This window comes from Python bivittatus, unplaced genomic scaffold (assembly GCF_059951505.1).
Source record: "Python bivittatus isolate LINGU-HERP-01145 unplaced genomic scaffold, Pbiv_v1 ctg000350_np1212, whole genome shotgun sequence".
NCBI lineage: Eukaryota > Metazoa > Chordata > Lepidosauria > Squamata > Pythonidae > Python > Python bivittatus.
This window is the reverse complement of record NW_028277074.1, coordinates 40013946-40086034: the sequence shown is the minus strand read 5'-3', so window position 1 is coordinate 40086034 and position 72089 is coordinate 40013946. Positions and strand designations below refer to the sequence as shown.

The 72089-nt window shown below is 36.4% G+C and overlaps 1 protein-coding gene across 1 annotated transcript; it reads right to left on the bottom strand.

The window, feature by feature from the left end:
- Positions 1–51593: 51593 nt before the first annotated feature.
- Positions 51594–71723, bottom strand: CRLF2 (cytokine receptor like factor 2). Its single transcript, XM_025172964.2, has 10 exons — positions 71617–71723; positions 70485–70538; positions 67189–67309; positions 64665–64831; positions 62966–63099; positions 61965–62118; positions 59133–59250; positions 57354–57438; positions 55884–56003; positions 51594–52201 (listed from the first exon to the last, which is right to left on the bottom strand). The coding sequence occupies exons 1-10, from the start codon at positions 71690–71692 to the stop codon at positions 52172–52174; spliced, it is 1059 nt and encodes a 352-aa protein (XP_025028732.2). The 5' UTR covers positions 71693–71723; the 3' UTR covers positions 51594–52171.
- Between the last annotated feature and the right edge of the window lie 366 nt (positions 71724–72089).

Below are 72089 nucleotides of genomic sequence, written 5' to 3'. Positions count from 1 at the left end.
AGGCCACAAACATGTGCATGCTGTTGTCATCCATATGCTTGAGAGTCTAGAGCTCATGCTCAAAAGTCAATCACTGCTCAGCCCAAACTGGCCCATAGCTAAGACAAAAGATGCAAGTCAACCAATTGCTAAGCTACCTCTCCGTTCAATCTTCTAATGTGAAATAATAAACAGCTCTTCCCTTTTTCCTTTCCTCCTTTTTTCATAAACAGCAAAGCAAAAAAGGCAAAGTTCCTAGGATCTCCCAGCCCTCTTTGTAACAGATATAACAAATCACACCCAAGCAATACCCTCCATCTAATAGGTATGTGTCTGCATCTATTTTATGCTTTCATATTCCTTGCAAAACATTCTCCCTGATCAGCTATAATACTGTTGGTATTGAGCAGGTGTGGAGAGCTTTCAAGGGAAGATTAATTTGTGATGCACATAGTAAATCCACTGTAAAGTCAGAAGACATGTCTTCTATACTGGACCAGATAGTCTTGGTATATTGCATTTCCCATAGCAGAAACCCAGTGAATGTTTCATCTTGACAAAGTAGCATTGCTGGACTTCTCTTCATTGATCAAAACAGAGTTGTAATGAAGAATATGGTGAGGAAGCACCCACCCATAGAGACCAGATGGCCTCATTTGTGTATGTGTACTCCATTACTGCAGTAGGAGGAGGGAGGAAACTCAGGTTGTACAGGTGATGAGCAAACAGAATTTCTAGGAGTTTTGATCAGTTGCTGAAGATTTGCAGCTTGTCCCATACATTGATGGGAGGGAGAGACCAGTGGTAATATGGAACATTCTCCACTTTTTCAGGGCTCAGTAGAAAGAGTACTACGTGGACCAATAGGCTTTATCCTATGTGGGCCAACCAGCACTTTCGACTCACTCTTTCCCTCTTATTATTTGACTCATGGGCTAGTTCTGTGTCAGCATCTCACCAAACCTCATCACTTCTTCTTTCTTTCATATAGGCTTAGTTATCACACTGCTGTATTCTGTCCCTCAAAGTCCATGGAATATAATTGTGAGTTTGGGGGGCTCCATACCAGCTTACCTTCAATCGAAGCTTCCTGAAGTCAGGATGTGGGAAGAATCCCTATCGTTTCCTAGCAACAGCCAAACAACGTATGTTGCAGTGTCAAAGCTTTTATCAAACAGCATCTGGGAGGGAGGAAATCCTGGAGGAAAAGACACCTTTGGGACATAGCTGTCTTATCATAGAGCAGGGGTGTCAAACTCAATTGCACAGGGGGCCAAAATCCAAAACACACTTTAGGTCGCGGGCCGAACAGGATAAACATTTATTGAACACACTAAAACTAAACTTTTAAAACTTTAAAACTTTTAAAACTTAACTTTTTTGAACATAAATATGAATAAAAACAGACAGGAATATTATTCCGGAATAAATCAACTCAAACCTTAAATAACTTATGATATTTTGCTCTCCAAAATATATCCTGTCTAAATTATACAAGTTAGAAATAAAGTAAATGTTAAAAGAACAAACATTCAAATTTCTTTACTCTTATGTCATTTTATATAAAAAATAAACTTAAATTTTAAATATCCCAAAAGATTTTGCTCTCCATAAAAATATATCCTTTTAAAATTATACAAATTCAAAATATGAACATGCTGCATAACAAAACCTGGAAATATAAATAAAATTTGTGCTTTTCAGCAATAACAAATCAAATCATTCAGTTGTCTTTGCTCTTATGTCATTTTATCAGAGCTGGACGCCTGGCATCTTTTTTTGGCAACAAGTTCGTTTATATTTGGTGTGAGATTCTGTGTTGTGGCGATTCTCAGGATGGACTGCAGGTGCTCATCAGTGAGACGACTCCTGTGTGCTGTTTTGTTAGTCTTCATCACTGAGAAGAGCTTCTCACACAGATATGTGCTACCAAACATGCACAAGGTTCAAGCCGCATGTAGACGGAGCTGGGGCATTTCTGCAGGAATGGAGTGAATAAACTGTGCGGGCCATGCAGTGTCATACTTTGCCTTCAGTGTACCATTACACTGCAGCTCAATCAGCTCCATCTGAATCTGCACAGGTGCGGTTTCCACATCGACGGCAAATGGGTTGCGAAGCAACTCAAAATTCTTTTTTTGTTCTTCAAAGTCACCAAAGCACCGAGCGCAGTACGCTCAGTTTATCAGCAAAGTGCGTATTTGGGAACACCGTTGTGCCGACTTGGTTCAACATTACTTGGCAACAGGGAAAGTGGGGCAAGTTGCACTGGTGCATTTGTGTCTCCCATAAAAGCAGCTTCACTTGAAATGCCTTCACTGCATCATACATGTCAGTGATCATGCGGTCACGTCCCTGGAGCTGGAGGTTTAAGGCGTTGAGATGAGCTGTTATGTCAACCAGAAATGCCAACCCGCATTTCCACTTTTCATCCCTAAAATTAGTGGAGTCTTTTCCTTTACTGTCCATGAACTGACAGATTTTGTTGCTGAGCTCAAAAACTCTGTTGAGAACTTTTCCCCGACTTAGCCAACGCACCTCTGTATGATAAGGAATGTCAGCAAACTCTGAATCTATCTCCCGCATAAAGGACTGAAATTGCCGGTGATTTAAACCTTTAGCTCGGATAAAGTTTACGGTTTGTGTTACAGTGTTCATTACATTGTCCATCTTCAGGACTTTGCCACATAGTGCTTCCTGGTGTATGATGCAGTGATATGCCGTTAACTCACCAGTACAGTTCTCCTCCTGCATCTTTACTCGCAACCTTCCCACTAGTCCACTTTTTTCACCACACATAGATGGTGCTCCATCAGTTGTAAGTGCAATAAGTTTGTCCCAGGGCAGTTTCATGTCGGTTATACTTTGACATACATTTTCAAAAATGTCTTTTCCAGTCGTTGTCCCGTGCATCGATTTAATGTCCATTATTTCCTCTGTAACGCGCAAATTGGAGTCCACTCCACAGATGAAGATGGCCAGCTGTGCAGTATCAGTCATGTCAGTACTTTCATCCACAGCAAGAGAGTATGCAATAAAGTCTTTGCTTCTTTCACTCAACTGTGTTCTTAAATCAGTGGCCATCTCACAAACTCGATCAGCAATCGTATTTCTACTCAGGCTTACATTTGCCAGCATCTGCTTTTTGTCTGGACATAAGACATCAAACACCTTGATCATGCAGCTCTTCAGAAATTCTCCTTCGGTAAATGGCCTGGCTGATTTGGCGATCTCCTCTGCCACGATAAAACTTGCTTTCACAGCAGCTTCACTTTGTGATTTTGCATGGGTAAAAAACGTCTGCTGAAGTGTCAGATTCTTCTTTAACTCTTCTGCTTTCTGTATCTTCTGCTCTGCATTCAGGTCTTTCAGGTTATCCTGATGTTTTGTCTCATAGTGCCGTCTTAGATTAAATTCTTTAATTACAGCCACATTAGCTCCACAAATGAGACACACGAGTTTACCGGCAATGTCAGTAAACATATACTCAGCCTCCCATCAGTTTTTAAAGGCTCTGTTTTCAGAATCAACTTTTCTCTTTGGCATCATGAGGGCTAACTTCGCAATAACTTGCAGCATCATAAGTTAGACTTGATTAACGCGGGAAGCGTTTGGCAAGGCAGCTGAAGTGCTGCATTATGGGATCTGTAGTTTATTGTGTTACCAGCGCTTCATATCGCCGGGACATTAATAACAATAATATATAAAATGATCTCGTGGGCCGAATATAATTACACGCCGGGCCGGATGTGGCCCGCAGGCCTTGAGTTTGACACATATGTCATAGAGCATGCAGGCCTGGGAGCACCTGACTTGAACAACACTAATGGAGTGCAACTGATGATTCCTGAATCTCAACCAAGATGGTTGCTTTGGAGGGAATAGTGACGTAGTGTTCCTCCAGAGAAAACACTCTCTACGCCTGATATAATATAGGAGAGGAAGAGAAGTGGGTATCTGCCTGAAACAGAGGGAGAAATCAAATGAACAAACACTATTTATTTATTTATTTATTTATCTATCTATCTATCAAATTTATATGTTTGCCCATGTCACACAAGGTGACTCTGGGCAGTGTAGAATAAAACCAATAATTAAAACATTTATAAAACCACTTAAAACACTTAAACATAAATAAGAACAAGATCACAAGAGGAATAAAATCAGAATATTATACATGGTGCAGCCATCATGTGGGCTCACGCATCTTCTACAGGCAGGCAGATGTAATTAGGGAGAGGCGGTCCCTCAGATAACACGGCCCCATGCCACGTAGGGCTTTAATCACACAGTTTGAATCTTACAGTGAAGAACACAACAAATTGCTTTCAGGGAATCTGTTTTCCCAGTTTTTTAGTCTATCTTTGCATCATCTTTACACAGTGTGTAAAATTGCTTAGAAAATTGCTGTTTTCTAAGGTGTTGGTTATTGCAACATCTGCATGAAATTACACTTAAGTTCCATTGAACTGAAGTGAAAAAATTACAGCTAACTCATGTTCCATTGGTTTTAAAATAACTTACATCTTAGAACTTGTTGTTTGATATATACATATGTATGTGCACATTTAATCAATTAGTTAATTTATCAACTAGAAATCATGATTAAATAATTAAATTTCATTTAATTTGAGCAAAAATATAACAGTGATCTAAAAGATAGAGGAGCAATATATTTAGCTTATTGAAATATTACAAAAAGAAGAATATGCTTACAAATAAATATTACTTGATGCCTTTTACATTAGGTTCCTTCCTTGTTTATAAATGGGGTGCCTCAAAGAATCGTCGTATCTCTTCATATCGTGCCATATACATAGAGCTATAAGCAAAGACACTTAACATCTTCTGCAACTAGTTATAATATGATAAATCACCAAGTGCTATTAAATGTAGTGATGGACACAGCCATTTATGTTGCTGAAAAGGTTATAATAGCTATGTGATGTTTGTTATAACTATGAATGTTTCACCTACACATTAATCTATTATTTAGTGCAAATATATATCTGATTATGTATTCCTGCTGACAGGTGCCACTCCATCAGTGAAAGAGATTCACAATACCCCCTTCAACCCCAGATTGGCCCCAAATAATAGGAAATCCCATTTTACAAGCAGAATGCATTTAATGTAGAATGCTAAGTCACTGTTTGGATCACATCATGACTGATGAGTGATGTACTGGTTTGTAAATGGCCTGGTTCAAATTTGCTTGGACAAATGGTGTCAAAGTATTTGCAAATGTAGGACTTATTAGGAAGCTGATAAGTGAGATGTAGCTTGTGAGCCCCCTGACGTTAGCCCTGCCCCTGCCCCAGTAACATGTGTAATGGATCCATCCCCTGGTTGTATCTTCTGAAGGTCACTTGATCAGGGATCCCCTTTATATGGAAAAGTTCTTCAGGTTAGCATCTGTTTGTATAGTTGCTGGAGTGGGTCTATAGCATTGCTAGATATATCTGCTTGATGTGGCAGATCAGACCCACAGATCATGAATGGGTGAGGATTCTAGCTATTGTAATCTGAAAACCCACTTATGCATGCTTTGAATACAGAGTTCATCCCTCGCCTAGCCAAATGCACAAAAGAGAAGTTATGTATTTTCAAATGTGCTAAGAATTGAATTCCTTAAATGTACTAATATATTTGTCATATTTACTTTTTAAAAAAATAATACATGCATACTTACATGCCAGGTTTCTGCCTAAAGCAAATTTTTAACAGTAGTATTTCAAGCCTCTAAAAATAGGAGTTTTGTTATGGAACTGCTGACACAGTAAAGAATAGCACAGCTATAATTAAAAGAGTATGGTATTCTTTGACAAATAAGGATTATACCCTGATTCTATAATATAGGACTATTAGGCAGAATTTGATGTATGTCTGCATGTGCATATATGTCTGTATTGGTACAGACCACATAATATTTGCTTGGTCACTGTAAAATCTAACTCTTGGATATTGTGTGCATCTGAACTGACATAGCACTGCCATTGACAACCACCATTATTATTGTTCTGCACAAATTCCTTGGGTGCAGCTACTGGGTGGTTCATATTTGTGAAAAGGTGGTATAAGGATTTTCACTAAGAAGATGAAAGAATCAGGTCATCAACACAGCATCCTAAAGTCATAGACCACCATAGATCCATACCCTTTGACCTAAGGTACACAAAGCATGATAATTGCTACCCAGCTTTTTTAATAGGATGGCAAAGGACATTCATTGCTGAATGGACAAATGGGCCAATATAGACTGAAAACTATTTATGCAGTGTCCAGGTGGGCATATACATAAATCTGAACTGTCAGAAACATAACTTCATTTATATTCTCATAATAGTAACACAAATGAGAGATAGAACCTGGGCAAGTTAAGCATTTATATTGTAAGTTTAGTGAAGGTGTGTTACTAATTAATTATATAAAACATCAAGTAACTAGAAGAGGCAAAAATATGTGATTTTTCTGTACATGCACATAAAGAATAGCAAGTACACAGCAGACTTTTTCCTGCTTCTAAAAGCGCCCCCCCTTTCTCTTTTTCTTTCTTCTGCCTGTACCCAGGGATCTACCCAGGGAACAAGTCAGCTTCTGACTGGTCTTTTCAATAGTAGATTGATGTATTATTTTGAACCATCTGTTAATAAAATACGTTAGTATCCAAGAGAATCTCTCAATGTTGACTTTATAGATTTAAGGGTGCTTTCTAACCTGTTGCCCAGGAGTGGTTATGGAAAAACCTGGTAGCTACTTTTATAAATCACTACCTTCTTCATTTAATAATAATGCTACACAAAAACACCACAATGCAGGTTTGGTGCATGAATGGTAGAGAGTTGGCCATGCCTATACCTGGAATTGAGCAGGGTTGTGTTTTGCCCTCTCCCCCATGTAATGTTTATATCAGCAATATTGCAAGGGTCCTCACTAAACCTGAATTCCACCTTCTATCTTTACCCGATAATCAATTGCCATTCTATTATACACTGATGATGCTGTCATTCTGTCTATTTCACAAGTGGAGTTGAGACAAGGTCTCTGTGTCCTGGCTTCATTCTGCCAGAGTGATAGAAAACATCTACAAGTAGTCCTCACTGAATGATGGTAATTGGGACTGGAATTTCCATCACTAAGCAATGTGGTCATAAAGTGTGATGTCACGTGACTGTGCCACTTAGCAACAGAAATTCCAGTACTTATGGTTGCTGTTGTTAAGTGAATCAGCATGGATCATTAAGCGAGGACATCATGTGTTTACCATTTGCAACCTCCTGACAGTTTCCCCACTGACTTTGCTTGTAGGAAGCTGGCAAAAGAAGGTCACAAATGGTGATCTCGTGACTGTGGGGCACTGCAACATTGTAATTGCAATCCAGGCACCAAGTGCCTGGATCGCAATCATGTGACCATGGGGACACTGCGACTGACATAAGTGCGAGGACTGAATGAGTGATTATTCAGCAAGGACCACCTGTATTTGAAAATCAAGGTGGATATTCACAAGGTGTTACTATAATCTCTCTTGCTCACGTAAAATTAATAACATCTTGATGGAGCAGGTAAAGTCCTATAAACACTGTGGTGTTTATTTCCAATCCACTACCACTTAGAAACGAGAGCCTTCAAATCTGCTGCTACAGGCATATAAAGCCTCCAGTGCAAATTGAAGAGGGAACAGCTATGTACATGCTGCAATTAAATTATTTACAGCTCAGTCAATCCTTCTCCTGTAGAGTCAATATAATATGAATTCTCAGATCTATACTCTGATTCCTACACTCAGTCACCAATGCTGTCCTTCAGATAGAGTTGGGATATATTTCTGTTGAGTGCTGCCTTAGGTTATGCTGGTTAAAAATCCTGGCTGCAGCAAATTTTTTGAGAAGAGTCTCTGGCTCAGTTCATATGCCTACACAGCCACACTTCTTCACGGAGGAAGCAAATTTCATCTTAACTGGTTTATTGTGGACTTACTTGCCAAGCTCTATGCTTGCTGGGCCTGGAAAGAGCTTGGAGATAAATGAAACAAAGAATTCTGCTGGCCTTTAGTTGTAATAAAGCTTGTCTGTCTGTCTATCTATCTATCTGATTCGCAGCATCATTATTGAAGCAAGCCTTCATAGGAAAAGGCTAACTAGTGGGAAGGAAAATAACACAGAGAAATTATTATCAAGAAAAGTGTTGCATTAAAACGGTTGTAGGCTTTCCTGTAATATGCTATTAGCCATTCAAGTGAAGTAGGTCTGAAGAATGCACATAATTTATGGAAATCTATAAGTATTTGCAAATTGTCTTGCAGATTAAAAAAAATGTCTAAACACATCATAAACACAAACAACAAATAACACCTCCAACCGTCTGTGTATTAGTTAGCCTTGGGTAATAGAACATACAGAAGTGCATGATCTCTGATGCTGTGTAAAATCAATTGCCATCTGATCTGCCTCTAACAATAGCTGAGCAATTCTAATCAGCACTAGCAACTGTCACTCATGCCCTTTTGACCTCCTGTCTAGATTACTACATTGTGCTTTACATGGGGCTGCTCTTAAAGAGCATTTGGAAGCTTCAACTGGTGCACAATGCAGCTGCACAGGTGGCAGTTACTTGGCATGTGTAACACCACTACTCCGTGAGCTGCATTGGTTGCCGGTGTGCTTCTGGGTGCAATTCAAGATACTAGTTGTCACCCTTAAAGCCCATCATGCCTGGGACCAGTTTACCTGAGGGACTGTCTTTTCTCAGTTGTTCCTACCTGTCCAATCCAGTCCTGCAGGATGGGCATCTCCGGGTCCTATCAGCCAGGGAATGCCAGTTATCAGGGCCCAGGAGGCGTGCCTTTTCTGCGATAGCACCCAACCTATGGAACATCCTCCCTCCAGAGATTCAGGTGGTCCCAAGCCTGCTGGCCTTTTGTAAGGCCCAAAAGACCTGGTTATGTGTCCAGACCTGGGGCTCCAAGTGTCTGAAGGGTCCTGTCTCCAGGGTTGTATTAACAACCATGGAGTGTAATATTCTTCTCGGCTGCTGTGTGTTTTAATTTTTGTACTCATGATGGAAATGTGTTTTTTAATTTATTTTAAGACTGTTCACTGCCCAGAGTCACTTGCTGAGATGGGCGGCCATACAAATTAATTAATTAATTAATTAATTAAATAAATAAATAAATAAATAAATAAATAACCTTTCTAGAAGTAGTACTTAGCAAAGGGAAGACTCCTGATATGGAAGTACAGTGGTACCTCTAGTTACGAACTTAATCCATTCCGTGACTCTGGTTGCAACTCGAGTTGGTCTCAAGTCGAGGTAAAGTTTCCCATAAGGTTCAATGTAAATACGGTTAATCCGTTCCGCCCTCCGAATTTGGTCGCACCACGAGGTAAATTTCCCCCATAAGGTTCAATGTAAATATGGCTAAACAGTTCTGAAACATATGCATTTTATTTTTAAACCTCAAAAACCTTCCAAACGCCACAAAAACCTTCCAAACACCACAAAACACACCACAAGCCTCACCAAATGTCTCCTTGCTACCGTGATCTCGCCTACAGGAAGCTGCGACCGCGTGGCAGCAGGGAAAATGGCCGTGGATCCGGTTTGTAAGTAGAGGCGGAGTTCGCAAGTAGAGGTAAATTTTTGGGGCCGGAGCTGGTCGTATCCTGGAAAATTCGTAAGGAGGGGCATTCGTAACTAGAGGTACCACTGTATTCCTCCTTTTGTATGCAGAAAAGAAAAATGGCAAAAGTTAGTATTATCTGCTATACCAATGTCCATGCTTCTCAGACCTACCAGATCTGAGTTAAAAAAAAAATCCAGATGACTACTAAATAGAGATACAGCAAAGGGATACAAACAGTTCTTTCTTGTTGCTCTCATGTGTTTACACAGATTTTTGCATTCTATATCTGATAGCTGCTATGTAGTGGAAAGAACTGAAGCAACACACATACATTCAAATATAATAGCTCTCTATGAACACACTGTTAAGACTGCTGACAACAATTCTGTCCACCAGCTTCAGCTCTTTCATAATTAAATGAACTGCAATGGGCCAAAAGTTCTTACAGAGACACGATACTCCCTAGTATATATAACAATAGCCCTAATGTTTCTGTGTCTCTTTACTGCTCCTAACTACCATTCAAATAGTTGGGCAAAGCTTTTGTTACTGATGATAGAATGCTCAAAGTAATTTATAATTTGAGAATGGCATCAAAGTACAGATTATATAGGTCTATCAAATTTTTATCACTTTTAGTATAACTATTACTTCAGTAAATCTGAAGTTTTACATGAAGCCCCTTTGCCTTTTTAACATCCCTCTGTATCAATAGCCTAACTGTAATTAAATAACCACTTTGTTTTACTCTTTATACTTGATAGATTAATACTGGATTATAGTTTGGACTAGTGAATGCAAGTGGCTTTATTAAAGTCAGTGGTAAGATGACAAAATATATGGTACCAGCCCATCATAACCCAGCTCCTGTCATGTCTTCTAGTTTAAATAACACCATAAGGAAATTAAACAAATTTTTAGTTATGAATATTGTTGTTATGGAATATGAAAGCCTTGAAGAATTTCAGGAAATTGATTGTCTAGAGAGGATTTTTATTACCTATGAGGTTCCTCCCCCGCCAGGATTCTCTGAACATACTATAGCTCTTTTGATATTAGTATAAAATACTCTACCATGCTCATCTTTACAGATTTATAGGCTCTTTCATATCTGCAATAACAGGCTACAGCCATGATGTTCCATTTATCATTTTTAAAGTTGGATCAGTCTAAGCTTAATGCCCTCTGCTGGGAGAATCAATAGGTTAACTGATTTCTCTTCAGATCTGTAATAACACCATCTGATGCCTGAGCTGTACAAGTGAAGTACTTCAGAGGAGTACGCTCATGTCTCACCAAAAATGTAATGGAGAGGGGGGCCATGATTAATAAAAATGAAAGATTAAAAAGCTGACTATCACAAGTTGCAAGTACTCAAGAAAGGAACATTTGATATAAATGAGCTGCAATTGCAACATATCCAGAAATTGATTTAGGAATGTTCAGCTCACTAAAACAAGTAGTAGTAGTTGGTGCTTGCCAGATATTTCAGCCAAAGGCCTTAATAATATGACATTTCTTGTCGCCTGCACTTTCCCAAAACATGGGTGTTGGTGGGAGATCAGGAAGTATTTAACCATTTCATTTCAACCTTGGTATCAGGGGTGCTCACAGGACGGGATCTAAAAGGCAAGAGGTGCAACGCACACAAAAAATGGATGGAGCTTCAAATGTACTGTTGTAACCTCTGTTTTGACTTTTTTGATCACACTCTGTGGACACTCCTGTTCAGCGCACAGAAAATTGTATCCCAGCCATAATATTTTTATATAACTGCCTTTCTGTTGATTTTTCATATGAAATTATAGTTCTGAGTAGCAACAGGTCAACAGTTGGCTCAGCTGTGAATCTTGTGTAAGGGCTGAAGCTGGTGAGGCAAATTTCCTGTGCTGGATGCTGCTATATGCTGAACTTCTTTGTATGTATGACTTCCACATTCTCTGTAATAAAGCTACTTATGTAACTTCCTTCTATCTCTTGGGCATGTTGAACTCAGAGAATGAATTGTGCCTGATATGAAGCCTTGGCAGCCTTCTCCTACACTTCTGATGGCCTAGCACTTTTTCTCATTTCCAACCCAATGTTCTTTCCTTTCCTTTAGAAAAAAATTAAAGGGGAAAAGAACCATGTGATGGTGGGTTGGCTGACATTTAATTATTCTAGCCAAAGACAAAAAAACAGTGAGATGCATTGGTATCATCGTGTAGGTCTAAATACTTGTATTATTTTTTTTCTCTCTTTTTCATTGTTACACATTCTATAGTACTTTTCAAGCCAAAAAGAGAGAAAAAATAATTCTCCAAAGAATTACCTTGGCTTCTAAGGATCTTCATTAGGTTAAGCCAAGCAAACCATTGTTATTTCAGCTGCTGAGAGTCTCAAGTGGGAAGGAAAGGTTAATTATTCTATTTGTTTTTCCAATTTGGAATGATGTGGCTGGAGTGATCTCTTGGCATACATGCAAAAAGGATAAATCAGATATACTGTTTAATGAGCTGTGACAGTATCAGACCATAAAAGTAAAGGAACATGGAAAGGGCCATTTAGAAATGCAGGAAATATTTATAGTGAGTCCCATCTCTCTAAGTAACTTCTCTGTCTGGCTTTATCACAGTAATCTTCTGTGGTGTCCGAGGTCCTCTTAACTGAAGACACATCAGAGATAAACCTGAAACTTTCTGCATGCAACTTACTTGCTTTACTATTGATTCATGATCCTCCTACAGGTAAACATTTAGTGGTTTGGGTGTCCAAAGAACAATTTAGAATTTATCAAAAGCCTTTTTTTCACACAACCTAAACTCTTGGCTTATCCTTTGAGCAATTGATCCTAATGCTATTTTGTAAATGACTTAAGAAATCCTCAGTGTGGGCTGCCCTTCAATTACTCATGCCCTGGTCACCTCACAATTAGATTACTGTGATGCACTCTACATGGGCTGCCCTTGAAGACAAAATTGGGGGAAAGTGGTTGTTCTTTGGTAACAACACATGAACCCATTACCCAATCACACAAGGACATTTAAATTGACTTAAAGATTGCCACATGTACTAAAATATATTCCAAAATCTCCCAAAGTATTCCTATTAAGATGAAAATTGATGAAATCACAATGGTAATTTGTTGAAATTACATAAAGATCATTCAATGATATTGTTTTTATAATGCAGGTAGTCCTTGAGTTATGACCATTTGTTTAGCGACCATTTGAAGTTACAACATTGCTGAAGGAAGGGACTTATGACCAGTCCTCAAAGTTCCAGCCGTTGCAGCACCCCTGTGGTCATGTGAACAAAATTCGGGCACTTGGCGACCAGCTTGCACTTATGACCTGTAATTTGGGTAGTGAAGGAAAAAGTTTGGGAAGCTACAGCTGGTCCAGAATGCAACAGCACAGGCATTGATGGGAGTGCTGTGTTATGTGCACATAATCGCATCGCTTCATGAGCTCCACTAATTACCAGTTGGCATCCAGGTATAATTCAGGATCCTTAAGCCCTTCATGGTATGGGGCCTGGCTATCTGAGGGACCATTTATCTCCAGTCGTCTCTCCCTGTTTGGTATGATCAAGCAGGGTGAGTGTGCTCCAAATCATGCCTAGTCTGTCGCAGTACCTGGATGAGATAGGATGATTGTGGATTTATATTTAATATTTATATTTAGTTATATCTGATTTACGGAGGGTATTCTGCTCTTCCAATCAGTTGTGGTCTTTTTCATATGTACTGTATTGCTTTCTTTTTATTTGTAAGCTACCAGGAGGCATTATGGAGTTGAGCGGCCTCAAAATTTGATAAATGAATAAAAAATAAAATCCTGGGGAAAAGAGTTGATATTGCTAATATGGAAAAGAATTCTTGAAGAAGACAAGAATTGGGTTCAAAATGTAAAAGTTGTCTATATGTATTTAGTAAAAGGTGAAAGATTTATACAATCTGAAGAAAAACCAGAGTGTAGAGGTTGTCTAGCCATGTTTCTGATTTCCAGAGTCACTTGTTGAGATGGGTGGCCATATAAGTTAGATAGATAAATAATTAAGCAAACAAACAAACTTCATCTTCTAACCTCCTTATCAAAGTGGATTACAATGTATAAAGAATCCAGTATAAGGATGCTAAATAAAAGGATCCAGTAAAATAAAACAAAATGTTCTGAAAATTCTTCCCATCCAATACAAGACAGCCCAGATAAGAGTGTTTGGTGATACTTTTAAGGATGATTAAGCCCATTTTTTTATCCAGAGGAAAAATTTGTACATATTGGACATATTTTGTCTCTCTGGTAGGATTTGTAAGGAAGGACTTTTTAAAAATGTAATAAATCATAATACCACATATTATGATTTACTGGAGAAATGCTAATACAATATATAGCACTGCAAACTGAAGGGGCTTTTATGCAGTAGTGTCCATCCGTCCGTCCAGAAGATACGGCAGAGCAAACAGGCCTATTCATTTAAAACTCTGTCTGCTTCTTTAGACATAAATCAGATGTGCAGGGATCTGAGTTTTAGAACTCTTCCCTGACTGGAAACCTTTCCGACAATTTCCCAGAAGTTACAATCCCAATACATGTAAGAATGCCAGGTTGGGGATAAATATTTTAGTGCAAGGGCCATACCTGGATGAGGATACCTGTATTCTAATTAATCTATAGTCATTCTGACCAAAGCTTTTCATTAATAGAACTGAAAAAACTATCTGGGGTGGGGAGAACTCATAATCCATGGCCAACAAAAGGATATCAGGATTTTTTGCTTCTAAAAGCTTAGGCAGCCTACCACAATACGTACCTATTTTATAGCTTTGCTTCTTCCATGGGGTAGCCTTGACACATGAGTGCCTTTCGACTTTTATGAATGATTTGATTTCTCAGATACATTCTATATTTTTATTCCATTCCTACTCAAGAAAAGTGGTTTGTTTCCCCTGTAGTCTGTAGTTTCCAGTTTAAATGGTCTCCAATCCATTAAACTCAAAATCTGCTCACTTGGGAAATATCTATGAACAAGCATAAAACTTAGTGGGTTTGTTGTTGTTGTTGTGTTGTTTGCTTTGCTCTGCTTTGTTGTAATGGTTGGGACTTGGAAATGTTGCCTTCTTTGAATTGTATTCATTCTAATTTCAGTTTAAAGTTTACCAGCTGGATTCATTGGTAAAGATCATGACTTCAGAAAATACATACCTCCTGCTGCGAAGATGACAATATTCTGCTCACAGTTGAACCAACAAAAATGCTTGTGGATTACTGGGTGGTAGATCTCTGCAGTTCTCAGCTGGAAAGCGTTATCATAGAGTTTAGCCAGTTAGCAGGCAGGACTAGGAATGTTCATTACATTCAAATAAATTAGGAGTGGAGGAAACTGCCTTACATTAAGCTGGCCCACTGGTTTGTATTAACACATTTTTGACTCCTTTGGCTAGCTGGAGTTTGAACAAGGTCAGGATGATTTGTGCAGCACTGAGAACTGCAGTTATTGGGCAGCTTAAAAGTAAAATAAAGAAATAAAGAAGCCGATCATTCTCACCATGTGAAAAAGCTAAGAGTGGAACTTGGGACTTTTTGTATCCAAGTAAATGCTCCAATTCTAATCTGTAGAACTGATCTAGTGCCATTTATGTCAAAAGCAATGAAAAGTGCATCATATACAATGGATTAATCCTTTGATTACAGAACAGTTACAAGGAGCAGTGAGGGCTATCCTGTGATAATAGGGCTAGCCATATTTGCAGCCATATCCTATCTACAGAGCTCTTCTTGGCAATAAATGATTGACTTCTTTATTTCTTTGTTAAAACACAGAACAACCACATCACACATAAAATTGCAATAAAATTGGCACCAAAGCTATTCTGTGAGTAGTAAAGTTTACTATTGTTTACTTAGGTAATGGTTGAAACTTTCCAAAAAACCTGGATAAGTTCCAAAAATTGCAACACATTCTACATAGCATTGTCAATCAATAGAAAACTTCAGCTGGGACATACTCATAATGGCTTTTTAAATTGCACATGCTACAAAGTCTTGAACATAGTAAATGTAAGCTTTGCAGGCAGCCAATATTCTGTGACTTGGTTCCAAATTCTTGAGTCAACTGGGATTTCTAAGCCTTCTTAAAGGAAAATTCCATTGGGGCCCATTTATGATTTGAGATGTAGTCTAATGGTTGTGCTAACATGGACAGCAAAGAATAAAACTTTAAGTAATCAATCCAAACTCTCATATTTCCCAGTTCTGGAACCTGCTAAAATTCTTCCTTGGTGATATCCACTGGCAAACAACAAAGTCAGCACTAAACTTAAATATCAAGCTCTCAAGCTCAACATGATGTAGGCAACTTTTTATATTCTAAATGTGGGCAGCAGTAGAGTGCTTTCCTGTCATGTGCCTTCCTAACCAGCCAACACTAAGCCTATAGTATAGGGTAATGTAGTGTAGTACACCATTTGTTGTAGGAAGGGACCCGTGTTAGAAAAATCAGCTTGGTAGTACCTTTTCTGACTAATAAATTTTATTAGAAGGCATACATTTTGAATTTTATAGCATTGTGTGTGTGTGTGTGTGTGTATAGTACAAGAGACATATCATCGGCCCACTATTAGAAATCTTTGGCTACCATACAGTATATCTTCATGACTTTTCACAATGTCTTTCCATGGTTCTTCAAGATCAATTTAAGAACATGATGTGAATGCTCAAAAAAAGTGGCTACCAGCTTGCCCATTCACAATATAACTACCAGAATGGCTTTAGTTAGTCACAAAACACCAATGTATTGGAGCACCAATGTATATTTGGGTGCTCACTTTGATCCTCTGTATCCCTCCAGGATACTCACTGTCCTTAGATTACATAAGAATGTAAGCTGTGCCCTGCCGGATTGGACCCTTGGCCCACCTAGTCCAGCAGTCTGTTCTCACAGTGGCCAACCAACTACATAAGGAAGCCACTAGTGTTCCAGCAGATAGCCTTAGAGTCAGGCAACCTGCCATCAAGGCTAATAACCATTGATCCCCATGACTTTTATGAATTGATCCAACCTTTTTTTGAAGCCAGCCAAGCTGGTAGCCAGCACCACATCTTGTGGTAAACTTTGCCTTGTCCCCCTTGAGAAACTTAATAGAATTACAACCAAAGCACCCACCATTTTTATTTTCCTAAAATATCTAATGTATTCTATGTGAAATCTAAGAGGTTGGTGGTCTGGGACCAGGATGTTAATGGAGCCCAGTGTGGATGTGTGAGATACGTGAATAAAATGCTTGGTATAGTGCCGCAATGTGGTTCTTTTTAACTGATATTTGTTTATGGTGGACTTTTGTTTGCTTGTTTATCACCCAAAGCTCCACTAGTAAATGTCTGGTCATATGAATTTAATAAATAAATACATTTAAATTTAAATAAATAAATAAATAACCCAAGGGTATTTTGGAAATAGTAGTGATTTGGGAGGCTAGTGCATTATTTTGCAATATTGTTACCTTTGAAAATTTTGTCTAAATTTAAATCATTTTTTAACAAAATAAATAAAGAGAACGATGAGGTACTGGTGAGGGATTAGCAGGCAACAGAGTGCTTCTGCATATTCTAATGTCCATGGAAGGTCCAAGACTAAAATCTACCAAATGTGTGTGTGTGCGTGTATGCGACGAGTCAGTGTTGACTCTTGGTGACTGCCTGGACAATTCCTTGCAGTTTTCTTGGCAAGATTTTTGGAAGTGGTTTGCTATTGCCTCCTTCCCAGGGGTGAGAGGGAGTGACTGGCCAAGGTCACCCAGCTGACGTTGTACGTAAGGTGGGACTAGAACTCATGGTCTCCTGGTTTCTAGCCTGATGTCTTAACCACTACACCAAACTGGCTCATCAAATATGAGTAATAGATTTTATGTATGTATGTGTGTATTTTGTAAATGGCCATAGGAGAGAAAAAAGAAAAAGAAGCAGGAAGATTTACAAGCAGCAGTGTCTGAAGTGAAACACCTTCAGCAGTCAGCACCACCAGGTAGACCAGACAGGAATCAACACCACAGGAAGGCTAAGACTACTTTTATTAAGAGTGGCTATCATAACAGACGCTTGCAAGCCTGATTGTGCTGTATCTCTTCCACTTCTTTTACTCATGTGAATTAGGGAGGTGCCTGTCTGAGCCTCTTCTGCATGTTTTCTGCTTCTTTTGGACTTAAGACATGTTTTTCCCCTTGTCACCTATCTCTGTCAAGGTTATTTTCCTTACTGCCAAGATTTATAAGAGAGTAAATCAAACTTCGCAAGGAGTAAAGTGTTATGGCAGCTATTGGGATATATACATAGGTTAGTGAGAGACCCTGGAACAAGGCAATCACAGTTGCAGAAGGGAGAAAAGAAGAAGAAAAAACCTGATCTTAGCTAATTTTAGAATGAAACCATTGGTTTCCAATAGCCATAGCTGCAGCTAAGAATTTTGTGATCTTCAGTGTAGGAATCTATTATTGCTGATAGTGATCAGAGAGAAGTCTTGCTAACAAGTGGATCAATGAGATCACAACACCAGCTGAATAAAAGAGGTAGTCTAACATATGGGCTTTATTGTCTGAGCACACACAAAGACAATTCTCATAAGAAATATTGTAATATCTACCTGTAGTGAGGGCAGGGCGTCAAATCATGCAGATGTGAATGCCCTTCTTTGTGGGACATGAAGAATATGATAGCTTCTATCTTTTTGAACATCAAAAAGAAAACACTCTGCTTAAGCTCTGCCAGAGCTTTATCTGGACCCATAGAATATAGAGTGAGGGGGAATAGCCCTAATAAGACAAATCCAATATATTCGCTTTTTCAAGGATGAGTATAAGCTGAGTCAAGAACTGACCCCAGAAATTTTTTTTTAGCTAGAATTTAAGACATCGAAGTCTCAGGAGGGCCTCCAAAACCAAATTCCAACTGAGAAATTACATTTGCAGTTGATTGAGGGACACAGGGAATGGCCTTTTAAAAGCTAGATTGAAAGTGTCCTTGTACACACAGAGTTGGGTACTATGTAGCAGCAAACTAAAGTCCTTTGCTTTGAAGAAAGCAGGATTGCTGAGGGCACATAATTATTGCCTTTGTGGCTTGCAGATCTAATATTCTAACTGAAGGCTTTCTGTGCTCTTAATGAGAGCTCACTTATTTGATGACTCCGTGAAGTAGATGGCTGGAAGTGAACACCTAGAAATTTAAAGTCCTTGACTCGCTCAATTTATTTATCATTGATTTGTCAATAATAAGAAAAGTTAAAGTGCTTTTAGTGAAAAGTAGAATCTTTGTTTTAGCATAGTTAATGTCTGGGTTTCCCATAGCACAGAAAGATGCTACTGCTGTTAAATTTCTATGAAGGCCAATTTGGAATATTGATAAAATAGGGGCATCATTTGCATAGAGAAGATAGAAATGGGGGAAGAGATGAGGCTGGTGGATGAAATTTGGAAGTGACCACCATGGTAAGGCGATCTTTAGATATTAAGGGTATTATATTGGCAGGGTTTGAGAATAAATTATTCTTGTATGCTGTTTTGGCAATTCTAGATCAGTACTCTACGTCTTTGCTTAATTTTATGAAGGTTGTACAGAATTTTGGAAAAGTATTCTGCTTATAAGATAAATTGGGATAAATCTTGTAAATTTCCTTTGGGCCCTAACTTATCAATACAACTATGTAAAGAGTTAGGTTTTGTGATTTCTACTGATTATATTAAATATCTGGGGATTTATATACCCAAAAATATTTCTAAATATGTGGAATAAATATGTTGAAATCTTTAGAAAGGGTTGAATTAGATGTTAATAGATGGGTTAAAATTCCTTTAAGCTTGTGGGAAAATGAATACTGTCTGTTATTTGATTTACGTTCTTAGAGGTATTCCTATGTTAGTACTGAATAAGTATTTCCTTAGGACTGATAAGTTATTTAGGAAATTATTTGGAATAGTGGACCACCAAGGTTTTTCTTAGCTTAATTGATATTATCATTTCCTTATCATAATACAGTACTTGTACTTTACTCACAGTGTAGCCCTATAACTACTACAGCATGATCACTGCATACCATAGGACCTTCCAACTTCCCAATTTAGACTAAAGCATTTATATAAGAATGACCAAACTGGCTGAAAGATATGTATCTGGCCTAAGTGGATTGTAGATCAGTCTATCCTCCCCATTGCTCCTTTTACTTTAATGGAGCTTATTGTAAGTCTGATGTATCCTTTATTCATGTTTTGATGAAAAAACTTGGGGTTTTTTTAGATATGGCTATAACAGTGGGGAAGAGAGACAAATCTTGGTCTGCACGATTGTTATCGTAATTTGGTTTTTCTTTCCACGGCACATTTATAAACATTTTCTTTGCTTTCCTAATTATTTCATTGACAGCAACTTCAAAAGCCAAGCTCCAGCCTTCTTACTGTACAGGCTGCAAAGGAATCTGTCACCCTCAGCAAGCATCCCTGCCATGAGTCATTTATTGCAACAAAAGGCACTGTGTTAACGACATGGCTCATCATCAGTCAGCCCTGGTGCAGGAGGTGTCAAATCCACTGCTGGAGAACAAGGATAATGTGGTCTTTGCTTTTTTGAAAAGAAGAGATGTCAGGGGCTGGGAACAAAGTCCTCGGCAAACTGGTTGATAATATTCTTCTCTTTGCAGTCGGTCCCCTCAGTCAATACCGTTATCTTTCAAACTTTTCCTTTTTTTAAAAAACAAATCTGGATTGTGTTATTTTCTTTGTAAATATCTAAACAAATAACTTTTATTGAAACATCCATGTTGAACAGTGAAATGTTGCTTTTAGTTGAAGGTTCCTGAGAAATGCAGACACTAACAATACAGCCTTTAACGTGCTTCAGATGTTGAAAAACCTTCACCCAAGGCATCAGCATAGCTTTGATGGTAGAGAAGAAATAATGTTTTCCCTGGATCTGCTATGTTAATAAACAAATATCTCAACATATGAATGGGAGACTAATCCATTTTAAAATATACTCTTTCTTTCTTGATTGGATCAGAAAGCAGGATTTTAGCATCTGATACATATGTGATCTAACGTTTATTTTACAGTCAGGACTTGCCTTTTATAACATGGATGGAAGCAAAAAACATTATCCAATAAAGTGCTCTAGCATCACAGATAAGAGCTTACAAATGTTAGGACTTGCACATGGAAGAGTGTAAAGACATATATGTGGAGAGGATACCATTTGAGGGTGATACATGTATTTATAATACATGTTTCTAATCTGCTCAATAGCCACTGTTCTCTGGTCATACTACAAAAAATATTTAAAAACATAAGAACAATACATTAATAAATAGCAAGTGAAAAAAAATCAGTTGTCATATGTGTGTGTGTGTGTGTTTCCTGCTAATAATGGACTTATGCCATGTTGAATCTTCTTTGAACAGAAAAAAATAGTTACACTCCAAAGGCTGCCTGTGAGTCCTTGGGGTTATCTGAGTTTGGTTGTTTTCTTGCAAATGTTTCATTACCCAGCTAGGTAACATCTTCAGTGCTAGAATGGAATGGGGTTTGCTCTCTATATATTGTGGCATGCCCTGCCAGTGTTGGTGGGGGTGGGGGTTTTGTTTTGTTCTATTTTTTCCTCTAGCAGTTCCTTGATTAAGGTATTGTTTACTGCTTGTATGTTTGGTGGTAATCTTGGTGTTAATCTCTGCTTGTCTGGGTGATGATTGCTGGTGAGGAGATGTTCTGGTCTTTTGTTTTCCTTTCTGTTGTCTCTTTTGAATAGTGCGTAGATGTTGCTTATCTCTGTGTGCCTGTGGATGGCTGCCTTGTCTGAATACCAAGCTTCCAAGAATTCTCTTGCATTTTTGGATTTAGCTTGGTCTAAGATGCTGACAGTTTCCCAGTTAAAACTATGGTTAAGTCTGCCCATGTGTTGTGAGATTGAGTTTTCATCGTGTCTTCTGACTGCTAGTTGGTGTTCAGGGATGTGCTCTGCAAGCCTTCTGCCTGTCTGTCCTACATAGTGGTTGTTATAGTCCTTACACTGTATGTTGTAGATGACTCCTGTTTTTTCTTCTTGGGCTACTGGGTCTTTTGGTTTGCTTAAGATGTTTTGGAGGGCTTTAGTTGGTTTGTGTGCTACGGACATGCCATATGGTTGTAATAGTCTGTTGGTAGTTTCTGAGACGTTTCTGATGTATGGCAGTGTTATCCTTTTCATAGCTGGCTGCCTATACACACGTGTATTCATAGATATATTTTGGTATTTTTAAACAGGTGTCCTGAATGCATGAACTGCAGTGTGATAGATTTTCCAGAATTAAATTTGTACAAATGTACGTACAAATATGCTATGTACAAATAGATCATTCTGATAAAAATCAGCAATCCTCTACATGGAATTTGGCCTGGAAAATGCTTTTTTCTTGTCTACACTTTTGTGAGACCATTTTAACAAGGAATCTGTGACCACCATCTTAGCATCAGATTGACAATTAAAACATATTTAAATCAGTTTCAATGAAAGCAATAGGAGTAAGTAACCCATAACTAACTTAAATCCACTTATTTCACTGGGTCTAATATGAACCCAGCGTATCTTCTTTGGTTTGAGATTATTTGTGTTTACAGTGTGAACTTAATCATGTTTGATTAGAAATACGTTCCATCAATTCTAAAGGGACTTATTTCTAATTAAAGATGATTGGAGATAGATGTTAAAAATGGTTTGACACAGGCAAAAGTAACTGTCAAAGGATTTTTCTCACAAATAAGGATGCACAGGTTTACAGCCCTTGATTTAAATGAATGCAGGTGTTTTTGTTGAGGCAGGGTATAAGAAAATAAATGAGAGAGGTGAATGTAATATATTCAGACTAAGCTAATGCAACCCTGAAACTCAGTTTTTAATTAATTCAATTTGGTTGGGTATGCATTCTTTTTTGAGGTTGGAGGATGGTTCAAAGAGCTTGATAATTTACTATTTATCAAGTTGAGATGTGCCTAGGTAGTTACAATGGGGATCTGCATTGTCTTCTTTATTTAATATTGTCATTAAAATTTTAGGATAATTCTGTTAGTGAATAAAAATGATGATGGTTACATAATTTAATAGATACATTATGCTAGATGGAGAGGGACTTGAACAAATTATATGAAACACACCGTGGTAGTGGCAAAACCAATGCAGTGTTAGGGAGCTTGTAAAAATAGAGGCTCTGATCCATGGAATAAAATTATTTCCATAATTCAAGTTACTGATGATGCTACAACAATCATAAAATGGCAGTGGTTATTAAATGATAGCAGCCAGAATATTAAAAGTGGATTATCTTTTTTAAATGATGGAATACTAGAAATGTCTGCTAATATATCAATGAATATACTATCCATCTTCATAAATATACACACTCATACAGTATTTCTTGGAATGTCAATGAAAATTAATTGATTTGAAATTGAAAAAATAAAAAAGGATTAGGAGATAGGCAAGTCAGGCTATCATTCATCTGTCTTTCTTTCTGCCTGTCTTGCTTTTCAGTCATTTGTAGTGATAATTTTCCCATGAAAAAAGATAAGGAAAAATCGAAATCCTGCTGGCGTCTTACTCATATGAACAGTTTATCTACAGCTTTGTTACTAACAGTTTAGTAGCAACAGTTAGCGTACTCAAGGGAGGTTGTGCTTCTCTTTCGTGAACTAAGCAATCACAAATTGATTTCTGTTTAAATCATTTGTGTACTTCAATGTAATAAGAAAGTTTGGGCTCTTCCTTCTTTCTCAGATGGACCTATTACCTAAATCAACTAAAATTTTAGCTGAACTTCTCAAACACAAGTAAAATCATTACAGCTTTCAAGCTGACAACTATTGTATGAATTACATCTTTGGCCTTCATTCCAGTCATTACATTTAAGTTTTAAAACAATTCTCTTTGGTCTATTACTCCCAGCACTTAATACAGCTATACTTTCAGTCTCTGTAAATTTCAAGATGTATTTGATTAAAGATTCTGTTAATAGATTTCCTCCCTTCATCCTTATTGTCATTTTCAAGATGAAACCCTTGTTCATTTCTTGTTTTAACTTGCTTTAAAACATTAAGGATAATGTTTTATTAAGATTGTTCCAAAGAAAAATATTCTTTTGAATGCATGCAGAAACACATATATATAGAAGCCCACCCACATTTATAGAAAATTTATACTTAAAAATTTTTAAGACTCTAAAATAAAAGTGTATGAGCATAATCATAATACATTGTAATAAACACTGATGTGATTAAGAATGCAATACTGAGTGCCCTACTTCAATTATATGGGGTAGGTGGTATGATCTTTAAAAACCATGAGAATGAAGGACAGTGCAAATGTTCTTTAATATATAGAGAGAGGAGCATAATCATGCCACTGATCTATGTTTGGGAACTCCACATATAAATCAAACATATCCTTGCATGTCATTTTACATGAGCAGGTAGAAAATATTTAATCCTTCTTACATCCTATCCTTTTAAGGTAGCATTCATTTGATGCTAGACATCTAGGCTGCTGTTGAATTTTCCTCCAATGAAACATGACATCTGGCATGTGAAGGAGACAAGCCAGTTGCCCAAATCAATCTCTCTATCTATGTGAATATAATTCTCATAGATTCATGCCCTCTGATCTGGAAAGAGAGCTCGGACTGGAGAAAAAGGAATTATTCAATCCTTCTCAAAAGCCTTTCTTTGCTAAAATTGTCACTATAGACCAAAGTCAGTTTCTTTGTTTAATTTCCTTAGGTTGAACAATTCATCAGAGAAGAGTAGCAAACCTAAATCAGACCAAAAGGCTTTTTAATCCAGCTACCTGATTCTTCATTGTGGCCAAACACTTGGTTATCCACACCCCCATATGCAGGATAGGAAGTCAGTCTCGCTTTCTACCTGTTGTTCTCCAGTGGTTGATGGAGGTTCCATTTAACTTTGTCCTTTTGAAACTTTCTGAGTAGTTGCGAACAACAGCATGAGAACAACAAGGTGGAGCCACCTGCACAGTTGGAAGGTTATGCATTTGGCAGCAGAGTCTGATGAAAACTTCTGTGTGATTACCAACAGTGAGTGACTGGGACTTGTAACAGTAGCTTTGGCTGAAATCCTGTATTTCATGTATGACATCTAGATGGAAGTTGGGGCAAATACTTGTCCAGACATGTTCAGTCAAGATACAAAAACAGGGACTTGGAGTAATGCTTGTTGTCCCCTCCTACATACCCATAGGCAATTCTTTTGCCCACTAGATTCTGGCCCATACTCTGCTGAGCAGAGAGGTCTGAAGGGAGTATCTTATGTTCTGCCGAACTATCCATGAATTGTGAGTAAGGTAGCCTTTCCCAACCTTCCCCATAGGTATACCTCAGTTGTGCTGCTAAACCTAGCAAACTTAGGGGTATTGAAAACTGGGTGTGATTTTTTTGCAGGATGCTTGCCCTTGTATGGAGCCTATGACGAAAATGCTGCATCAGATCTGAAATTTCACATATTATATTGCTGACGAAGGATATAACAAATCTGGAAGACAATATGTTAGGTTGAGCTTGTAACCAACAATAACTGCAGTTATTATTGATCAAAATGTTGGAAAAAGTAATGTATTGTTTTAATTTATAAATTAATTAAATTGGCCTTGCAAGATATCTTAGTATTTATCTTTTTTGTCTATTATTTTTTGATTTTCCACAAGAATATGTCACAATACTTCTTTGAAAGCTATGCCTGAAGTATATATTCCTTCATCTGCAGCAAATGCTCTTTACACTGGCAAATTTTAAGTTTTGAATTTAATTTTTATTAAGAATTTTGATTACAATAGTAAAAACCAATACAAACTAAGCTTAGAGAAAGAGAAGAGAAAAAAAGAATAAAATATAAGAATATAATGAAGTGACTTCTAACAAATATAAACAAATTTAGTAACTCTTCACCCCCTATAAGATTACACACAAATATATCTTCATCCCATATCCCATCCCTTATCTATAAGCAAATCCATAAAACATCAACTTCTCAATCCTGGTGTCAGCAAAAAGTCTATGAAGGGTCACTAGAACTTTGCAAAAAAATGTCTTATTTTGATCTTGATCAAATAAACCAAATTTATATTCCTTCCTTTTACTTTTAGCAGTCAGTCTTTAATCCAGTCAAATATTGTTGTAGGATATGACTTCAATTATTCTTTATCCCATTGCACAGATTTCTTCAAGGCTTTAACAAGCCTTTTGTAGATCCAATAATAAAATATTTTCCAGGTCATTTTCTTGGTTTATCATTTGTATTTCCCTTTTAATTTTTAAAACTTCAGCCAGTTTCTTTTGTATATCCAGTAAAGTGTCCTTTTCCAAATCATCATCTTGGCCTGTCATTTGTAATTCCAATTTTGGTACTTTCTCTGTCCTGTCAGATAAAATTTGGTCCACATCTGTCATTCCTTCATTAACATCTTTTAGACATAGTCTATCCATAGAAACAGACATCATTACTAACAGTGTTGATATTGTAGTTACTAATTTCTGGCTCCATTCTTCAAAGATCTCCTTTAATGTTTCTGATGTTATAACATTTTGTGTCATTTTGTAAGTTCCAGTATTACCTGACATCAAGAACAGGGTTGTATTTTTTTTTTTTTTTTTACTTCTGCTTAGAATATTTAGTCCCCTATAGAGACCAGTTTCTAAAATCATAAAGTAACTTATCTTTGTTATAAGTTACAATAACCAGGATAGTCAAAATAAGTCTGTTTCCCATGAGAAGCTATTTATTTTTTATAGTTAAATCTAAAATCTTATAGTAAAAGTCAGTATTCAAAATTTACTCTTAATCCATTTACAACTTTCTTAGATCAAAATCTTATTTAGCTTTTTGCTGTTTACTTCAAATTCTTTAAGTTCGTAAGCTTATAACTAATTTTTCTTTTGTTCAGAGTTGAGGATAAACTCACCCAATGACTTTTCAGACTTGTTGTTCCAAAGGTCTCTAATAGCTTTAAGTTAATAGGCAATTTCCAAAAGTGATTAGAAAGCAAGGCTTGTGAACTTAGTGTCTTTTAAAAGGCTCTGCCGCTGTTGCAAACCACATGCCTGATCCCATCATCTCCTAGCACTCAGACCCATGGAAAACCACTGGCCTGCAGTCTCCTCATGAGGAGCAGCCATTTGGAATACATGTGGGTAATCTTCCATCCTCTCCTTATCTGGAGAGGTTCCAAGGGACTGGTCTTCTCACTGGTTCTTTGGTCTTTGCTGCAGTCGTTTGCTCCACTTTCACAGAGCCATCTTCAGTTTGCCATACCTCCCCCAGAATTTTAAGTTTTCTTTTTTTTTTTTAATAAATTTTTTATTTTTTACGACAAACACAAACAATAACATAAAAAGCATAAAAAAACCATCTTCCATTTTAAACCGTGTGTCAGCCAGTTACCAATCATTTGTGCCATCCTTTCATAATCTTCACTCATCATTTATATAAAATCTCATGTCATCTATCCAACACATATTTATATATTTATCAATTATCAATTATTATTCATTTGTTACTAGTCTATAACACCAGCTTTCATAATAGGATTTATATCATTTTTATCCATTGATTATATATATATATATATATATATATATAATAATTTATATCAGTTTGTCAAGTTTCTATTATATAATTTGCTGATCTATTACATTACTATATCTTTTCATCCAACCATTGATAAAACAAATCCCATATCATATAGAATTGTTTATCTTCTTGCTTTCTAATTTCAAATGTTAATTTACTCATCTCTGCACATTCCATAATTTTCTTAATGACTTCTTCCTGCATAGGTACTTTTTCATTTTTCCAGTTTTTAGCAAATACAATTCTAGCCACTGTCAGAACATTTACAATCAAATATTTCAGTTCTTTACTATATGTTTCAGGTATAATTCCTAATAGGAATGTCTCTGGTTTAAAGTCTATATGTTGTTTTATCATTTTTTCCAACCATGTGTGGATTTTAATCTAGAATTTTAAGTTTTCAAATAATCTGACCGGAGACATTTCTAACTGTAACTGCCACATGTGTTTCACTCAGGTGCTTTGACTTCCAACTCTCCATACAGATCTAAGAATAACTGAAAGTCTATTTCTGTTTCTGTTTTGTTTTTGTTTTTTTCACCTGCTTATATGAAGGGTTTGGCGGCACTTATTACCAGGGATGTCTGCAAGGTATAGTCAGAAAAAATTAAGATGGCAGCGGTGACAGTGCAAACAAAGCTCCATCATTTTTTATGTGCGTTGCACACACCACACACATAAAAAAACAGGTGGACCTTCAATCACACCATCCTTAAGGCTGGAAGAATGGCCACAAGCCTGTTGATTCAAGGCCTAGAATTTAAGGGAAAAGGCCTAGAATTTAAATCCTTGACCAGATATATACTTAGCTTGATTCTGTGTTCTGCAGTAGGCAGATCTTCTGTGAATATATGAGTTGTTTCTTGTCTGCAATAAAATAACTTAGTTAGCTGGGTCATGCTTGAAGTTTCTACTATAAGCAAATGTCTGAATACAGGGTTGACTGTCTGGAGGGCTGAGATTTACTGTTGTGCTTTGGTGTAAAGTTTAATACTAACATTCAACTAGTGTTTCAGTGGGTAGGTCCTGCTAAATGGAACTTAGTATTTGGTATATGGTTTCTTTGGTATAAAACCTATAAAATCTTGCTAAAATGTCCAAAGGGGTGGGGACACCATTTAATGTTCTTAGGAAGACATGTGTCTTCTCAAAATCATCTTCTTTAAGATTGCCCTGGAGGATCAGATCAGTTAGTCACTGAAAAATTGTTTCCTCTGATTCTGACATACTTTTACACTGAGGATTTGAGCATTTGCTATGATCCTCCTGCCATCCATATGGAGCTGAAAGTCTTTGTGACTTACATGAGATGTTCAATTCATAGTTTATGTACCATGAGTGCAACTGAATCCTCAGTCTTTGCAGAAACATCTGTGAGATCTTTTCATTTTTTTTCTTAATTGAAAAGAGCACAGCAACCAGAACTCTTTTCCAGTCTGCCATTAAGTCTTTTGGAAACCTGCCATGCTGATGTTGCCTGATTTCCTGCTTTTTATAGTTTTCCCTGATCTTGCACTATGGCAAAGCCATTTTTGGCCTGCAAGCTTTCAGTTAATGTAGAACGTGAATGCTGGAATGGGAATTCTGAAAGGATCTAATGTAATACAGAGCAAAGTTGCTGCCTGTCCATCTTGTACATCTCAGATAGTCCAAATATCTTTTATGTTTATTTTATCTGGTATATGTTTTATCCTAAAAAGTGGACTATTTAAAAATAAACACATAAATACAATACAATGGATGAGAGCATCAGCTGTGAAGGAGGAAACAAACTCAGAACATACTTACAGAACTGTACTCTCTGATGGTGTGATTATATAAAACTAAGTTTGAGTCCTTGGTGCTCTCTGAGCTTGGTTGTTTGATCGCAGATGTTTCATTACCTGACTAGGTAACATCATCAGCACTAGTGAGTGTGGGGTTTTCTCTTTGTTTTTATACAGTAGCTTGCCCTGCCAGTGTTGGTGGGCATGTGGTTTTTCTCCTTGGTAGTTCCTTGATTAGAGTATTTTTTTCTGCTTGATTGTCTGTCTGGTGTTAATCTCTGCTTATCTAGCTGTAGGCTGCTGGAAAGAATGTGTTCTGGTCTTTTTGTTTCTTCTTAGCCTTCAAAGTAACAACACAACCTCCCACAAGAGGAGCTGTGTAAGAACATTATTCAGATGAGCACAAATGCACTGCAGCAACCCAGAACACAAGAAAAAAGGAAACAGATTGCCTATACAACATCATCCAACAAAATGGATATCCATGCAACTTTATCAAAAAGTGCCTGACCACTCAACCCACTACAGCACAACCAACACAAGCTAGGAAAAGGATAACACTGCCTTACATCAGAAACATCTCAGAAACAAACAACAGACTATTACAACCACATGGCATCACCATAGCACACAAACCAACTAAAGCCTTCCAAAACATCTTAAGTAAACCTAAAGATCCAATAGCCCAAGAAGAAAAAAACAGGAGTCATTTACAACATACAGTGTAAGGACTGTAACATCTACTATATAGGACAGACAGGCAGAAGACTAGCAGAGAGCATCCATGAGCACTAACTAGCAGTCAGAAGACATAATGAAAACTTCTTAATCTCACAACACATGGACAGACTCAACCATAGTTTCAACTGGGAAACTATGAACATCCTAGACCAAGTTAAATCCAAAAATGCTAGGGAATTCCTGGAAGCTTGGAACTCAGTCACATCAACTATCAATAGACACATAGAGATAAACCACATTTAAACACCATTCAAAAGACACAATAAGAAAGCTAAGAAGGAAACAAAAAGACCAGAACATATCCTTTCCAGCAGCCTACACCTAGATAAGCAGAGATTAACACCAGACAAACAATCAAGCAGAAAACAATATTCTAATCAAGAAACTACCAAGGAGACAAACAATCAACCAGACAAATAACCAAGCAGAAAACAATGCCCTAATCAAGGAACTACCATGGAGAAAACCATACCCCCACCAACACTGGCAGATGAAGCTACCATATATAAACTGGGAGCAAACCCCATGCTCACTAGCACTGATGGTGTTACCTAGTTGGGTAATGAAACATCTGCAATCAAACAACCAAGCTCAGAGAGCACCAAGGACTCCACAGTTCCACTCTGGACTACATATATTCTCTTCTATTGGAACTAATTTTGACCTGGGTAATTTGTAAATATAGAATTGCATTGAACAGTTACAGGAATATTATCATATTCAAAATTTTCAATCATAAGTAGAATTTCTTTTTATATATTATCTTGAACTATTTATTCACAAAAGGTTATTGTGCAGAATTTTCATTAGATCTGTTGATCTATCTATATCAAGTGTATTGTTAAAGTTGGGCATGTACTCCAGATGTTGCTAAACTACAACTCCCAGTGTCCATCATTATTTGCCATATTTCCAAGGCATGTTTTGGGTTCAGTGACATCAGAAGTGAAATAGGTTGCCTATTCTTGTTATAGAGAATGGTTCACATATTGTCATTTTAAGGATATTAGCATGTGCTATGCATTTTACTCCATGTTTTAACCATAACTTTTTTGAAAAAAGAGTACTTTGTTCAAATTCTACTTTTTCTTTCATATATGACAGTTATTCTGTCTCCTGTGTTTTTTTCACAGCAGTCAGAGAGTAATCCTCAGCATAAACTTTAATCACATCCTAACTTTGTACAATCATTTTGAGTAATCTGCTGAAACGTATAACTGCAGATAATTCTTCAGTTTATATTAACTTCCTTCTTTTTAAAAAATAATCATGCTCAAGAACTGGCAACTCAGCTTGTGAAAACCATCCAAAACAATTTTCTCTTATCATCTATTTTTACAGAGGATTTTTCTGAAACCTGTTTAAATGCCCCTTTAATATCTGATTTTATCATTATTTGAATTCTTGCACAACAAAGCTTTCCTTTACAGTATTTTTTTTCTAAAATGCCATAGATGTTGGATTAAAGTGTCATGTTTTCAAACAACTAGCATATAAGCATGCTTCCTTCTTTAGTCTTGTTTTGATTTTGTTTTCTTTTTCAGCCTTGACAGCCAAACAATTAATTTGGAATTTTTAATGCTATTATTAACTCTCACCTTCTATACCTTAACACAGTGTTGTCCAAACTTGTAATCTTTAAGATGAGTGGACTTCAACTCTCAGAATTCCCCAGCCAGCATGGTTGACTGGGGAATTCTGGGAGTTGAAGTCCACTCATCTTAAAGTGGCCAAGTTTGGACAACACTGCCTTAACACATCCTTCCCCACCACCACCACTCCAACAATATTCCTTCTAGACTATTGACTCTCAGTCATTCTTCATAGAAATCTGATTGATTGGGAATTCTAGGAAGTATAGCCTCCTTAGAATTAGAGGGCCTAAAACAGCTTTATGGCATATATAGATCAAAAGGATACATGGAAAAATCAGTAGAAGGGACAATGGGACAAAGTAGGGAACTGTGTGGGAGGTAGACTTTTTCTTCCTTATACTCTTTCACTGCTAATGACACAATATATATACTGTCAATAATGTATGTATGTGTGTATGTATGCATGTATATTTCAATGGGGATTAATCATATAAACATTTTTTTAGTGTGTGTGTAAGGGCTTGATCTTCTTGGCTGCACGGCACTCCAATATGCTTTTCCTGCAAAATATTTAAAAGATGTACTGAATTTTAATGTGTGAATTATATGAAGTTGATGTGCTCAGAACTGTTGATAAACTAAGATTGTTTATTTGCTTTGCTGAAAGCACAACTGACAATTTGCCCCAAATCAAAATGATAGGATGTGAATTAGGTTCAAGGGGGCAAACATTGCATTATAGAGGTGTTCAGAAATTGGTGCCTAAATCTCTGGTTAAGGGTACCTCTATATAAGGGCTTGCATCAGAGCTGGTTTTAAACCTGCACAATTTCCTTAGGAATCAGTGGGGTGCATCCAGATTAAGTTAGCTGAATGTTGCTGCCAATAAAATTAGTGGGGCTTATGTCATAATTAACTTGTGCAATCCTTTTAGGATTAAAGAAGCTAATGCATTTCAATAGAAAATTGTTCAGATTACAAAAGAGCAAGTTTAGAGCTGGAGTGATTCTTTCTGAATGCCTCTACATTTCTGATCTATTTAGTTGACCATATTTATGTGTGAGGAAGAGAAGCTCCCCCCACCCGCCATTATCTTGAGTTGAGGGGGAGTTATCTTACATTTTCTGAGAAGATTCAAGATGCTTTTGAAAGCAATGAATTGGCAAGCAAAAGATCAGAGAGGGAAATAGTCTGATTTTGCTGCAAAACATGGGTGCCATTTCCCTTTCCCCTTGCCATCTATATCCAGTTTTGTTTCTTGTTCATGAAGTTTTTTTTCTTTCCATTTCCGGATTTCTATCCTTTCCTTCTGTGATCAAAACTTTTATTAAGATATATAAAAAGTACAATTAAAATACATATCATAAAGTATAGAAAAGAGAGAAGATAGAACTAAAAGAAAAAGACAAAAACTGAAAGATTGAGATCAAGTAGAAAAATGAAACAAAAAGTGACTTCCGACTATCTCCAATACAGATATAAGTACACATTTTTTTAAAAAGTTAATCTCGTACCACTACTTCATCCTAATTCACATTATTTCTATCAACACAAACCATCTAATCATTAAATCCCACAATCAAAGCTTCATTTTTTCCCAACCCAAGCACATAATCTAGGAAGGGTTGCCATGAGGAGACAAATTTAGAAACAGTATTATCTCTTATTAAGGCCGTTAGCTTCGCCATTTGAGCCGAGTCCATTAGTTTAATAATCCATTCTCCCACTGTAGGTATTTGTGAGTCTTTCCATCTTTGCGCATATAACAGTCTTGCAGCTGTGATCATATATAGAAGCAAAGATCTATATTGTTTCTCCAATTCTTTCTCCATCAAACCCAGAAGCAACAATTCTGGGTTTTTTTGAATATTCACTTTAAGAATTTTTTGAATAACAATGCATATCTGGTCCCAAAATTTTTTAGTCTTTTCACAAGTCCACCAAAGATGATAAAAGGTTCTTTCACCCTGTGAACATTTCCAACAAACATTTGTTATACCAGTATACATTTTTGATAACTTATCGGGAGTTAAATACCAATGGTACGTTATTTTATAAAAATTCTCTTTTAAGTTATAGTTCAACGTAAATTTCAAACCTTTGTTCCACATATTTTCCCATTGTTCCAACATGATATTGTATCCAAAATTTTTAGCCTGTTTAATCATACAATCCTTGACTTGTTCATCTTCCGGATTTCTATCCTTTCCTCATGTACCCTTTCTATTTATCCTCTCTGTTTCCCCACTTTTCTTTTTGCTGTTTCCACTGGAAGAAGGGAAGGGAGTATATGTGGATATGTGCACTTGTGTCTAAGATGAGCTGGTATATGGAATGTGATCAATTCCATAAATGGAATATCTTATTTTACAAGCAAACAGTTTTTAGAAGTTACTAAATCTTTCTTCTTCTCTCCTTCTCCTTCTTCCTTTCCTCTATCCTTACCTTTTCTCTTTTTGATGTGATATATAGCATGGCTATAGACATACACACATACATAAAAACGGACACATTTATTTTGGCAGGATTGATTTTACCTTCAGCTGGCAATACTAGGTTGGCAAGATGGGGAATAAGGGTAGAATATGGACATGATTTTTCTATCTATGCTCCTGTTTACAAACAGGAGTGCATGGGAGCATCTTAAATTAAGGCTCTTTCTTTCAGATAAATATGGTGGGTATACTGTTTACATTTGCTGCAGTTTAGAAATTCCAGAAAACTTAAAAACAAAACAAAACCCTAACACAGCCTGAAAAAGTTTGAAAACCCATGTTTTGATGTATATTTTGTTTATACCCCTATTAATATATCTTGGGTATAGACCTTTCCCCTTCAAGTATCCAGTATGGCCAATCCTACTAGAGGATTGTATGTAGAATCAACTCTTGGAGTTCATTCAAAAACTCTGCAGAAGATGCCTTGAATAAATCCTATTTATTAGTATAGGGATATCAGCTGGAAGCTACACATAGCTATCCAAGTTTTGGGACAATATTGTTGCTGAAGGTGCAAGCTGCAGAGGCAAATGTTGTTTGAAAAGGGGCCCAGAAGTCTCAGAAGAGGACCAAAAAAAGTGTTGTGAGCCAAAGATGGCAGAGGGTGTTTATTGCCCATTTCTAGAAAACAGCTACCTTTGAAACCTGAAACAATAAAAATATTCAAAGTCTGCTGTATGTATGTTGTCTGTTTAATATGTGCCAAAAGCTGATGAGATCATCAGCTCTTACTTCCTTTTTCTTTTATTTTTCTTGTATGAATAATAACACTTCCACACTTGCACATCTATTTAAAGAGAAAGATGTGAGGAAGAGTTCTGCTGCCACCTTCTGTCAATTAGCTAGCAACGCAGCCTGATTCTAGGGTTGGAGGAGTGAATTTATGAATGAATCTTAAGTTTCTTTTACAGTACTGCTTTGGCACTGTCTGTGTTTACAGAATTGTAGGTATCCAGAGGCAAAATGACTCAGGCTATAGGATCACAGGAAACTGGAGATCATTTTAGAGTGATACCTTGGAATGACACATTTCAAAAGAATTACCTATGTAACCATGAAAAGGGATCAAAACTCAGTGGCGTTGCACATGATCTGCATGCGATAATTCCAGGGTCAACTCTTGGCATCTTCATCTATCGGTTAGCAGGAAATAACTCTCCTAGGTAAATGCTGGGAATCAGTGTTGATAAAGTTAGGTTTCCTGACAAAATACAGTAGTATTTTGTTACGAATACAAAATACAAAATATACAGAATACAAAATGCAGCATCTTCCTAGAGACCTGTTCAAGTGAGGCCTTCATGCTTTCAGTCCAAGGCTTGAAGTGTTTCTGTTCTAGTCATGCTGGAGATGTAAGTAAAGAACTAATCATTGTAAGTATAGCACAATGTACAGTAGGCAGCCTTTTTGTGCACCCAAATGCTTTACATGAGCTGGAAGACTTTTTTAGATGTGCACACTGAGTCCTGAGATCAGCTCTTCATTTACATTAGCAGGAAAACCAGGAGAGAGAGGGACGGCTCACTGAAAGTGGGTTACCCTTTATCCTGGGTAACTATGAGGAGATGGTGTAAAGGGAATCATTACAAAAAGGAAATTGACTGGAAAATTTATTGGGAAAACGTGGTGATACATCATAGCAAGACAGTGAAAATACAAATATGGAATTCATACTTTTCACAGTGAATAAAGCCTAGTAAATGGATAATAAAAGAAAGTAATATGGCCAGTCAAAGTATAATCAAGGGCAAAACTTTCTTCAGGAAAAAAAATATCCAACTTGCTAGTGTAAGATGCTAAGTATTCTAAGAATTTAACCATAATTTTAAAAGCAAATTACATCTACTTTTACAATAGAAGGGCTTAAATAATTCAAATAGAAGTGCCAAGAATGCAGAGAAAAGGAGACATGTTTTGTTTTGTTTTGCTTTTTTTAAAGAGAAGTGCTCTGAAGTTACTATCCACTAAAGTAATTCAAAGAGCAGAATAACTTGCTTTTTCATCTTGGAGGAGGAGTAGAAATCATCAAATTCAAAGGAATTCAGCAGCCTGTTGCCCTCCATTAAAGGAGAAAGAAAGCTCCCTTTCTTCTGTGTCAGCATTTTATAGATATATCTATGTAACTGTGACATAGCCATGACAACCTATGACCTGGTTGGCCAATTTATTTGTGATGTCACCCCAAACGTCATAGCCATTGGACACTCCAACTTCTTTGGATTATCATTTATTGTTGATTACTTTTTAGGGTCTACTAAATAAAGTGGACACTAGCATGGATTCTTAGACCAAAGCTTTATTAATTTCTTCAGTCCAGTGCTTCTTAATTGGCTTCTTCCCATCTGGATTGCCTTTCACTAAAATAAAGAAAAAAAACTGCCCCTTCCATTCTGTTACTGGTATCTAACCCCATTCCTCTCCATCAGAGTCACTAGATTTGATCATACTTTTTGCCTGGATCTCTGGAACACTCTCTTTAAAAATAACAACTAGAAATAAATACAAATGCTTCTATAATATAGCATTAAAACAACCTAAGTAAAAAATTACTGTCAGTTTATACAAATACATTGTTATAGGTATAAAGTAAAATTAATCAATGTCATCTTGCAAAGTTACTTATGCTTCTTACATTCTCTCAAAGTAAAACTTATTTTTCTGAATCAGAGCTATCTGAAAACATCATCATATCACAACCATTACACCAAATTAAGAATATTTAAGTAAAAGCAATATACATACTTTCTCTTATTATTTCTGACTCTTGGTTTTAAAAGTTTCGGTATGTTTTGCATGGATAACTGGGGATTCTGTAATTAGAAGTTTAATTAATAACGTTAATTGTTCTTTTTAATTATGAGGAATGGCAAGTGTATTATCTTCAAAGCTTTATATTTTCGAATTGGTTCATCATATAGAATATGTATGTGATTTATTTTCCACTTCTTCATGAACTTAAGCTGGATGTCAACTTTTATTCTGGGGCCTTTGGATGCCTCAATTTAACAAAAACAGAACCCCGGTATTTAGTTCATACTGTGGCTCACCACAGCAAGACTTTTCAATCTATTTCAATGAACTTTGGTGGAAACGTATCTCCATGCAGTCCTTCCTAATTCAGTGTTAGTTTGATTCAGGATTCATTTGATTTAGTTTCTGATGGGTTCTCTCTTCCCTTGTTGAAAGTATCAATAAATCTGACTTTAGTCCAAGCTTTTTTCAATCCAGTTTTCAATAATGAAACCATGTTTCTTGTCATCAAAAACTGGGCAGACTAGGATTCACTGCCCCTTGTAGGTTAGATTGAACACAGCAACAGAACACTTCAACAGGGCTTCCCTATGTAGCTGTAGTTGTTGCAGTAAAAACCATAGAGAGACAAGCTCCAATAAACTACAATAAAAGTTTTATATAACTTTGTCAGTTATGTAAATTGATAGAGCAAGAGAGGAATGGGGAAGTTTATAAGCAAGAAGTCTTTCACTCAAGGGTTTTCAGAGGAAAGCAGGCTACCCAGAACAATTATCCATTCTGCATTGCATCCTGAAAGAATAAGCATGGGAACATGCATCAAAAAATGTATAAGTTGAAAGCATTGCATTGGGCACTTGAGCTGGATGTTACCCACTATCCTCCTTTTCCACCGATAGAAGCAGTAACTTGTTTTTATTGAAAATAAGGCAACACAAATAAATTGTTGTGGGTAGACACATGAATGCACATCCTAGACAATTGTACTGCATCTACATTTGCTAGTCCATAGCCATCTTCGTCCTTTCCATAATACCCATAAATTTAGCACCTTGGATAAATAATTGGCATGTAAAGAATAGTTTATATTGCTAAAATGAAATAATCAACTGCAACTTATTGCTTAGTAATATACAACTGTGTCTCTAATCCCAGCTTTGGGCAAAAGAAAGAAGAGGACTGCATTGTTAGCTTCTTGCCCGTCCCTTTTTCATGTTGTGTGGAGGACTAGAAGTATGTAAATATGTATATTGTAGTTTTCTAAATGAAAAGCAAAGAGCTACTCCTTAAAATGTCCATGAAAATCTGTGACCATCCTGCTGTAAAGTATTCTGTACACCACAAATCCAATCAGCTCTTCATGGCAATTGGGAAGGAAGGATTGCTACTTTATAAACAATACTATATAACTTGTTTTCTGGAATGATCTTTGTACCTGATTTTAATGTTGATAATAATACGTTTTGTAAACACAGGACATTTCATATATTCCCTGGTTTCTGATAATTGTACAATAGGCATTGTTTGTTATAGTGATTGTGCAGTAATACAAAATTTAAAGACCCATTTAAATTGACTCCAATGAGAAGCCTAAATAGAGATCATATTCATATCATTCTTTTTTCTGCAAGGTTTTACTTATTCAAGATGCCTTTATTGAAGTGAGAATTAGGGATTATGCTGATGAATTATATTACAGATAATATCATGAGAGATGTTTCCACTTTTTCTCTGTTGTACGATGAAATAAGTTTGGCAACCTGCCTTGTGTATCAGGGGAGGGAAGGAAGGTAGGAAGGAAGGTAGGAAGGAAGGAAGGAAGGAAGGAAGGAAGGAAGGAAGGAAGGAAGGAAGGAAGGAAGGACGGCAGGCAGGCCGGCCATGTTGCATCTTCTTTCTTAAAATTAAATACATAATTAAATGCATACACAATTTTAAATGTTCAGCAATTTAATCTGTTGTTTACCATCAAAAGGCAGCCAAGGGGGCATAGGATGGAGGAATCGTAAACATTAGACCCTTTGCAGGTTCTTTGCATTTTCTTCATTGTAGCTCGCTGTACTGTACTGTAGCTCACTGGGGCATCCCTTAGACATTACTGAAAAAACATCTGGAGAGGAGATGGGGACAGACATTCCATTCTGCCTCTTCATCCACAACCGTTTTGAATCAAGTGAGGTCAGCAACTGCATTAGGTTGAACACATAGATTTCCTGATCCTTTAATGGGTTTGGAATTCTGTTCAACTGACATACTTTCCATCTTAATTGCAAACCTACTGCAAACCAGAAAAGTTGGAAGTGGAGGGATTTTATTTCCTGAAACAATAAAGAGGCTTAATTCTGATCATATTATATTGGAGAATCACAGCTCACACTGGCCTGATTTTTAAACTTGTTTTAGTTAAAGGATTTACTATTGTGGGTTTCATTTCAGTCCCCAAACCTACAGTATCTAGAAAATTCTGGGGAAAGTAATGGACGAAGATCTATCACTACTATAGTAAGAGATAATGAAAACAGTCCCTGTCTGCTAAATTAGGCTGTACTATATCATCTTCTCTTTCCACAGTCCAAAGAAGAAAACGGTTTAGTGATAAAATCTGTATGTGTAGGCCTAGCTAATGGACTTCATAGATATCTATGGTACAAAGAAGCAAAAGAAGAAAAGCATCTGAAGGGACATATGGTAAGAAAAGTTTGTTAAAAATCTAGATTCTTTTAAAAGCAAGGATAATTCCAGAAAGTTATTTATTTATCACCATTAGCATCATCATCACATGCTTTTTACTCTAAGGACAACTACAGTGAGGAAGATTTAACCACATCTGCCAATATGGTATCTTCAGATTCAGGAAACAGATTAAAGACACAACAAGTATTGTTCCATGAAGGAAGGAATGTACTATCATGGTTAATGTATTTGCAAATAACTGGGAAGATAAAAAGTGATCTTAAATCAAAAAAAGAGGGACCTTCAGAAAGATGACAGAATCTGAAACACTTATACAAAATCAAGACCATTCATTAGGTGGTACCTATAAACTGTTACTGAAATGCTATAAGGAAACAGAACACATCAAAAATTGCATGATAAAATGGATGCAACTTTTCAAAGAAGTAATCACAGTGGATCAATGGGAAGAGTTATGGGGAAAAATCCATAAAAATTACTCCAAGCTTTAAGGGAAAATTGATATAAAATGTTTTATGGATAGCATATACCTCTGTCGATGGTTGCCAAGATGGATAAATCACATAACAATAAATGCTGGAAATGCCATAACAAAGAAGGAATATTTTATTAGAGTGGTACTCATGTAAAAAAAAATTCATAAGTACTGGAAAGAAATGTAGAAATGCATTCAGGGAATTTTGAAAATAAATTTTGAATTGAAACCACAAATATTTTATTAGGAGTGATTCCAAAGAGTATAATGAAAGTATCACAATTTATTGTGATATATACTGACGGTGGTAGGAATCAAGTTAGTACAATATCGGAAAAGAGAAATCTTGCTGATGATACCAGATTGGGAGAACAAAATTGGAGAAAATTGGCAATGGAAAAATTGACTGTACATATTCACAACAGAAGTCTAACCAAATTCAAAGGGAATGGCTCCCTTTGATACAACGTATTATACAACAAGGCAAGCTAAGGATTTAAAATATGGCTTTGGAAGAAAAGAGAGAAATAGATGAAAAAACAACAAAAATGACTTCAATAGATATAAACAATAAACAATAACTGTAAAGACTTAGAGCAAAGTATAAATATCTAAGTAGTAGGTTGGGGTATAAAATGAAAGGAAGGGGAAAAGTGTACTATTGAGTACTTTTAAAATTATTATTATTATTATTACACTATTAAAAAGAAAAGATCTGTTCTCTGTTCAGATAAAATCTGAATAAAATTTTCTACAAGTTTTTTTTACTTTTTTATTTTTAATATAATATTTATTTTTTAACAAAACAATCTTACTGAAAAAAAATTAAAAAAATGAAAAGTACAAACTAAAAATACAAACTAAGAAGGGGGGAGGAAAAAAATCTATCTTATATTTTATACTTATCAATAGTCACTGGTTTACCAATGAATTCACAACTATAATATGAACAATACAAAATATTGTTGTAAAATATCACAGAATCTCTGCCATAGTAACAAACATTGCTGCATCTTTTTTTTCCTGCCTAACTCTCTTCATTCTTTTGTAGCCTCTGTGTCTGCTTTCATTTCCTGATCAAAAAAGGGGTTTTCTCCACTCCCAAGTTCTAGTGCTACTGATCCACAATTCAGTAAAAATCTATACTGGCATGTAATTCACTCATCCCATTGCTGATCCCTATCCTGCCTCCATTGCTTCTGTTTCAAGTTACTGCAATCATCTGACTTCACTCCAAATAATAGGCGATAAATCCTAACAGATTTTATATATCTTGAGGCTGCCTTGGACAGTATTGGCATAAGGGAGGAACTTCTACTTTGATATTGATATAGTTAACAATGACTTCAGCCTGTTTCATTCACAGGCTAGAGATGAAATGAAGGCAGAGTAATACAACAGAAAAATAGATGTTACTAGAGCATCACTGTGCCTATGTTAGATGCAAACGAGGACTAGGCCAAAGCTCTATGGGACAATACCATGCCATCTTCCTACACCCACTTAATTAATTAAAACACAGGAACTAAAAAGGTTGCAGATGGTTGCAGAGATGATTGTACATTCTTCTTCTCAGGATATTATTATTACTATTATTATTTTTCTATTGTCATTTTTAGCTTACTTTATTGTAGCAAACTGGTGGAGGATGGTCCAATTGCTGTTATTTCTTAAACATTACAAAGAATTTCTACAAGCAACAAGTATAAATATGAAAGTCCTAAAAATGTTATTGGCTTTGATTTAAAAGAAAAGACTGCTTTACTCCCTACATCAGTGTTTCTCAACCTTGGCAACTTTAAGATGAGTGGACTTCAATTCCCAGAATTCTTAAAATTCCCACTCATCTTAAAGTTGCCAAGGTTGAGAAACACTGGTCTTCATGAATAAGAATAATTTTTAAAAATGGAAGGAATTCTTAGCAAGAAAAGGAAAAGGGGGGAATGGAGAATTAGCATTGGTTAAAAGGTGTTGATTAACCAATATTTATATGTAAGGAAGTTTACATACTAATACTGTAGATGTCAGAAGACTCACTGTTTTCTCAGTGCTACAGAGTCTTCACCTGACAGATGTTTGAAAAAGCTTGCCAGGACCTTACCTCTTGAGTAATTGTTAAATAACTTGCAGACTTTCAATTTTTTTTTCTTACAGACTGTTAAACCTGAAATGCTTTCATTTCCCCCTTTCTTTTGAAGGCAGCAGATCCATGTGATAATATTCTACAGCTCAGCATTCTGAAGAAGAGTGTGGTTAGAGTCATGGTTTTGTCAAAGGCAATTCAAAGAAAATATATGCAAAGATTGCTTTTGTCTTCAAGTGGGGCTGTCTGGTAAACGTTATAAAGACAGTCTGTTTTTTGCTTAGTTACTTAGAAGTAACTAAGAAAAGTAGTTCTCCTTAGACATAGCTATTTATTTCTAGCAATGGTTCAAGTCCAGGAATCACTCCTTAAGCCCAAGAATTCAGGTGTACCACTTCTGTTATCAAAAAGGCACAGACTGCCATTGCTGTTGTGCTACTATTTGCTCTTTGCAGACTGATGTCATGAAAAGGCATCTAAACGCATAGACATGCAGACAGAGATGTTACATAATTCTTTCTGATGTATCTTACGAAACACTGATTCCACTTTAGCCTCTATTATACGTCCACCATCCATTTACATCCAGCTCAAGAAACTTCTAAGGGAGGGTGAAACTGACATTTTCTACTAATAGAACAGCCAGACAGTTCAGGAGAAATGTTTGGGAACAGCTGCCCCCAGTTCTTCCTAGATGCATCAACGTTTATTTCCCAAGCCAGATGCTTCCTTCTGCCTAGCTGACCCTACCACTTCAACAGAAAAGCACTTGGCAACTTCACCACAAAAAGTATCTTCTTGTATTTGTTGTCTGTTCCTACAACATAGCTGATGGTTGAGGCTGCAAAGCAAAGGAACAGGAAAGGGAACAAAAACTTAAGTAGAGTCTTCAACAATAAAAAGGACTCAGTGATATATACTAGAGGTTTCACTAAGTACATAATTTCATATGTTCTTCTTTACCACTGAAGAAGCAGAGTGCTTGTTCCCATAACTTGCTTAGCCAGTTAACCCTTAATTCATCAAATCTTCTTCCTTCCTTCCTTTTTTCTTTTTTCTCCTTTCTTGCACTTTTAGCTTTGTCTTTGATCCTTTCTTTTTCTTTTCTTTCTTTTTTTTTTTACTTACTCTTCCTTTAAAAAAAACTTTAATAAAAATTACATATATACAGTATACCGTATATAAAATCTTCTTCCTGGTGGTTCTAATAGCATACAATCAGACTGCTAAATAAAAAGCATTGGAGGGAGTTCTCCCTATTTTTTTCTAGAAAGTATCTTGTGAGTCCTTGCTCCAAGAGAGCAATACCAAGGCTTTATGACATCACTCATTCTTTCCCCACCACACTATGAGGCATGCAGAAATAGGAGTGATGCCTGAAGGCATTCCTCCTTATGATTACATGTTCTGTGCTGCCAAGCATTGGCAGTGAATTATATGACAACGTGACTTATTTTTCAGCTACTCTTTCTCTCCAACTCCTTTTCTTGGAGGACTAGGGATGCAAATCAAGGCAATTGACCAGGTTTAGGCATTCCCATATTACTCTTTGTAGACCTACAATATCTGGATTTGAAAAGGGAACCACTAGACAGGACAAAGTTCCTGGAGAGAAGGCAGGATATAAACCTAATCAATCAATCAATTTCCTATCCTATCAATCCAGTTTACCATGTTGTTGGAACAAATCCACAAATTGGCTGCAGTGGCCAAGACATACCTACTGCTATCTGTATTAAGGGCTAGTGAGATGTTGTAAAGCCTTGCAAGTAGTTTTCTGGTGTATAAGACACATCAGGTATCAATCAGCTTCTGGGGAAAGTAAGTGGGATTATTTTTGACCCAGCTAGTGTGACCGTGCTTCCAAAAGCTATGGTGATATAGTAGCTGATTAGATTAAATATATAGTGGGAATATTTAGATGATGACACCTGATTTTCACATCCCTGCAATTTATGGTATTTCCAGAATATGACAAAATCATGTGAAATGACAAAATCATATATTCTCCCATGTTAGGGGTATGGTAGTCTATGAAACATTTTAATGGTGTGATCTGTTAATAATATTCCCCTTTCCTATTTGCTGATAAAAGAGCCAGTTTGTAGGTTGGAATTAGGTTTGTCAATTTTGCCAAGCTATAATTTCCAGATATAATTTTCTGGTGGTATGAACTACTGCCAGAAAACAGCTCCAGCTATGAATATGCTTGAAGAAACTCCTTGGGACATATGGAACAATTTATGAACATCTGAGCCATTCTATAGTTGCTAGATATTTTTCCCTCTTCAATTAAGAATTACCTGGAATAATGTAATAATTTTTCCTAGGAATAATTTAATAGTGCAATTAATAGCTACCAATAATATATTCTTTTCTTGAAGTGTGGCTCTCCTAAAAGCAGAGATTGCCAGTTGAGCTTAATAAACATGAATAGCCATGGTGATTCATTTCTATGGAACAGAACTCGTGTTTAGCTTGTATGTTTTTAAAGTAAAAAAGGAATCACATAAACCTGCACAAATATTTATTGTAGTTTACTGCTGTGATACTCAGTTGCATTAGTTGTTAAGCCTGACTTCATTTCATGGATTCAAAACAATTTTTGTTGTTGTTGTTGTTGTTGCATTTATCATGTGTTTGGTAGCCATTTCTCCACCAAACATAACTGGCATTTGTCCTACTTGAGATTCTTGGATAGGTGGGAACCATTCATTGTGCAGATTGTGAAGACCCAGAACATTGTTTGTTCTGGTGGGGGCTGGCTGGTTCTTTGTTTGTATATTTATTTAATGGGTAAAACAGAAATCTCTGTTCTATAAAAAATTCTCTGCATAGTAACGTAAGGGTTGACCTAGATCTCACTTAATCAAGAAGCTCAGTAAATATTATGCAGTCCAAGTTCAAAGAGAGAAAGAGAGTTTCTGCTTGCATATTGCAACCCCTATATTGCATTTCAGGCAGCGCTGGTCTTTATCAAGTCTGACAGCCTTGAATCTGTTTTGACCAAAGCTAGGATAGACTGGAAAGCTTAGCTACCTCATTATGTGCTGTTAAAATAGGGCCTTTGAGCCTTAACCAGGAGACCATGTACTGAGCTTGAGAGATAAGCAAGCAAACTGCGGAGTTGGACAGTTATATTACAGATGCCTGGCTCAGTTTGTTTCATGGAAGCAGCACAATTTCAATGGTCAATTTCACTGCCTTTTGTTTCTTATTTTCCCAGTTTAAAATTAAAATTACAGTTGTGGTGGTTTTTAAAAGAAGTTTGCATAGAAAATCGTGAATGCACACACACACACACACACACATTTAGAGAAGCATTTTTCTTAATTTAATTGTCTTTTACATGTTGTTTTCACTAGTACACCCATTTTAGTACAAGGGACATTTTGTGGAAAAGTACATCACAACTTCCAGAGAGCTGCCACTGTCTAAAGAGAAGTGCATTTCAATTCGCATAATCATTTCAAAAGTGTGAAATTTGCATTAAAATGTGTACCAAATAATGTATTTCCTTTTTCTAATCACAGCATGCAGAGAAGAAAGCACCGCCATCCAGTCTGGATTGCATTTGGTTAGATAAAACATTAAGATCTGGGGGAAGTTTATACTTACTATACTCTAAAGTCGTCGTTTTTATTTTACTTAACAATACTCCACCATTATAATAAAGAATCTCTGAGAGATATGAACTAAAAACATTTAGGAAATTTAGCAAACAGTTCTCTGCAATTATATTTTCTGTTAAACACCTCAAAAATTCATGCAATTCAGCCTTCTGTTAACTCAGATTTATAGCACTTCAGAGCTAATGAGTTTAGTAATTAATAATAATTTAAGAGTTAAGTTGATGAGTTTGGATTACACACTTGAAACGAGTGTGTAAATGAGGAGACTGGTAGCACCTCTTCTAACACATTTTATTAAAAGACATAAGCTCTTGTGAGTTGCAGCTTACAAAAGCTTATGCCTTTTAATAACATTTATTATTTGGAAAAGGTGCTACCAGAATCCTCCTGATTTTTTTTACTACCATAGACAAACAGGGCTCTCCCCCTATGAAGCCTGAAACCACTCACTGTCATGCCTGCCCTTCAGTTCAATTACATTTTTTCAAGTAGATGTTGCTTCTTTCATGCAACTCAAAGATTCAGTAAAATGAATAAAGAACAGAAAGTATAATGGTATGTGGGAATGACCTTGGGAGTCAGAGGGAAGAGCCACAATCAGGGGAATGGTCAGACAAGAGGCAGCTTAGCCCACAAAAGAAATGGGGGCATGGCAAACATCTCAGAAGGGATCTTCCCTAGTTTCTTGGTCTGTAAAAGCAATGGGGGGAGAAATGTACTTTCAGACTTGCAAGATTCTGTTAATGTAACCTTACAATAAAGTAGAATTAGTCCATCCAGTTGTGCTTCCTGTCTGGACTGCCTTGCTAGGCTGACATCAGTTATGCAAGTCTGAAAGTACATTTCTCCCCCATTGCTTTTACAGCACATAAAAGAGTGCCATTTTTCTGTTCTTCATTTGGTGAGAGCACCTCACTGAATTTAACCATAACCTTGGAGAAAAGTCCACAGATAAAGACTGTATGATCTGGGTAGACGGCAGTTGGCGTAAGAATTAATATAGTTAGATAAATCTCCATAAACCATCATGTTTCCCTTTCTTTTCTTCCCCCTAGCATTGCTGTGCCCCCAAATCTACAACCTCTGGAGCAGATTTGAAAGTGAATCCATTACACCAGAGTATCTGTTTTGCTGGTAAACAAATCCCATTAGATACAGTCCCATTTGTGTTCCATGTTGCCGCTGACAGTTTGACTTTCCCAACAACATATATTTTAAATTAGATTTTTTAAAGGTATTTCTATATGTAATATCTGACCCTATACAGAAAATGAGATTTAAATTCCATTGGACTTAATAAACAGGTTTCCAATAATAGGAATCATAACCCATATCTGAAAGTATTGTATATATAAAAATACAGTCTAATAAAACTACGAGCATAAGCAGATCTTGTTGCCTAGCAAGGCACATATGATATCAGTCAAAAACATGCATTACTAACCACATTTCTAGCACGATTGTCTGATTCTGATTATTCTAATTTCTGCAATATTTCCAAAATGTATTCAGCCATGATAACTTTGCACAATATTATGAAATTAAAAGGGTCTGCATTTAATATTTTGCAGGGCTAATATTCCATGTAATCTAGCATTCCATCTTGAGAACATGAAGACTTGTTTCCTCCGTGCTGTCTATGGACAAAATCTAGGATTAACTGAAAGCTATTGCTAAGGTTTAGGCTGACTTTTATGTGTATTAATATTTCTTCACTAAAATTGGCTGCTGTCAGAAGTAATGTTGAAGAATGGAGAAAGGCCAAGAGATTCCATAGACTTCTATTAAGAGAAATAATTTAAGATCTTAAACTGACTTTATATTACTGTCAAATGAGGCTGAAATTAATTTGCTTGGTAAATTTGTTCTATAAACTTAACCTCTGTGAATTTTGTTATTGAATATTAACCAGCTACTTTCTTAATATATGATAAACATTCACTAAACAAATATTTTAATAAATTCCATGTGAAGTATGACTATTATAATCTATGAAACCAATCTGTTACAATTTTAGTTCTTTTTTTCTGACAATCCATTCCACATGTAGTCATAGATCTCCCACATGTTTTTTTAATTATGTTGTAGTACTTATGAAACTTTTCCCTCCAATAAAATGAATAGGAAGCCCTTGCATGTAAAAAAAGCTATAAGTAATAATTATATCACAGATGTGGTTAAGATTTCTTTCCCAAAACATTAGAGATTTAGTAAATTAAATTGACAAAACTGACTGACCTAAAAATATTCATTCTATCTGACAATTAATACCTAAGATTATAAAATAGGATAACTAAGATTTTCTACCTATACAAGAAAACCCTAGACACATACAAAATGGAAACAGCATACAGAAAGACATCAATTTATTAAAAATATTTTTAAATGCATGTATTTTTCAAAAAGGCCTATAGAAATGTATATGATTTTTCATAGATATAAAAATTCTGTGGATTTTTCAAGCAGTTTTTTTTTAATTTTAACATTGTTGTGAAAACAGGGTTCAAATAATTTCTGCTTGAAAAATTAGATCATATAGAAACTAAAACAGATTAATTTATCCTTATCCTGGGATTAAACCTAGGGATAAGAATTCCCCTGGGATTAAACCCAGAGATTATAATTCTTGTTCAAAGTTGTCTATTAACATTCACTTTTTCAGAATCATATTTGCTGGGCTTTTTGATATAATATAGAACTGAGTGTCATAGAAACAGGTCCATACTCCCGTAGGGTACCACAGGAAATAAAAAGGCCTTAGAGAGAGGAAATACTTAGCTGTTCCATAAAATCATGCATACATCTACCATTCTGAACAAGAGGTAATGAAGAACAGCTAGTGATATGATAAATCATTATGTGTTATTGCTGTTCTATGTCACCATGGAAAAACCACCAGACATAATGACCATCTTGATACAACTCAATCATGATATTAGTTTAATCTTCATATTACCAACTTCTGGCTTGAATACATTTGATCCAATGGGGAACATTACATATTCTTTGTGTGTAGCCAATGTCTGTGATTCCAGGACAACAATTGTTCATTTAAGTTATTGATTTCTTTAGGAAATGAATGTACTTGAGAAGTTTGAAGGATTGCTAGATAGAATATAGGGATATAGTTTTCCTCTTCATTTTCCAAAATATCCATACATACTTGATCATGTTATTAGACTTATAGCAACAGAGTAAAACATACGTTATTCCTGTGATGCACTTTACCTCTCTGCATATCTGTGTGACCTGCTATATCACAGAGATATCTTAATGTGATATTGCAATTTTAGCCTTGATGCTGAGCTTCTGCCCAGAAAAATCTGTCCAAAGACCAAGCAGGCATGACTCATAAGCCAGTGTTAAGCAGGAATATTGTTGTGATTTTGTAAAGTGGGTGTGGGGGGACTTGGCCAAATTCCCAAGGCTCTCCATGCATGTCTTTGAGATCATCACCATGTTCTATTTCATTATATACTGCACCTTTCATTGGTCTCCTGACTATCACTCACTTTGTGCCATGCTGGAATTTTGAGAGAACATAAATATTTCCTGCAGCTTCTATCTGATGGTTGAAATGCTTTTTTACTAGAGCAGGGATAGGTGACTGACTGCAGCCAAATAATTTAATTGTCTCGACATATTTGCCAGTGGGAAGCAGCCTTTAAGAATAAAACACACACTTTTACCTCTAAAGCCCTGCTCTTTCACTTAAGCACAATGCTTTCCAGTCCTTACATAACATGAGAAAGGGAACAGTCACCCCTGCCGTTTTGGTATTACAGCTGGTCTTACAACTCTTAAGCTGGTCTTACAGTTGGGTGATTCTTATATGTGAGAATAATACCCTTTGCCAAACAGAAAAACTGCATAAAGGAGCGTGCAGTGGCACATCCAGAATTAACCCTAACTGATTAGCCATTTCTGTGCACTTGCCTCATGCTGAAGAAAAGGGTGTCTAATTTCTTAATCATGACAGATTTTAAGGTAACTGGTGTAGTTTTGAGAAGAGGAAGATTTTCTGATGTATGAAAACACACCATGACATTAACAGCTTAGTGAAATAGCTTGATTGCATAAGCTATTTCATTCACTCTACAAACATACACTGATGTCTCTGATAATTTAACCACAAAGAAAAACCAACCATCTACTTTTTCTATAGAAAGAATGCTTTATCATTTTCTATGAATCAGAATGAAAATAGTGAACAGGCTGTACTGCTTACAATCTCAAAACATACAATTTTCTATAGTAAATTTCCTAAGAGACTTAAAGTGGTAACAGCCCCAGTTGTTAACTTCCTGATTCTGACTTGCAAGGTTATCCTGGGATTTCTGTTTTACTCAGTAATTTTTCCAATTTTTTATTGCAGCACAGCACAGACTGACTGAGGCTTCTTACATATATTTGAGATGCATCAAATCTGATGATCTATGAGTTGAAAATGGAGGATCCCCACTCCTGTTTATCAATGGGTGTTCAGACTTGTTGATGGCCTTCATTCTTGAAGAACCAAGAACTGAGCTTCTTATCCTACCTAGTGCCTATAGTGTCCATGGATGTTTCATTACCGTCAAAGGAGCTCCCAGGTACACCTAACTTTTAAAAGACATTTTAATTTTAGAAAATTGGGCAGTTGCCATTCTGCAAAATAAAACACCAGCATCCAACATTCTCTGTAGCTATGGGAATGTTGTTGCTGGTTATGAAGCACCATAGATACGTTTAGAATTTTTTTTTTTTTTTAAATGGCTGCACTCCAGTGCTTTGTTTGGTCCAATTGCTTCCCTATACAGACACACAAAGGGCAAATGGTAAGTTGGAGTAAAAGATGAATGTAGAAGACTCAACTGAGAGAACTCACTAGTTTGCCTTCTAATCAATGGGAGTTTGTAACTGGTTGTATTCACTGTTGCAGCCAAATTCTAGAGAGCACAGAGGACATGCTTTCGAAACTCCAAACCTGACCATTGGCCCCAAAGCATTGGAGATGCCCAACTAATAAGAAGGGAAGCTTGGACATCATTACTCATTTCTAAACAGCAAAATGAAGGAAGATCCAAAGTTCATTCTTGATTTTCAAAAAAGTTGATGCTTCCCAAAGGCAATAAAGGAGGGAAGCCTACAACAGTCCAGTCTCCTTATAATGAATGAGATCATTGCAAGACCAAAGCACTTTTATATTAGCGAGAAACAGGAAAAAAAAAAAGAATTCCAACTGGCTAATGAGCCATTGTGGGATTGCACACAGAAGGAAATAAAAAGAATATATTTGTATTTAATTATGTGAAACGAGAGTGAAATATTCTAGTCAAAAGGCAAAAACTCCAGAACATATTCACTAGAGACAAGATTCCTAAAATTCAGTGATATTTAGGGTTTGGTTTTTTTTCTGTATTCATGAATCTGGGTTTAATTACATCAATAAAACATTTTAATATCTACTTCTCTGAATTTCATTCGATCTTTGATTACAGTAATAAGATTTGGTGATCACTGGGGTGGGGAGGTGGGGAGAATAAACCTTTGCTTTTCTCCATGAAGATATCAATTAGAAGTAGGGTGTACATTAACATATAGACTCAATCTCATAAAACTTGTTCTTTACGGGAGACAGACCAAGGGCATATTGATCTTCCACAAAATATACAGTATAGAGAAATGAAGTTGATTAGGAACAGGATATCAAAACAACCAATTTAGCCTGGAAATATTGCACTGATGAGAAGACCAGCTCTTTCAGTTTCCTTAAAATAGATTTCTTCTTATCTTTCTGAGATTGGATTGCAGCCACCCAGTTCAGGTTTGTGCAACAAGTTCTGGAATAGTAATGAGATTGTTGTCATCATTCCAGAGGCAAAGCATGTGCTTAATTATATGGATCCCGTGGCAATGAAAAAGAATCCCAAAAGCAGATGGAGAAGTCCAGTAAACTTTCATTTTAGCCTTTTTTGGTATCAGTAATATTAAGGACCAAGCAGTTGAGGTACACATGAACTAACAGAGTATTCAAGTTCCAAATTATAGCAGAAAAAAAGTTATAATTACAAAGACACGATTTATTAGAACATAATAATATATTTTAAGAAAAGAAAGAAAGAAAAGTGTATATTTCTGTTAGAATAATTTTCTTTATTCTGGATTTATAAAAGAGAACATGAAAAACATACATCATCAAATTGTACTGGTTTAAAGTCACTTTCTAAATTATTATTTGTATTTCCAGAGCCAGAAGACATCCGCTAAACTTCCAAAGCAATGTGCATACAATCTAGGTGAGTCATAGTGAGCATTTTTTTTACAAATAACAGTACTTCTGGGGAACTGCATACATGGGGAAAGTAGGGAATCCCCTAAACGCCTCTGGTTTGTGAGTCGTATTTATAAAATTACATGTAGCATATGAATATTTAAAAGCAGTTAAGATGAAAACATAAAATGATTAGAAAAATATCATTTATGACAACTGCAATTATAATTGTGCTTATGACAGTTGCAATCCTTATGGCTATTTGGCCATATAATTTAACATTCAGAATCTTCTAGGCATAAAATTCATAAAATGGAATGGCAAACAGTATATGCAGAGGAAACTATAGGAACAAAACCGAAGTGGTTGCAGTTGAGTCCACGTTCTCTTGTTGCTCCAGGCAGTGATTGTGAGACACATTCTACCATGTATTGGGCACCATGATACAAATTACACTTCCAGTTTCTTAACACCAGAACACTGGGGAGGAAAAATATATTAAAAAAGAAGAAGTAATTGATGGTCTGGATTTATCACAACTTCAGTTCATGCAGTTATTCAAAGAGAGTGCTCAAATACAGGGATAAGGCCTGAAATTGGTGAGGCAGGAACTGGCATTGCTCAGGCTAGGCAAAACCATTGAATGGGCATATCCCAATCTCAAGGTTAGAAATAGAATTGCCAAAATTCCATTGAAAAGTCTTAAGATTTAAACCTGGGGCTGGCATGTATATAGGGCTTGATTTCTATGTTCTGGAGTAGGCAGATTCTGCATATGATATATATGACTTCTTACATGCAGTAAAACATCTAGCTGTGATAAAGACTAAGAAGTTTCCCCTGTTATTTAGTTCCTGAATGCAGTAGTGAGTTTCTGGAAGAATCAAGATTTAACCTAAGCCTGATCTGAAATCTGATAATACAGCACTTCTGTACTTTCACCATTTCCACCCTCCAATTTCTCCAAAGCTATTCAAAATCAATCTGCAAATATGTTCACAGATGAGCCTGAAAAAAATTGGGCATGCGTAAATCCCTTACAAGCTATCTGTAGCTTCTGCAGGTGGCTAACATGACAGGGCCAAAAATGGCATTCAGTCAACTCCCCACCTCCTGAGTGGCCACAGGGTCTGAAGTTATAAAAAGTCCCTCACTCTTACACTCCATAAAAAGCCAAAACAAGCCGCTAACCCATTTGCTTACCCATTTATATTTTCAACACAGGTTCTAAAATTTTATCCATGCATTGCTGGGAAAAAAAAATCTGAGCAATTGTAAAACAGAGCTGCAGAGCCACCAAGCCATCTTTTCTCTGCAGCATTTAAGAACCCCTGGGAGTTAAGATGGTGAAAGGATACATTTTCCCTGCATGAATCCAAAGCTGTGGATGGAAGAAGGTGCCTTGTCTTTCAAAGCCCAAACATAGGATGAGATATCAGGTGCTGTCACATGACAACCTGCAAATTTTACAGAGTCATGGCACTACGTAGGAAAAACAACTTCCCTCCCAGTCTAAATAAACTGGAGTAGAGGTAGTAACCGCACAGACACTAAATGACTACATAGATTAAGAGCTGCTTCTGAAGCGACACAAGTTTCTGCGTGTTAGTTCCCGTAGTGAAGAAACTGCAGAAGTTTCTTCGCTACATGGCACAAGCACTTCCCATCAGCCACCCATTACAATATTTGACTTCATTGTGAGATTCTTCTTCCACACATCACACACTCACTGTTTTTCAAAAAAAAATGAACATCTGGTAGTCCATGCATAAGGCCCAGATACTGTTTGGTTAGTGATTTAGTATTTTGATGTGACTCACTAATTTGATTATATACAGAATATGCTAAAGGCTGTATTCAGTGCTCCTGTAAAAACTTCAACTCTCTGTTTGCTTTTGAAGACAGTCCATGCATTTCACTTCTCAAAATTTGCCAGCATAATTTTACTTATTGGCTAAAATGTCTCAGGGTACCTGGGCATCTGAAACAGGAATTTAGTATATATAGAGAGAGATATTATTTCAAATAATATTTTGTTTACTCCAGAAATGGGGTCTTCAGAGATCTATTTTTACCAGAGACATCATTATGGTTAAAAAGGAGCTTAAAATTCACATTATAGATGCATCTCTGCAGAATGATTTTGTTTTGCTTAGGGCCATAAAGTTAGTCTCTTGGTATAACTTACTTAAATATATTCTGAACCCATAGGATTATCTCATCAGAATTAAAAAGTTAAGTTTGAGAAAAGTATCTATCCTTAAACTAATAAAAGTAAACTAAATTAAACAAAACTAATTGATGCCTCCTACAGTTTTAGAAGGAAGGTTTACTAAGATCTCTGGTTGCATGGGTTCATTTATCCCTATAGGCCAGAACTGGTAGAGTTTCTTTTTCAGTATTTATGTGATTGTCCTTTGTATTTGGGAAATCTGCATCATAGAATTCCCCTATCTCCCTTTTTATTGAACGAATTATACAAATTGGGATTCCGTCATTCACACTAGCAATCTCCTGTGTGGTAGAGGAGCCGGGTTCATTCTGCTCCACTAACATGTTATTTGGGTTTAATATAGTAACCATGGCTATGTCTCCAAACCAGCATATTGCAGCATAAGGTATCACAGTACAGGTATGGGCAACTCTATGTGAGTGCATGTGTGTATGAAGGCTAGAATGACTCTACTCCAAAAAGTAGACATGGAAGGCCTAAAAGGTCTATTGGTGAAGGCCCCAGGCTAGAAAGCAGGAGACTGTGAGTTCTAGTCCCACCTTAGGCACAAAAGCCGGCTGGATGGCCTTGGGCCATTCACTTTCTCATAGCCCAACTCACCTCACAGGGTTGTTGTTGTGGGGAAAATAGGAGGACAAAGGAGTATTAGGTATGTTCGCCGCCTTGGGTTATTTATAAAAAAATAAATAAAGGCGGGATAAAAAATGTAAAAAAAGGGGGGGGGGAGACAGGATCAGGACAATTTAAAAAAAGAAACACTAAATAACTCCTGAAAACTGCCTAAACTCAAAGTTAGTACTCAAAAGTGTTTGAAAGAGTGTTAAACAATTTAGCTCAATGACAGCTGCCAAATTCCACTACCAGTCACTCCACTATCTTTTGGCAACAACTGTGCAGGGGACTCTGGGGGGTTACCTAAGGCCACTGAAGTGGTCCAACCAATCCACAAGCAACCACCTCCGAAGGAAAACTTAATGCAGAACTTGCAAAAGGCTCCTTCAGACTGATGTGGCATCCTGGTATGAATACAATCTCTCGATTCCCTGATGGCCACTTCTACTCATCACCAATTTGTCTCCATTTAAGTTCCATTAGAGCTACCAATCCTTAACTAATCAGAAGGAGCATTGCATCAGGAGGAAATGCAAATACAGGTGGTCCTCATTTAGCAACTGCCTCAGACAGCAACTGTTCACAGTTATGACAGTGATGAAAAAGTAACTTTGAGACCAGCCCTCACATTTATGACCTTTGCAGGTCTGCAAAGCAAAGGAAAGCTGAAGTAAGATCATAAGAACAGTTGCAGCTTCACTTAGTGACCACTTCATTTAACAACTGAGTTACCCTTCCCAATTGTGGTCGCTAAAGAAGGACTACCTGTAGCCTCACAATTCCAATCCATACCAGGGGGCTGCCATCTTATAGTTCCCAGAAGATATGACGTTATTGGGCAATTTGTTTTATAGATACAGTGGTTGCTAATGCTTACTGAAGCTGAGCAATTGTATGACTCTCAACTAACGAAATGTTTCTAGAAAGGAGGGAATGCATGTGGTTGGGTCTCAATAGTGTAGTGGTGACAGTGCCGGGTAGAGGCCCATTGGTAGCAGAGGCAATGTTGGGGTAACGTGCGTGCTCTGCTGCAGAATATCAGATCTAGCAGTTGCATAAATGTGCACGGTGTTGATGCAAGTTCTGAGATAATGACAATAGTGTGCATATTTTCTTAATCTATGAATCTTTACTGTCCGTTTGAAGTATTTCTCTCAGTTCTGATAGCTTGAACATTATAACTAATTTAGTTTTCGTAAGAAAAAGGGAAATCCATGCTAGATCACATCAAAGCCTGTTTCGACCTGTATTCTGTTCCCACAGTGGTTAATCAAAGGAAGCCCGTAAGCAGGTGCTTTGGTTTTCAAAAAAGCTTACCTTTGCTTCCACTTTAGCTTGTGGGAGATCTTCCTCTTTTTCCTCTTCAACTACACATTCTTTTTCTATACATTCCACCTGTGTTTCAGGCAGCACATTCTCAGTTTTAATAATCCAGTCCTTAAAAAGAAAAAAATCACCAAGCGATCACCATGATTTCTTAAACAGTATTTTCCAGGCATGTTCAGCTGGTAATAAAAGGTAAAGTCTCCTTTGGAACTCATGTTTGATTTCTGGTGACTTCATGCCCACGTCTAGGTAGATGGAAGGGATTTATCTTTCTTTGCCTTCTTCCAGGATGTATTTTTGACTTCTTGGTTGAACTTATAGCCCTGGCATTTTCAGGAAGTCTCCCATCCAAGAACTAACCAGATCTGATTCAGCTTCGCTTTTTCAGACCAGTCAGGATCAATTAGGTGCTGTCCCTACCCAGAATATTCAGATAGCACAGCCTTCCCTAATCTTGGATTACTTAGTATTTGACTACAGTTCCTAACGATTGTGATCATTGGACTTGAGGGCAGATTATGGGAATTATAATCTAAAACATTTAGAATAATCAGGCTGCTAGCTATGATAAACTAATGAGATCTCCCTGTTCAGAGGTAATAGGACTTTGAGCACCAGTTTGGAAAGTGACATATTAAACAATGGAAAGAACTGTTGCATTTATGGTTTAAGTTATAAGTGTTGCCAAAAAAAAAAAAAGCTCACCACTGTTAGAAATAGGCTTTCAGAGCATACAGACATTTATTCTGATTGATAGTACTGAAATGCGTATACAGATCAGGGATGGGTAAATTTTGGTTTCTTCAATTTGTCGTTTTTGTGAAAATGACAAAACACAGATGACGATAAATTCTTTGTTTTTCATCATATTAAGAAATTTATGAGAAGAAATGGACCACATTTCCATGACTTCCATGCTTTTGGTCCCGGATTTTTTTACATGCTTTTATAAATCGTTTCTTTGTGAGAGAGATAGTTGACCCTACGATGGGTAACATCTACACCAATTCTTAATACATGAGTTGATGGGGTTATTCAAAGGGAAGCAGTGTTCTTGCATATTGGTGACGCCCCTTCCTGAATGCAGTGGTGCTGGCTGTCAAGGGTTAAATAGGAAAAGTAATGAATTAATTCACTACCATAAAATAAGTTAATTGCTTGGCCAGGACAGCTTGATAACACTGCTTACAAATACTGCCAATAGTTACTTAGGATGAGAGGTTGGATGACCATTAGGTGAAATGAATGATAAAACTAAGGATCTCTTTTAATCCTCAATCTTCCCCACCCCTTAAGGGTAATTTTGATTGAGTTGTATAAATGAATAATCTCTGGGCTATTGCAACATATGTGCAAAATGGCATGGAAATATCCAGTGAATCAACATGTTCAAATAGGCTTGTGAAAAGGAAAAAAAATGAAACATTAGGAAGAGGAATTCAACATTCTATGATACCTTACCTGGAAGTTTCCATTGTGATCACTGAACAAATCAGAATATTTATTTTGAGGGTCTGGTATAGCAGGCATTAGTGTCTTTCTAATTCTGTAACCATTTAAAAGATAAACATCTTTTAAGAAAAATGATTAGAAAAAAGTAAGTAATATATTTCAAAAATAGACTTCTTATGACAATTCTCCAACCATTAAAGCAGGAACATTTATTCTACCCTCTCCTGCAGACCTTTTTTTTTTTTAAAAAAAAGCATATATTTCTACAATTTTGCAGTAAGCAGAAAAGGAAATGCAACTTTCAGCTGAAAAGTGAAAACATGAAAAAGTGAAGATTCAAGGTCTAAAGCTAGTCATTTTAATGAGATTTGGAATATCTAGCCATTCACTGAATAATTTAAAGGTCTGGGACAGACTTGGTTGATAAGTTCTGAATTGATGCTGTTAGCATAGCCGTGGCATCCATATTTGAAACTGAACAGGACATAAATGAATTTCTATAAATGAATGAATCCCTTTAGAAATACTTCATCATAGTAAGCATGCTACTGTAGAAAATTGCAACATGTTTACCATGATAAAGTATTACAAATAGCAGGGACAGTATTCCACTGATAACCTAAACATAGATTATCTATTTTCAATTCTTCAGTTTAGCTTCAAGGAAAAGCTTTAATCTGAATTTAAAATATGGCAATAAAACTTCTCTATATGCTACTCATGTTTAAAACAAACTTACCTTTCACTTCTGTTTTAGTTCTTTGGAAACCTTAGAGTACGCACCACTGAAGACTGAGCAAGTAAGTGTTTATAATGAATGTAAATACAGTGTTTTAATTTTATCCAGTAAGAATGAATGAAAGTCACCGCAAATACTGACTAGCTACAAGGCTTTGTATAAATTTCCTGCCTTTGTCAATACCTAAATTATAAACAGTCTGTCTCTGCTTGGTTTGCAAATACTATAGGACTTTCTTTGAACTTTCTCTAGAAGCCCACCCATTCCTTGCTGATGGCACTTTTCCAACCTATATGGCCTCTTCTCTTTGCTATGTGTTGAAAATAATTCCTCTTTCAATGATCTCTGATCAAGTTATCTCATCATAGTTATTTGACCAAATCTTGGTGAGGATATAGATCACCCCAGTTTGATTCAGTTTCTAGACTTAGGGAAGTCTTGAATTAGAATTTCAGAAATGAAGTTATCTGTTGGGGTGTAGTGATAGAGGATGACAGACAGACAGACAGACAGACAGACAGACAGACAGATAGATAGATAGATAGATAGATAGATAGATAGATAGATAGATAGATAGATAGATAGATAGTCTTCATTGCATTTCATCATTAACAAGCACCAATTTGAGACATGATCTGAGTTCAGAACAGCTTGTAATCACACCATATAAATGCAGAATTGCGTTCACTCCTATTGAGAAATATAAACTACTCTACTTGAGAGCCTGCCCAGCTTAATTTCATCTGTATTTTAGAGCAAACTGACCTAATTCACAGTTCCTAGACTAATAAGGCTTGAAACACGTTTTCCTTCAAACTCTGTTCTCAGCCCAAAATATGCACACCACAATGGGTATTTTAGTGGAAAAATGCATTCAGTTTAAAAGTGAATTTTCATGTACCAAGGAAGATTCAAGAAGGTACAACATACCAGCATTATAAAGAACTTTGCTTCCAAATGATCTCTACAATTGTTTAGTTTTCATAATCATAATAATGAGCATTGTTAACACTAGTTGACAAAGAGTTATAAACATAAGCATCACATACTTTTTCAGCCTGCAAACATAAAGCAGAATGGCTGTCATGATTAGAAGGCCAGCCATCACCCAAGTTGCCTGGAGAACAATATTTGATTCTGGGTTGAAGTCATCAGCTTCACAGGACTCTTAGAGAAATCACACACACACACACACACATACATATACACATACACATACAGAGAGACACACACATAGATAGACAAAAAGTTGAAAGTATTTTGTAAGGAATTAACAAGAGAAACATCAGTTCCGCTTAGGTATATTTTTGCCAGCATTCTCTTCTAAAAAGGATTAAAGCCTGAAAAGGCTTTATGGAGGATCTTAAAATATATATATATATATATATATATATATATATATATATATATACACACACACACACACATACATACATACATACATACATACATACATACATACCAGTCTTAATACTGTCATATTAAAGCTTCATAATATAACATTTTGAATTTTTCACCAGAAATATTCTGGGATAGATATAAAATGATAGAAAAGTCACCGGAGTGATCTTCATGATGCCTTTTTACAGCAGTTGCTGTTGCCACATTTAAGAAAAGCAAAAACAATGCCAAGGAGGCCTCAACTTGAAAGCATTTGATCTCTGTTCCTGTTTGGCTTTTTTTTTTCCAAACGATACGAGTATATATTCAACCTCCTCTCCACCCTCAACACACTTTATCACTAGTTTGCAGCTGGCTGGAGAGTGGGCACTGAGACTTGCAAAGTTTCGAAACTTAGAATAGGAGGCAACTCATTCTATACAGAATATGGCTCAGTAGTAAATCTAACATGTGTTTCCGCAACTAATTTTGTAATACTGAGAGATCCGCCATCTTTCTCTCTGGAGCAAGGCCCTCCACCACACAGAAAAACTCTGCTGGATAACACCATAAAGATGCAGTGGAGGTGACAAATGAAGCTTTCTTTGATGACCCTGCGGCTATTCCACTATATTTGACCGGATTTGGTCCATGGCTCCTCCGTTGCATTCTACTTGCTACTCTGCTTGCTTTTCTACCTTCAGCGCCAGATTATACTAAGGAGCACCAAGGCTCTGCCAAGAAGGTGGCATTTAGACCTGATTGCGTCAACTGCTGGGACATTTTGTATTCCAGAGTGAAGGAAGGAATTGTTTGTTTCTCTAACAAAGGGGAAAGAAAGAAGAATTTTGAGCAATATGGTCAAAGTGTTTGGTATTCTTTCATTTATAAAATAATTTTCCAATCTCCTTTTTCTATTATTATTATTATTATTATTATTATTATTATTATTATTATTATTAACTTTGAAGTTAATACTGTTTCATTAATACTGTTGTATGGTATTTATACTATATATATATAGTATAACTCCCCTGGTTTATATGTTTTGGAGGTTGTGTGAGTATATGTATGTGTGTGTGTGTGTATACACACACATACACATACACATACACATACACACACACAAAACCTCCAAAACATATAAACCAGGGGCAGGGTTTATAAGTTTTGGAGTCAGGAAAAAAAAAACAGTTAAAATCAATATAACAGAGCATAAAAAGCTAAATGGCCACTCATCTAGGGCTGAAGACCCACTGCTTTTAAGTGCCTGAGCCATATCAGTAGGAAAGTCATCCAGAACTTTTCTGAATCCATCTTAGCTCAGTTAATTAATCCCATTAATTTGAGGGGACCTCAGGATCAAAATTAAGCCAATTTAGTCAGTACAAGTTAGAAGACTAAGAAGCAGCAGATATACAGCATCTCTACAGAATTTCTAATATATCTCAATTGCCCAGCCAGTCCAGGCTGGAACTAAGATGGATTGAAAGCTTGAAGAAAGAGATGGTCACCCTAAAAATCTACAGCAACATCCTTTCCGTGACCTTGACATCTATTTTACTACTGCAAAAGGATGAAATTGGAAGAGGGAAGCTTCTCCCCTTTCTCCACCTGGCTCTCATATACAAGCTCAGTCTTCTAATCTTTTAGTTTTTATTTATAGGGCTTGTTTCTGTAGTTTGACTTTTTAATTAATTAATTAATTAATTAATTAAAATTAATGAATGGGGGTGTTTATTTTTTAACTGTTTGTGGCTTTTACCTCTATTGTGAGCCTCCCAGAGTCACCCACTGGGGGAGATGGGTGGCATACAAATTTAATAAATTTAATAAATAAATAAATAAATAAATAAATAAATAAATAACCCATAGTTAAATCAGAGATGAACCAGGTTTTATTCTGGATTGTCCTGGCATTCAACACTAGCATGAACAGACCTGGGAAAGAGACAGAAGAGAGATATTCTCCTATCTAAGATCACAGCATCTGGGACATTCTGTTTCTCTACTAAGTTAACTGATGAGGCATATAATAACCTGCCATTGCCAGCGACTGCTGCTGTAGAGGCTGTATCAATGGAAGGCTATATTTGTGGAATGGTATGTGAGAATGGTCTTGGGAGACAGATGGAAGAATTGCAGACTAGAAAATGGTCAGACAAGAGGCAGCTGAGGCTGCAGAAGCAATGGGGGCATGGCAAACATCTCAGAAGGGACCCGCCCTAGTTTCTTCGACTGTAAAGGTGAGGGGGGAAGAGATGTACTTTCAGACTTGCAAGACTCTGTTCATGTAACCCTACAATAAAGTTAGAACTAGTACTTCTGAGTGTGCTTCTTGTCTGGACTACCTTGCAAGGCTGACAGTGTGGCCCTGATGTATCTATAACTTCATGACTTACTCTAAAGAGCACCCTGTGAACAATAAATATATGACAAGCATCAGAGACTTACTGATAATGATGATGATGAAAGAGGAAATCATATTTAGCAGTTTTTACCTACAGAACTGCCATTTTTCCAATGTGTTTTTGGTCCCCATTCACTTGGATAAGAATACCCACTGCATCTGAATCTCAGTCTAAACTGGAAGGAGTAGCACTTCTCTGGATCAAAACCTTGTCTTTCAAACTTGCAGCTTTCATTTTTCCTAGACTGAATGGCAAGAGTGGCAGTCATTAATAATTTTTCCAATATGTACATTCCCCCTTCCAGTTTATCCTAGTAGATATAGGAAAAACCAAGGTTAGATAGCAAAGGCTTTTGAAATGCTCAGATATATAAGAAAGATTCATTCTTTGTGCCTGTTACCAATAATGTAAAAAGTTAAATTCTTCATCTGCATGTCTCATTTATAGTTCAATGGCTTGCACCACAATTCAAAACATAGTAGGAAACTTAGAGCATAAAAAAATATTTTAAACCCAAATTGATCGACTTTTTAAAAAAAGTTCTCATCTTTCTATTTTTACATTGGCAATTAAGAAAACATCACCTGGACAATAGTTTGCAATCTATGATTTTTTGCAATTATCATCATCACTAGAAAAAAGATTTCATTGTGAGGTTCATCACATTGGTGTCACACCTGATGGAATCTTGGAGCATTCCATAGGACAGAACCTTATAACCTTCTAGTCTAACGCCCTGATCAATGTAGCAATCCACTAAACTATCCCTTACAGGTGAGATCCAGCCATTTGAAATTCAATCCATTTGAAATGCTCCAGAAAAGGGTGTCTACTAGCGTTCTTAGGTGGACTATTCTGCTGCTACAGAACTCTTACCATCATGAAATACTTCCTAATCATCTTAAATGCATCCTTCCTTTTCATTTCAACAGAGTATCCTTTCCTTGTCCTGCTCTCCATTTCAACAGAGAACAGCTCCATTCTTGCTGCACGTGACAGACTTTTAAATATTTGAAGGGCAACTGCCTTTTCAACATCCCATCCCCTTTACCTTAGAATCTAGGTAACAAAAGATTCCATCTGGCACGTACCCAATCTTCATCAAATTCACTTTTGTATTGATGTTCCAATATATAACAATGTGGAGAGAAGGGTGGCTTATATTCTATGATCACTTTGTCATGTTTCCAATGGAAGGTTACATTTACAGGAGGTTTGGGCTTCACTGGTAAAGATGAAATCACATCAGTATAGATTAAAATCTTTCTAGATACACACATTTGCTTTTATTTTTTTTAATGCTTTTTACATTGCAAGAGTACATATGTTTAATCATTCTTTTGAATGTCCCCTTTGCCTGTACATTAATCTTTCTATACACTGGAATTTTCATGATCTTTTCAATATGTAATGCACCAAGTTTTACTATAAAATTCAAAAATCCAGAATGTTGCAGGTGGTCTGATAGGGCAGTACTATGTCTACTGGGAATAACAGGTAGGAGCAAAACTAGGTTTATAATATTTCTAACTCACTGACTTTTTAAAATTGGTGATTTCTATGTGTTTATGTGATCTTAGTTGTGTTTAAAAATGCTTTCCTTAGGAGGTCTTGATGCTGAAGCAGGATGTTACGCAGCTGTCAAGAAATTAGTATTTTCTCAGGCATTGTAAAGAATTACATTATGAAGAAACCAAATTTTTTGTCTATAGGGCATGAGTAGGTTGCAGGTTAAATTGAGTGGCATTTGAAGGAAGCCAGGGAAAATATTCATTATTAGATTTCTCTCCTACTTCTTCCTTCAAAATTGTATTTCAGGTGGCTAGTAATCCTCACTTCTCATTTTTACTCATCAGGAACATCTTTCTCCAGTCAAGAATTCACTTTCCTTCATCCAGTTCATGACTCAAGACCCCTACGCTGCTATGAACTTGAACTGCTCTCTTGGATTTCAACCCTTGAAGAATTTAACCACAGGGAAAAGATATTATCTAGATTTCAGGTTTACCCGTGGTGAAAGGATAGATCTGACAATTTCTCAGGTCAGGTTTATCATTTTTGGTAGTCTTTTTGCAAGGCAGCTCAGTCACCAGAATAGATTTGTTCTCTCTGTATTAAATATGTAATCTGCACATTGCTGTAGAAAGTTCACCACTGTTTTCAAGGTGAAGGGAAGAACTGAAACTACAGTAGTGTTAGTTTCTGATCTTCAGGAAAGCAACCTATCCCAGGTTGGTCACTTCAAGTAGAGTTGAGAGAAACTCCAGCTGAAACCCTACAAAGATACTAATCAGTGTAGACAGTACCGAGATGGAACAATGTCTGTCTTGGAATAAGGCAGCTTGCTGTCGCCCTGTTTTAGAATAAGGGGATTATTTTCTCAACAAAAATGTCAAATCAACACATTTAATACCAAGGTCGTTAAAAATAGTCTACTTGGCAATTAAATAGTTAATTCTTTAGAGAGACAAAGAATGATTAGAATGAATTTTCTCAAACTTCTTCAGACCTTCTTGAGTAGTAAGAGCTCATTAAAGTGTCAATCCACTGAAATTAGCAGCTCACTAAAGGCTTGAGATATTTTTAAGAAAAGAAATCTGGAATTAATCCAGGAATTAAGTCACATTCTTATGACTGCTTACTATGTTTTTGTCATGAAATATGATACTAAGTAATAAATTACAAATGATACTCTGCATGCAATTACAATTATATTGAATATAAAATACCCCATAACTATATCTAAGGTCACATGAGTAGATTTCCAATAGATAAAAAATATAGACTTACAGAATTTTATGCTCTCTAGTTTTAAATCTGTGTAAAGTTCTTGTACCCCATTTGTATCTCTGATGGAAATATCAAATTCACGTCCTTCAGGTTGAAAAACACAACCGATATTGTATCCATGTTCATGAATATATTGGATGCACTGCTTCCAGTTCTGCTCTTCAAACCTAAATTGAAATAGCAATATTAAATAAAGTTATCTAATATGACTACAGCTAAATGTGTGGAAGGAGGTAATTCTTGATCACAAGAAAAAGGGAATTCTGGTCCTGGTGTGTCTCCTGTATCATAAAAAACTATCCTTTGAGAATCAAGCAATGAATACTTTGAAAAATAAAATATTCCTATTATTTTGCAGCAAGTGCTGATTGCTTCATTGTCCCAGGTTTAGACAGAAGAAATTCCACGCCTTTTGAAGGTATCAGCTTTGTCCCACCCTGAAAAATTCTGATTTTCTAATAAAAGTTCTCTGCTTTTGTAGGCCAAGAAAAGAATCTAAACAGTTCCTAGGGAATTTCCATGTGTGTGTCTATGCCTTTGTCTGTGTGTGTGTGTAGAAGAGGACTCCCTGGGTTGCATATTCACTCCTTCTACTCAAAAAAATAATATTAAAAACTTAGCTCAGTTCAGTATGCTCAAATCATATACAAACCAGCAATTTAATCAACATAAGTTCAATTTTTACAATAAAATAATATAGACTCAACAATGTTAACCTGAGAAAAAGAAAAGAAAAGGAAGGGGGGAAAATGAACCCAACTCAGAGTGCTAATGCCAGCCTTTCTGCAGTTTGAAAAGTCACTGCAGGCTGGCTTAAACATTTGAGAGGGATGGACGGAGGTTTCTTCTTAGATTCACAAAAGACTCCACTGTTTTCGCCTTTAAAAGAAGGTAATACCAGAAAAAGATAAGCGCCAGGGAGGCACAATGATGTTAAAGTGCTCTTCAGATATTCTTATCGTTACAGCTGGCACTGTTAATTTTCTCTGCCCACGACACCCTTATTGTTCAACGGCAGCATATAGGCATGTTTCAGAGGTTAAGTTTGAATAGCTTTTGAACTGCATTCTGCATGAAACAAAATATCTCTGGTGTAAATCACCACAGAATCTTCTACCATGCACCATTTTTCCACCCAAATTCCTAACATTTGCCCCTAGAGTAAGATCCTGTGGGGGAGGACTGGAAAGAAAAGAAATTCCAGCAATGTGTCTCTACCTATCAAGGCAGTTCACAGATCTGTCTTACAATAAACATGTGAAGGCAAAATCAGTGGGGGTAACAGCTACTTCATCAGTCTTCTAGGTAACAAGAACTCAGTGGCAACAAGCTTTTCAGTTTAAGTGCAAAAGCAGTACATAAAGTGCAACAATCAGGGATGTCCACAAGGGAAGTCAAAATGGTGAAGATGGTAGCTTTGGCACTGTGAATGAAGCCCTGTCCTCAAGCCATCTGGACATATTTGACCCACACCTGTTCCTATGATGATCACCAAGTAGAGTTAAAGATACAGTGGTGGCCACAGTGGATAAGACTTGATCATTTTTTCTACTGCCTCTCTCAGCAGCATGAGCTGCCTAGAATCACTCGTATAATGAGATGGGTGACATACAAGTTTGATTTATAAATAAAATAAATAAATAATAAAGTTACAGTTTTCCTAACTTAACCTAAATAACTCTGTATTCTCATTTCTCCAATAGAATACTATATGCAATTCTTCATGCTTTTTCACAGGATGGGCGTTTGTAAGAGGAATCAGCATTGGAGTGTGCTGTTGTTCCTGATGACCCACTTTTGGCCTTTTTTTTCAGCATCTGTTTGCCCACCATTGGAACAGTCTTATTAGACTGTAGGTTAGTTCTGGAAAAATGTATCTGCAGATAGTTCTGAATAAAATGTTATAACTGTGCATTAAAGAAAGCCAGGTGAGATCAATAATATTGGTTTCCTCACATTTAGGTTTTAGGTTAATGGAAGTGTCAAAAATACAAAATATTCAGCCATCAAGACAAAAATTGCATCGGGACTTTTTTCAAATTAGAATCAACAATGGATATTTATAGCCAAAGGAAGCCAGATGGGCATTCACCAGTTAGTCACAGTTCAGAGAGTAAAAAAAAATTTTTTTTAATCCTATTTATTTATTTATTACAGTAAGTTCCACCTAGATCAAGTCAGCCCTGTTTGGTCCTAGTCTCAAAGCTATGCCACTGAAACTCAAATAATGGTGATGTGCTTGCTGCTGTTTTTTTTTTTTTTAAAGTAAAATAGTACAATAAATCTCTGATAGGCTTAACATATCAATTTCATTGTTTAAAAGCCCTCAAGGATTTAAAAAATGAAAAAAGAGAGCCTCTAGTTATAAAAAATTTGCCTATTCTTCTTCTAGACAAAACAAAAGAATGGGGAAAATGATGAACAACACGATTTACATTGTTGTAAAACTATGCTACTCCTGTTCCAAGAAATCACTATCATTAATACTTAGAAATTCAAAGCAAGTCTAATCAATCATACTTACCTATAAAACACTGTAACGTTCCTGCCAGGAAACATTTCTGTAGGATTCCACAAGATCTCCATCTGCTCATTATGGATATTTTTTATTTTATAATTTATGCAGGATTGATAGTATGAAGCATCTGGATGATTGTAGTGAAAAATAAAATATGACATTTGTGATAATAAAAACTGTCGGCAGATTTTGTTTAGAGCTTCTTGCGCTCAACACTCTTCAATATGAAACGTTTGCATGTTTTCAGAACTCAACATTTAGTGTATATTTACAATGACGAAAAACCAAAATGTATGTCTCACGGGTTGCAAGGAGTTATTTATGGATTCAACCAAATTTGCAAATCATCTTTCAAATTACAGCTCTGGTGTCATCTAACAATGTTATAGCCAAAACATAGAGTAACTTTAGACAAGGACTACCATCTAGCATGAAAGAAATTGCAATTAGAAAATAATTAACAAATGAGTACATATGCAGGAAATTTGCCCAACCTTAAAATTCCCTTATATTTCAGTATATTTCACTACGAAGGATTGGATTATTTATATTGATCATTTGTTCAAATGGACACGTTTAATATAATTATAATATAATATCATTCACAAAAGAAAAGTTCCCAGCCCTCTCTTCCTTCTGCAGCCACCAGTGCAACCCAAAATGCTCACTGGAGAATTAAAAAGGGGTGAGATAGAAAAATATTGTTCTTTTAACTGCCTTTAATTATGCTTTATTTGGCTCAATGTCCAGACAATTTACCTTTCCTCCAGTAGCTTCACTTCTCATTCTACATTATTTAGCTGGCACTGGAAGATAGGAAGTGTTGGGAAACTTTATTTCCGTGAACACCTTAGGATTCAAAGCAAGGTTGTAATTTCCATTGGTGCCAATTTATATATTCAATTTGTCTTTAGTTATGATGTGTGATCATGTATCAGAAAATTCCCATGAATCCCACCATGTACTTTTTTTAGAAGTAGTTTTTATTGAAGACATTTTTACAGAGTAAAAACAGTACAAACTTAGAGAAGAAAAAGAAAAGTAGAGAAAAGTTATAAATAAGAAAGAAAAGAAAGAAAAGAAAAGAAAAACATATTAAAAAGCAGCTCCAATCTTCTTTACAGCAGTTATAAATGCATTTATATTTTATCCTCTAACTCTGAAGTTATATCATGGCTAAATCCCACCATGTACTAGTTGAATGAAAGGTACAGCATGTGGGGCTTTTCAAGCTAATGAAGCCCAGATTTGGAATTTATATTGTTTCTCCTTTTTGAGGAACATCTAACATTCTTGAGGAAGTCTTGTACAGACAGTTCCCATGCTAATGATGACAGCCTGAGTGGGCTGGATAATCTAGAATTATCCCATATATAACTGGTTGAAGATTCACTTTAGGATTTTACACCAGTCTGAAAGCAGCTCCAGACCTCTGTAATCCTTCAGATTGACTATGTTAGAGAGTGGAGTTGATTTATTCCTGACCTGTTGAGGGTGTATCTGAAACTGTGATAAAGCTAATCTACGTATCTGTGGAGCTTGGGGGTAGCTATCATTCCCATTTGCCTTACTATGCTTCCTTATTCCTGAGTTTGTTTTTTCAAGGAGAAAAGTACCTCAACATGTTTCAGGTCCATCTTATACTAACTGATCAGAATTGTTTGGCATTTGATCAAACCATACAACATGAAGAAAGGTCAAGGATGTTCTCTCTCTCTTTCATTCTCTGTATGCATCTTGAATGCAAGGAATCTATATGATTTTCTTGTTGTGTGGTGCAAAGATAAGCAGATTTTTGTTACTGTAGGACCTATTGTGGCTTGAGTGATTATGACTCCTTATTTACAGTTTTTTGAGGTCAGCTAGTTTGAAGACAATAGTAAATAGTCTTCAGAGTACTTTCAAGGATCAGAAATGGAAGTGGTGCTGATATGGAACTGCAGGGACAGCCTGTTCCCAAAATATCATGGCTGGCTGGGGAAATCCACACATCTTGAAGTTCCCAAGGTTGAGAAACACTGGTCTAATATATTAGCAAGAATACTGTGCTCTACTTGCTGCTTGCCTTGGGACTGATGAACAGAAGAAAATATATTCTAGCCTTACCATTGGGAATCAAAGGAGGTTTCATACCCTGTCTCAGAACATCAGCCTGCCCTTTGATCAACCCTTGGCTGCTGCAGGAGTTTCTTTCCTACTTTCTGCCAGTAAGAACACTTAAAAAACTATTACCCTTCCGGCTCAATGTTATAGAATTTCTGTTTTGTTTTTTTTAATGGATTCATGCTTTAACCTTAATTCCAATGTGGCCAAGGGGTATATGTGAATGTCCAGTATTTCACTGTGTGTGTGTGTGTGTGTGTGTGTGTGTGTGTGTGTGTCCCTTCAAGTCAGTCTTGACTTCTGGTGACTTCCTGGGCAAATCCCTGCAGTTTTCTTGGCAACATTTTTCAGATGTGGTTTGCCATTTTCTTCTTCTCAGAGCTGAGGGAGAGGGACTGGCCCAAAGTTGCTCAGTTGGTGTTGAAGGCAGGATAGAATTTGCAGTCTGCCAGTTTTTGGCCTGGTGCCTTTAACTGCTACACCAATCTGGCTATTCTGTATGTACTTCATTGTAGATATCCATACTTCAGTTAACCCCAAAGGAAGGTATAAGAATACCTTTTTCAAATCAGGAATTATAAGCATCCAAGGGGATTGTAGAGTGATAGAGAGACAAGTCACAGAAAGCAAATTCCCAACAGCGTCTACCACTTTCCACCAATCAAGTAAGGTCAGAAGAGAGCAACAAAAGAAATTCCAAATCAATCTGAAATTAAGATAATTTGTCTTCTTTTGCTTGGGACAAAAACATTTGGGAAATAGGAAAAAAGATTTTTACACAGTATGATACAGAACTGAAGGGACTGTGAGTACATATCTGTGGATGAACTTTGGTGCTGAAGAAGACTCCTGAGAATACCATGGACAGCCAAGAAAACAAACTAATGGATCATCAAACAAATCAACCCAGAGTTCTCACTCAAGCCCAAATGACCGGGCTCTAATTATCATATAGTACTTTGGACACATTATACAAAGACAGCTCTCTGGAAAAGGGTCTAATGCTGGGAAAGGGGAAGGAAGGAGAAGAGGATGATCAGCAGCAAGGTGGATGGACTCAGTTACAGGGGCAATGAGTGCACCATTGGGAGACCTGAAAGAACAGGTTAGAGATAGATTGTCATGGAGAAAATGTATGTGGTCACTAGGAGTTGAAAACAACTCGATGGCACATAATCAATCAATCTTTAAAATACTACCTTTGTCTTGTGAGATGTCCTCCTCATCAGAAAGTCCAGTGGGGGGACATAATCCTTCAAAAGAAATAAGTAAGTAAGAGTGAAAGAAACAGGGAAAGTCCTGAGCAACTGCCATTGCAAATGATTAACAAGAAAATCTCGAACTATTCCTAACACAGGAATAATCCTAATAGATTATTCTTCCTGTCTATAATAATTTTTGCTTTGTAATATGGGTTTTATAATGACAATTTGACAAGAGAATGTAGTTGTTGAGATATTCCAGGAAATCAAAGATCCTGGTCACTACAATTTTATATCTGTCTTTTAATTATAAGCAATGCATTAATCCAAACTTAGTTATATTAAAGTAGACTGACTGAATTATACATAATAATTTAAATCCCATTGGTTTCAGCATGTTTATTCTGAATATAGCCAAATAATATTTTTATTTATTTGTTTGTTTGTTTCATCAACTTATAGGCAGTCCTCATTAGCAACTAAGTTTACAACAATATAATAGATACAAATTAAAACACAACTGGGCAATAACAGTAACATTTTAACATAATTTGGGGAGATAACAGACGAATTATGCAACCTATGAAAAATAAGTCAGCCAAAATTAAAATCAATACATAAATTGAATAATAAATTATCCTGCACAGGGCTGACTGAAAAAAACAAAACAAAATAAAATAGTGTTCAAAATGACAAAATAAATAAAACAACAAAATAAATAAAATGCAAACAAATACAATTATATTGAAATTAAATTATTTTAGTAAAGCTTCAATACACCTTATTGAAAACAGTTTACAATCATATCTTCTTTATTTTTCATCACTGTCCAAACAGTTGTATATTCTATATTGTTAGAGAAAATTATGTCTTGCTTTCTCTAGCTTATGCTTTAAGTTATTATATTTATCTCTATTATTTACCCTGAAACCTAGCTGAGTTTTGCTATATTTCATTTTTGTACATAAATAATCTAAAATCATTGTACATCAATACTAAAGTAGCCTGGAAAACAGTGTTATGTTGAAGACTGATCTAGCTCTAACTTTTATTCCAGTCCTTGTAGACAATTAAAAAAGAAGAATACATAGTTTGTGTTACAAATGCATGTATTTAAATTGCAACTTACTTTGTGCCCATAACTGAGAAATTAGCAGGTAGGCCCAAAACACTACAGCAACATAAGCTTGAATATCCCATCCCATAACTGTTAATTGAGTCTATAATCAAATTTTCATCAATGTAAAGTGCAGCAATGCTTTTCTGCAACTCATTTTTTTATACTAGATATCTCTATATCAATCAATCAAATCTAGAGGAAGTGACTATAGGAAATCATTACAATAGCAGCAGCATGAAGTTCTTTAAAAAATTGTACAATTCACCTTCTGTTGTAGAGAGTGTCAATGGGTCTCAAACATCACTCTTCAGAACCAGAATCCATATTTTTGTCAACTCAGAAATGGAACGAATGTTTCAATCTGAGCTGACATCTAAAAGGCTTCTTTGAGCTACTGTTGTTGGATAATTCATAATTTCATACCTGACTTTTGCTGTCCTTTTGCAGTGTTTTGCACATAAGACTGAGATTGTACACGCTTG

What these genes read in the sequence shown, in the direction of transcription:
- CRLF2 (XM_025172964.2), bottom strand. Translation starts at nt 71,692, where the DNA reads ATGGGATGGGATATTCAAGCTTATGTTGCTGTAGTGTTTTGGGCCTAC. An exon ending in GGACATCTCACAAGACAAAG is followed by an intron (nt 67,310 to 70,484) that starts GTAGTATTTTAA and finishes ACAATCATCCAG; the next exon opens with ATGCTTCATACTATCAATCC. An exon ending in GAAAAATGGCAGTTCTGTAG is followed by an intron (nt 59,251 to 61,964) that starts GTAAAAACTGCT and finishes GATTTCTCTAAG; the next exon opens with AGTCCTGTGAAGCTGATGAC.